Raw genomic sequence first — 64,182 nt, forward strand, 5'->3', positions numbered from 1 at the left:
ATTTTTTATTCATAATCGTTTATATATATATATATAAAATGTGTGGTGTGATAAGTGAGGTATATGAATATTAATACTATAAAAAACGGGATCTTAGTTTCCAGATATTTGCATGAGTTTAGTGTGATTGCATTTTTTATTGGTTAAACTCATGCAAAACTGACGTAAAATAGTTTTTTTTTATTGTTTGACACATAAAACACGCACGAAGAGATTTAAAAAAGTAAATTACTTTGCTTTGACAAACGGTTAATTTAAGTTGGGCATCGATCTGACAAATATTTTTGTAAATTTCTTTTTCATGGACCGACTCATAGTTATATTTTAATATTTAATTTTTTAAAGTTTATTTATTTTAAATTTATTTAATGTATAATATTGTAATAAATATTTAATTTTTAATAGTTTATTGTATTTATTTTAAATTTCATTTTTTAATATTATAATGAATTTTTATAATTTTATAATTTTAATATATGTTAGTTAAATTAAATTTATTAAATTGATTAAGTGTTTGGTTTTAAAATTATTTAAAGAAATTATCTTAAAAAGTTTAGAAAGAATTGAAAAATGTAGAAAAATAATAATTGAGTAAAATAAAATAGGTATTTAAATTTTGTAAATGTTATATAAAAGATTTTAATTTTTTAAAAATTATTTATTTTAAATTTATTTAATTTATAATATTATAATAAATATTTAAATTTTGATATAAATTAGTTAAATTAAATTTATTAAATTGATTAAGTGTTTAATTTTAAAATTATTTAAATAAGTTATCTTATAAAGTTTATAAAGAATTGAAAAATGTAGAAAAATAATAATTGAGTAAAAAAAATACGAATTTAAATTTTGTAAATATTATGTACAATATACATAAATTTAGGAATATAAATTTAACATGAAGTAATTAATTAATGTAAAATATAATGGATGTATTTAAAAATAGAGAATCAATTTTATCTTAAAATATGAAAGTAAACTTAAGAAAATAAAAAGTGAGATAAAACTTTTTATCGATAACTTAACTAAATTTGAATGCCATATTTGTGTAATGGATGAATGAACTGGTGATTTTGCTCTGATATCTATTGTGATTTAAAAGATGTTACTTATCATAAAGGAAGCATAAGATCTTCTTAAAGATTTATCGAGGATGTATATGATACAAATATATTAAAACTAAGTGTGTGAGTAAGTAACTTATTCTTAATCTTAGATTGCTACAATACCCAAAGTGTCCCAAACTGGACCACATGTTCTATAGATGCAATTCTTATAGTTACTAAATACGATCTTTAAAACAAATTGATGTTTTCCAACTGAAAGACATAATAATGTAGTAAGTTTTGAGTCACGAGATGACATATGTGCAATATTCCATATAAGTGTGTTAATACAGTTTCCCAATGCACAAAAGAACATATTCATAGATTTAGCTTCTTTTACTGTATGTCATTGACCTCATATTAAAGAACATAAATGTTGTACCATGTAAATCAATTCTCATTACATGAATAATAGGTCTTTGACATAGTAATTTTAGTAGACTTTGCCATAAAATGAATTTAGAATCATGGAATAGAGTTTATCATTAGATTTTGGATTATAAGTTCATAACCCTAGCTCATTATCATTTTGGGTGGAGCATATGTAGTTGTTTTTTTATTCCAGTTAGTAAGGTAAGAGTTGAACTAAGAACTCGATTGCAAATGCTAAAAGAGGGTTTCATAAACAATTTTAATAGTAGGGTTTATTGATATTCGTGGTAGTAGATGCTATGACACATACAAATTATACATAATTTGATGGAATTGTTTGATTTGAAAGGGAACATTTTTTTCAATATCACACCTTAAGAATTATTTTTTGGTTTCGTCAAGACATTAATAAATTGATTATTTTTAGATAATTGTAGATAGAAAGAACATTTGTAAGGATAAATGGTTTTCCAAACCAAAGTATAATTTAATTATTTATTTATTTTTGTTGTATAAATTTTTTTTTTTATAAATTAAATTAAATTTCTGTTGTATAATTTTTTTTGTATAAGTTAAATTAAATTTTTGTTGTACAAATTAAATTAATTTTTTGTTGTATAAATTAAATTATTATTTTTTGTATAAATTAAATTATTATTTTTTGTATAAATTAAATTATTTTTTTGTATAAATCAATTTTTTTGTATAAATTAAATTATTTTATTTTCTATAATTTAAATTATTTTTTTTTGTATAAATTAAAGAATTTTTTTGTATAAATTAAAGAAATTTTTTGTTTTATAAATTAAATGCCTTTTTTTTATACATTAAATTAATTTATTTGTTATATAATTTTTTTTATAAATTGAATTAAATTTTTTAAAGTTTTATTTTAGTTTTTATAGTTTTATTTCAGTTTTAAATGAAATTAAGTTTTATAAAACCTATGTGTCGGCCATATGCTGAAGTCTATAAGGTTATGTGATTATCACTATCCTTATTTATTTTGATTACTAAATTTCTACATTATTTTGAAGTTGACTTGGACGATGAACAATCTGAACTTGTGAAGACTACAAGTGAATTTAATAATGGGTCCGTAAGTAGGATGGGATTCATCAAAGTTAATGGAAAGTGGGTTGGTAAAGGTGGTGATCATGCTGGCTCATCAAGTGGTGCACATGCTGAAGATGAGAATGAAGATCAACCTCATGTTGCTGCTACCGAAGGTATGCTGAAATGGAAGCTGGAGGAGATGGTGTTGGTGCTTATGAAGTTGGACAAAGTGCTGGAAACATGGGTGAACGCATCACATCCATGTCATTCTTTGAGAGGTTGATGTTGAGTAGAATGAACAACTTTGCAGATGAACAAATGAGCCATCATGAATTTTGTGTATCTTGTTTTCAGGATCTTGATGAGCAAATTGAAGTTGTCCAGAATCAACTCTTTGAACTCCAGTATAGGAAAGATGATTGAAGACCTGCTTATGTTTTATGTCTTTTAAATTTGCTGGGTTTAAGATGAACAATTTTATATATTTGTATGGTTTATTTTGCTTAAAATTCTATATTGTTAAACTGTTTTTATAATCTCTTACTCTATTTCTGAAACAAATAGGGGGAGAATATGTTGGTTTGGTTGCTGATTTACTGTTGTTTATAACTGTTTTAATTGTTGATATATAGTTGTGCAGGAACTCTGATTCTCACACTCACTTACACTGGTTTTCAGACTGATTTTGCTGATTTTCTTTGTGAAAATCACATAGTGAAAACTGGTTCAATGGTGTAAGAGATTCTGGATGAAATTACTCTCTGGTACTGTTGTTTTGATTGTTTTGCAGGTACTATCAAATTCAAACAAATCTCAACAAAGCAAACCAGAGATTTGTCTTCATCAAATATGGGGAGATTGTTGAACAAGAGCTTTGATAACTCCAAATCTTCATGGATTGCTTGAAGGCTGATTGTAGCTTAGTTGTGTGAGTTTTGGGGTAGTTTGAATTTGTTAATTCACTCTTAGTTAGAATCCAAAGCTGGTTTATTTCAAATCCTTTTGAAAAGATTGTTTTATGAAGAAGCAGCAAAATAACCAGTAGTTTTATCGTTTCAATCGGTTGTTTCATACTTATGATTTTTGAAACTGGTTTTAGCAAGTTTGAGTTTGGTTGACTTTGCTATCAAACCAATTCAATTGGTTATTTCGATAATACAATCGTTTGTTTTTTGAATTTTCTTAACAGAATTTTGTTAAGTTAGTTAAATCTGCTTTAAATGATTTGGAACTGATTTGGCTTTTACAAGAAATGTTGTCAACTGCTTCTTGGAGTATAAATGTTTTGTTTTACGCTCCTATCATTAACACTTACAAGATCAGTTTGTGAAATCAAGTTTTCTCCAAGATTGCTTAAGGCTTTGGATATTTTTCTAAGAGTGAAGTAGGACTTTATGTGTACTTTGATTTGATTTGTACCAGATGTGATCAATCCTATTTATTTCTTTATTTTGTAATTCTGTAAGTACTGGTTTTCACAGAGTGAGAGGATTTTCTGATTTGTGGTGTGCCTAAGGAAGTGTATGTTCTTGAGAGGATCAAGATCATTTCTTTGGTGGTTGTGTGCTTGTAATCTGGTTTTTGATTACTTAGTGGATACCCAAAGGTTTCTGGGTACTGGATGTAGCTCTTGGCGTAGGAGTGAACCAATATAAAATTGTTTATGTGATTCTTTCTCTCCCTAAACTCTTTTATACCTGTTTTAGTTGTTTTTATTCACTGTTAATAAAAAGATCGGTTGAATCGTAGAAACAACCGGTTGAATTTCTGGTATTCAACTAAAATTGTTTTATAACTTGTGTTCTCTCATTCCTTTGACTGTGATTCTTCTTTGACTTTCTTCATACCTTCAAACTTTCTGAAAAACGTTTAAAAGCAATTCACCCCCCTCTTGTTTAAGGCCTTCAATTCTTGCAGTATGATGTAGAACACGATGACCAGTCTATCCCTTAAAGTTCATCCCAGATTGTAAGTTTAATTATTTCACATTTTTATTATATACTAAGTATTTTATTTATTTACATTTATTTATTCACATTGTTTGTATTTTTTTTACAGGTTTTCACTCATCACATCCCTATGGGATCCATTTATATTTTCATTTGCATTCTTTTTATGTAATTGAATTATTCAACATTTTAAGTTTTAGTACTCTTAGTTAAATTCTAAAGTACACTTTTAATTTTAAGTTTTGTTTTTTGATGTATTCATATTCACTTTGAATATTTGGATGAAATTATCTGAATGGTTTTGTTTAACTATTTGAATGTTTTTTGTATTGTGAATGTGATGTGAATGATAGCAATTTGTTATGTTAAATTTTGAATTTGATTGGTTTGGTATTTGTTGTCTTACAATGTAAAATGGCTAGAACAAAAAACAAATGTTTTCTTTTTGCTGTCATTCATGCGTCGACCAAGCCTACTTAAGCTTTTATTTTTTTTATATTAATTAATTTATGCTTTGCATGGGCCATGCAAATTTTTTTTTCCAGTTCACTGGTCAAACTGGTGCATAGGTGATTTTATACATTTGCGTCAGTTTGACGCACACATAAACCGGCGATATTGCATCCCTTTTACGTCGGTTTGGCCGACGAAATTTTTGTCCATTTTTCGTCGGCTTGGCCCATGCAATGTGCGTAGCATTCGTTGCTCGACAAAAATGTTCGTTTGCTTCCACAATTTTTTCGTCAGATTGTTGGCCCACGTAAATTCGACGTTTAGGCGTTGGTTTTTGCTCATTCGCGTCCGTTTTTGATCGACGAAACATCATGTTTTTCTTGTAGTAGAAGAAGTTGTTAAGAGACGAGACAAACCTATCAAGAAAACATTTTTTTTTATCAACAATAAAAAATAATATAAATGGGAGTACTAGGAGTATTAGGGGTACTCCAATCCATATAAAATATTCTCTTAGGTGCCAAAATTAGAAACCTATACATATACAACATCATACATAATTACCTAGTCATTGACCAAAAAACATAATACATAGTCATACTATAACTAAAACATAATGACTACAAAAAATGCATGATGCTTCCTTGCTAAATAGCATGCCTACAACACCGTGTGCATCACCAATGACTTTGCCTATATCTACGATTGTGTCCTCTCATCCAAAACAAAAGCAAACACATATGGTAAGAAAATGAGACTATTAGCCATCAATGTAAAGATTTTAAGCATGCATATACACTAATACACCAATCAGAGTAAGAGAACTTTGTCTGAAAATTTATTGCTTACTCATATCCACCCTAAACTTGGGTCACAATAAAAATTTCAACCAGGTTAAAAATTATTCTATTTCTATGATTCCAAATTCCTCAAATAATAACCATTCACATACACCTCCAGTCATTATTTCCCATGCAGTTAAGATCCTTGAAATCAAATTGTTAAAAATGTCGTATAGCACTGTCACAATATACAAATAACCTACGAGCCCAAACATGAGTCATATACCACACTTTAGAAGTCACTTTACACATAAAGAAGAGGTACTTAGTCGTCTCTAACTCAGACCCACACATGACACACATTCCCCCATCAAAATAAATTCCTCTTATATTAAATTATCATAACTTACAATTTTTTCAATTAAAAATCGAAACAAACAAATTTGCTGAGGAGAGAGGTTTTATACTCGAAAGAAAAGTCAAGAAAAGGGTTGTAAGGGTATTTGGGGTGGCTTAGTAGAAGCATACTGAATAGGCTCAATATTATAAATGCTATGATCTATGGTTTGTACTAAAATAGTGTTTTCCAGTTGGATCTGATTGACGAGCAAGGAGGGATGAAAAATAGAGAATAAACTAAAAAACAAAATTAGCCCTTTGGAGCATTATGCCTCATTAGGCTTGGCTTTATAAGTCTCAAAAACCTGTACTAACTCTTACCATTCACGGACTTTGCCCAATCTAAATGACCTTTTCCAAGAGGATAAACCTGTCGCACTTAAACTACCTCAATTTGTATAAAAGGATCCATGATCAAAATGTTTGAGATGTTCTAAAAAAATTATGAATAAATTTTAAAATTATTTTTTATTTAATATTTTTTTTAGTGTTAGTTAGACCGAAATTGATAAGAAGTAAAGTTTAAATATTTTCTTTATGTGATTATTATAAAGATGATATTAAAATATATTGAGAGAAGTTTTATAAAAATTCATGAGTAAGAATTAAATACATGTTTATACACCAATTAAATTAAACATCCTTATAGATAAGTTTCATTAACATAATTAAATATCAGTAAAGTGTTTTCATTGATTATAAAGATATAAATTAAAAAAAGAGTTAACCTAGAATTTACATGGTTTGATATTCTAACCAATTTTTTTTCTTTCAATTTTGCAAATTGATTATAAATTTAATATCTCTGCAGAATACGATATATTTAACCAGTAAAATAGAATATAAGAGTAAAAAACATAATATTGAACAATAATATAATAAACTATCATACATTCAATGTTTGATACATAATGCTACCAGTGCTCAAGAAATTTTGAAGTTAACTTATAAAGTTGTTTTATCTATACTAATAATATGTGTTTATTTTTATACTGTATTTTTAAAATAAATAAATAAATAATATATATTTTTTAATAAAAATTATCTTTAATATTTATTTTTAACAACATAATAATTTATTTTGAATTATAAACATTAACTAATAGATAAAACACAATTAACAAAGATATAAGAGATGAATACAAATAGGGTGAGTGTTTATCACAATATTTCTTTTAATATTAAATTACTTAATAATTTTGAAAATTAAATTTTAATATATTTTTAATATTTTATACATTATTTTTAAAACTATAAAAGCATATACAAAAAATTATCTCTAATATTTTTTAACTTTTACACAATATTTCCTCTTTAAAGTATAAGACTTCAATTGCAAATTAATGACAAAGTTGTTGTTGGAGATCCCACATCGACTAGAGATAAGGACATTTCATAATATATAAATTGGTGCAGACCTCACCCCATTGAGCCGGTTTTATGGGGTTGAGTTAGGCTTAAAGTCCACTTCGTAATATGGTATCAGAGCTCTTCGATCTCTTTGATTTTTATTTCCCTCTTTGCTGTTCTTGGTTATTTTTTTTTTTTTCTGTTCTCTTTCAAAATCTTGATTGGTTTTAAAAATCTTTTAGACAATGTTTAATGAAAACCCTAGTCTTCATAGTCTTAATAGTAGTCACACTATTACATGCAATTTTTGTGGTAAATATGGTCATACTGAGGCTGTTTGTTTTCGCAAAGTGGGTTTTTCTTCTGGTAATGTTAAAACCTCAAAGTTTTCTTTTACTAGAAAAGTCTGCACTTTTTGTAATCGTCTTGGCCACACTGTTGACACCTGTTATAAAAAGCATGGGTTCCCTCCTGGCTACAAATTCACCAATTGGACATCCCAAGCCAATAATATGATTACTACTGACACTTTTTCTGAGCTTTTTCCTAAAGAACAGGATGTAAAGGGGATTCAACTTACATCACAACAGTGCCAATTCCTTACCAACATTTTGCGTCAGCAAAACCTTGAGGATCCTGCCCCTCACACTCAAATTAATCAAGTCGGCACCATCTCTACGGATGAAATCCCCAATACTGAGCATTCTTCAACAGGTAAGTTTCTCTCTTCACTATCTTCTATAAAAGAATCTTGGATTATTGATTCTGGTGCCACTATGGGGTTGAGTTAGGCTTAAAGTCCACTTCGTAATATGGTATCAGAGCCATTTAAAGCCTATCCTAGCGAATATTTGTTGGGCCTATCGTGCCACCCGCTATCGGGCCGCTATCGGATCACCCAAAATATATAGTCCCACGCACGAGCTTCTATCTATCACTCTCGGCGTGAGGGGGGTGTGTTGGAGATCCCACATCGACTAGAGATAAGGACATTTCATAATATATAAATGGGTGCAGACCTCACCCCATTGAGCCGGTTTTATGGGGTTGAGTTAGACTTAAAGTCCACTTCGTAATAGTTGTGATAGAAGGTTTATAGGAAAAATATAAAGAAGTAAGTTTTGGTACATTATTAATTTTTGAGCATTTGATGATGATATAAGAATAAAAATTTATAAAAAAATTGAGTAAAGAAATAACTAAAAGAACTTAACTTTTTGACTATTTGTTGACTGCATTAAACTTGTTCATCTTTATTTATCTGAATTGAATACTTTGAATTGTCCAGCGAATTATATTTACTCATACACATGAAGAAAACTCTTAAAAGATGCATAATTTACTTTTTGAGATCGGATAAATAAAATCCGCTAAGTGAATTTGTACAAAAACGAGTTTTTTTTTATAAAAAAAAGGCATTTGGGAACAAAGGGATTATCGTGTACAAGGAGCACACGACAAACTTCATTTTATATATATATATATATATATATATATATATATATGTGGTATGTTACTGATTAAATTTATATGCTTGAAATATCATGCTTTGTTTTATATAAGAAATCTAATTAGAAGCATTTTATATAATTGTCTAGATTGAATCAGCTAGTTAATGAGTTTAATGAATTTGGTTATTAAGAATAAATGTAACTCTTTAGTTATTATAAGTTGTCAATTCTAAAAGATTTTTTTTTTAAATATTCACAATATTAACGTTTTGTAATAGGAAAAAATATAGTTATTAAAAAACAAATCACTAGGTTTTGTTAATACATTTTTTTCCAACAAAGAACAAATAAATATATTAAACAATAGAGTATTTGGGATGCTCTAACAATATTTTTGGGAAGCAAGGTCTCGATAATAGAGAACGAAAAATGTTTATCCCAAAAATTGATAAAAAATTAGATTACACTTAAATAAGAATTTTAATATGATGCTTAAAAGATGTCATTAACTAAACAATTCCTCCAATGTTAAAGAGTGTTATTTGTGTATAAGAAATTGTTGCGTCAGGTTGGAGTAGGTTACAAAATATGGATATATCGTGACATCTCTCACTATGCATCCTGTTAATATATTTAATTTTCTATTTTAAATTATTGAGCTTTGTTTGTTTGATCCAACTTTCTGTTTCAGTTAGGTCTTAATCTTTTTCTTATATATACACCATGTATTTTACTCTTTAATATACAAGTGAATAAAAGTTTCTTCTATATTTATTTTTCTCTACAATTAGGGTTCATCAAAACCTCTCTTTCTTCATTAAGATTACGTGCGATTATGTACGCTACATTAAAGCATCACATCAGACAAGGAATATTCATCTTCATTTACTGTAATATGGTATCAGAGCTCTTCGAATGAAGAGTTCTGTTGCGCTTCTCTCTGATTTTTATTTCCCTCTTTGCTGTTCTTGGTTATTTTTTTATGTTCTCTTTCAAAATCTTGATTGGTTTTAAAAATATTTTAGGCAATGTTTAATGAAAACCCTAGTCTTCATAGTCTTAATAATAGTCACACTATTACATGCAATTTTTGTGGTAAATATGGTCATACTAAGGCTGCTTGTTTTCGCAAAGTGGGTTTTCCTTCTGGTAAATAGTGTCTTAGTTAGTCTTCCAAATGACCAAACTGTTTATGCCACATATTCTGGTTTAGTACGTTTTTCTGATAAGTTTTATTTGTCTGATGTGTTATACGTGCCTCATTTTCAATTAAACTTAATATCTGTTTCTAAACTCACACACCAACTTAAATGCACTTTAACTTTCACTTCAACCCACTACATTATACAAGACAATCTCACCCAAGAGAGGATTGGTACAGTTAAAGCCACCGCTGGCTTGTACCTTGTGACTACCTTGCCTGCTTCTAGTCGTTCTAAATCGCATTGTTTTGCTCCTTTTATTAATTGTAATATCACAGACAAAACACTATGACATTATAGACTAGGACACCCTTCACATGAAAGATTACATGTCTTAAGCAAACAATACTCTTTTATTACTGTTGATACTCATCATGTATGTGACACTTGTAGTCGTGCAAAACAGAGAAAACTTCCTTTCACTTTAAGTAATACTGTTACCTCTGCTATTTTTGATCTTGTACACTTTGATATTTGGGGACCATGTTCCATAATTTCTATGCAAGGTTTTCGTTATTTCTTGACTATTGTTGATGATTACTCGCGTTATACTTGGGTTATTCTGCTGCATAACAAATCTGAAGTGCATCAGCACATCATTAACTTCACTGTTTTCGTTCAAAATCATTTCAAAACTAATATCAAAACGATTCGTATTGTGTTGAGTTTGCTATGTCAATTTTTATGCTTCAAAGGGAATTATACATAAAAAATCTTGTGTTGAAACACCACAACAAAATGGCATTGTAGAACGTAAACATCAACACATACTAAATGTAACCCGGGCTTTACTTTTTCAAGCAAATCTTCCTCATATTTTTTGGGAATTTGCTGTAAATCATGCTGTTTTCTTAATAAATGTTATTCCTACTCCATTACTTAATAACATCACTCCTCATGAAAAGTTGTTTGGAAAACTATATGACATTTCCTTTCTAAAAGTGTTTGGTTGTCTCTGTTATGTTAGTACCATTACTGCACATAGGAAAAACTTAGATCATAGATCTATCAAAGGTATTTTTCTTGGCTTCCCGCAAAATACAAAAGGTTATATTATCTTAAATTTAAAGTTTCATAGCATAGAGATATTAAGACATGTAATCTTTCATGAAAACCACTTTCCATATAAATTGGACAGTGGCTTGCCTAAGGACCCTAACACTTTATCTCTCCCTATTTCTAATGCATATAATTCTGCTTTTGATTTTTTTTTTCTGATACTGCACCTCCTGTCGAGCCATGTGCCTCTACTCCTGCACCCAATACTGTCCCTCCACCAGCCTCATTATCCTATGACTTTCCAACAAATAGTGCCTCTGCTCCTGCATCCAACATTGCACCTCCATCAGAATTATCACCGCCTGCATCTCCAGGAAGAATCTAACCCTAATTTCCAAGAAGATCAGCTCGTCCTCACTGACAACCTGCCTATCTTGCAGATTTCCACACTGCAACCAACACTGTAAGTAGTAGATATCCTATTCATAATTACTTGTCTTACAATTCCTTATCTTCCAATTTTAGAAATATTATTTCCTCTATCAATTCTCATCCTGAATCTCAAACATATAACGAAGCCTCCAAACATGCTTCTTGGCAATCTGCCATGCAAGATGAGCTTCAAGCTCTTGTTGCTAACAATACTTGGCAACTTACCCCTCTCCCTCCAGGAAAGAAAACTATTGGTTGTAAATGGGTATATAAAATCAAATACCATTCTGATGGCACTGTTGAGCGCCACAAAGCTAGAGTTGTTGCCTAAAGGTTCACCCAACTTGAAGGACTTGATTTCTTAGACACTTTTGCACATGTTGCTAAACTCACTACCCTCCGCCTTCTCCTTGCTATTACCACTACCAAAAATTGGATTTTAAAACAACTTGATGTCAATAATGCATTTCTTCATGGTGATCTCCATGAAGAGGTATACATGACCCCCCCACCTGGCCTCTCTCTTCCTTCTCCCCAGCATGTTTGCAAGCTTCAACGGTCTTTGTATGGCCTTCGTCAAGCTGGTCGCCAATGGTACGCCAAACTTTCTACTTTCCTTTTATCAAATAATTACTCTATTTATGTTGCTGATCACTATCTTTTTCTTAAATATAATAATAATAAACTCACTGTTATTCTTGTTTATGTTGATGACTTGGTCTTAACTGGTGATGACACGAAGGAAATCAATACAGTTACTGCATCCCTTCACCATCACTTCAAGATAAAAAATTTAGGTAATCTCACTTACTTTTTGGGACTGGAAATTGCTCGCAACAGTACTGGTCTTCATTTAAGTCAACACAAGTATACTCTTGATCTCCTTCAAGAAATTGGCATGCTTGACTCTTCACCTGTGGCCACTCCTATGACTCACACCTCCCGTCTCTCTCCCGACCAAGGCTCACCTCTCGATGCTGATGCCACTTCCCAATACAGAAGACTCCTTGGACGTCTAATTTACATAACCAACACGCGACCAAACCTCGCCTTCGTTGTCCACAATTTAAGCCAATTCATATCTGCACTCACAAGTCATCATCAACAAGCTGTCTCACGTCTTTGCGTTACCTCAAGGGCACCCCTGGTGAAGGACTATATTTTTCTCACACTAGTTCACTTCACCTCTGTGGTTTTAGTGACTCTGACAGGGCAACATGTTCTACCACACGCAAATCTGTCACTGGATATTCCATCTACTTAGGAGACTCCCTAATATCATGGAAATCAAAGAAGCAGCCAACTATCTCCCGCAGCTCCTCTGAAGCCGAGTATAGAGCCCTTGCCACCACCACATGTGAGTTACAATGGTTGTCTTACCTCCTTCAGGATTTACATCTTCCTCTCTCCTAGCCTGCAACCCTGTACTGTGACAACAAATCTGCCCTTCAAATAGCTTCCAATCAAGTTTTTCATGAACAAACCAAGCACATCGAAATTGATTGTCACCTAGTTCGTGAAAAACTTAACTCTGGTCTCCTCAAACTATTGCCCATTACTTATGCAATGCAAGTTGCTGACATATTCACCAAGCCCTTTGCTTCCGCACAATTCTCTACTCTCAAATCCAAGCTGGGCCTGACAAATATCTACTCCCCAGCTTGAGGGGGTGTTAATATATTTAATTTTTTATTTTAAATTATTGGGCTTTGTTTGTTTGGCCCAACTTTCCTTTTCTGTTTCAGCTAGGTCTTAATCTTTTTCTTATATATACACCATGTATTTTACTCTCTAATATAAAAGTGAATAAAAGTTTCTTATATATTTATTTTTCTCTACAATTAGGGTTCATCAAAACCTCTCTTTCTTCATTACGATTACGTGCGATTATGTACACTACATTAAAGCATCACATCAGACAAGGAATATTCATTTTCATTTACTGTAATACCTTGAAATTTAACCCTACTGGAGGGTGATAATTGTAAGTGTTTGGCGGTTCCTGAAATGTAGTCAACCCATTATCAGTTGCGTGCTATTGGAGTATGATTAGTTGCTTGGAAAGTGAATGCAAATCTAGATTAGATAGTTTGATGCAAGTTAAGTTATGCAATGTTATTTTATTCATATGCATTACACCATTTTTTTTTACGTTACACAACAACTAAAAAACGTTGCGTAAAGTAAGAAAAGTGTTGCCTTAACTTTAAGCAACAATTTGACAACATTTTTCAGACGTGAAATATGCAAACATGACTTAGGTTTAGGCAACACTATTTTGCATCCGTCGTCTTATATTAACAGAATAGACAACGTTTTTCAGGAAATAAATTAGGAACGTTTTTTTACCTATATGTTTAGGCAACATGTTTTCAGTGTTACCTATTGTTTAGGCAACATTTTATAAAATGTTGTCATTTTAAAAGACAATACTTATTTACATGTTGTCTATCTTTTAAGTAATACATATTAAGTGTAGCATATTGGTAGAATAAACAATTTTTTTGGGAGAACAATTTCGGGCAACGTTTTCCTTATAATGTTTAGGCAATGCTTATTTACATGTTGTTTGTCTTTTTAGACAACACTTATTCACATGTTGTCTATATTTTTAAAGAAAACTTTTTTAATGTGGAAAATTATGAAATACATTAAACAACATTTTATAATTTTTAAATTATTGATATATTTATAAAATTACACATTAGACAACATTTCCAAAATGGTTTAAAACATAATTGCACATGTAAACCACATTAATAATTTGACATTTTGGTTATTCATTTATTCAAATCCAATAATATTTGTAAATTATGTTATGCATTTATATTTCATAACAAAACTTTAAAATGTGACATTTTGTAACTAAGAAGAATGTATATAATATTAATATTTCAAATGTACAAGTTACATACTTCAATTTATATCAAAATAATAAAAGTTGTAATCATTAAAATAAAGTAACAACAAGAAAGCCAAAGATCAAGAAAAAAGAAAAAGAAAAGAGAAAAGTAGGAGAACAAGAAAAAGACAAAATTATAAATATGTACACAACTTGCTACTTGCTTTGTGTAGCTTGTGCTAATGCCCCTTCAAGTTGTTTCTCAAGAGTCTGCAACTCCTTTATTTTCAATGGTCCAAGATCTTCTCCAAGCAAATGGCTAAAATGATAATGCATTGAAAAGTTAAATTTTACACAAGGTAGTTATCATTTTCTAAATCCTGTTACCATATTGACTTTTATTTGTTTGTGATTAACATTTACTTTCATGCCACTGTTGAAAAAAAATTATGTATATATATTAAAAAGTAAAATAAATTTATCCTATAAAATTGAAACATGTGCATATTTATTATCATTCATGCATTCTTACTTGGTTATTTTAAGAACCAAGTATTATATACCACTGATAGAACATAAAAATTAGGAACTTGGTTATTTTCACATAATGTGTTGCATAAATTTACTTCTCTCTTACCTAGATTAACCTTTGTTTGTACCCTATTCATTAGTGCCTTCCAAGCAAAACATTATGTAGATGACAATGCCTTTAAACTCCATAGTTCAGAGTATATGTCAAAATTGGTCCTTTGACATTTTTCTTCAATTTATTATAGACAAAATTTTAGAGTATACTCCTACTCCACTAAGTCTCTCCATACCCATTTATCTTCTCGGACCTTAGACACAAATTATTATGCTAAACACATAATCAAATCAACTAATTGGATTTTCTCTCACTCAAATCATTCCCTCTTCTACCTCAGGTTCCATTCTCATCCATTTATTGTCCATCTCCCAAAATGACTTATTGACTTATCTTTCATATGAGAGAGTATATATAACCTAGAAAACCTAATACAAAGCTTTTTATCACCTATCCAAGTATCTCCAAAAATTTAATCCTAGATCCTCAACCAATTTTCTAGTAAACATTGTGATCAAATCAAACTTATTGTCCTGTATCCTCTGCAATCTATTTAGATAAATAGACAAATAAGAAACTATATGTATAAGTAATTAAGAGATACGTCAGCTAAGTTTGGTATCAATCCTTAACCCTCATATTTATTAATCTTTTATAAGTTATTCCAAACACCAATTAGAATAGGAAAACGAAGCAGGACGAGATTTTACATAAACTCAAGACCAAACCTTTACTTGCACCATTTCAAACACTTCTGACACATCAACCACACCCCTTTTGAAAATGATAAAATTCCTGTGATTCCAGATTTCACTCACAACCCCAACCCAAATTGTACTCCACACATCATTAACCTAATTTGAAGACTGGCTCATCCTTAATTGAACAAAGTTTGACATAGGATCAATGTGAGACACAAACGACACTCCAAGTCACTCATAGCAAAAAAACCAAACTCGCCAAGAAAAACTGCAATCGAAAAACAAATGGCGGTAAGATTCTTCCTCCTTCCCACACGAACAACATAAAGAATTTTTAACCATCACCTCACGCCTTTCCAAATTGACCCTAGTAGCAATCTTATTCGCAAGCATCCTCCAAGCAGTAAATAAAGCAGAAGACACGACTTTACACCCCCATAACTTACTGAATACCGGAGAAAGTTCCACCTCACGATCCCTCCTAACATGAATATGTCTTAAGACCCGCAACCTTCCAAACCCAACTATCCGCCTCTCCCAAAATCAACCTAACATCATGCAAAATCTGGCACAACTAATTCACCAAAGGCTTCTCCCATTCGAAAAAAGGTCTTCGCCAGACTAAATGCCAAACCCAAACACCATTAGTCCAAGACCCAAGCTCTGCCACCTTTGCATCTTTGGCTGAACAGAGAGAGAACAGTCTCAAAAAGACTCTCTTCAACGCATCACAACCTAGCCAACTATTCTCACATAAAGAAATATTATTTCCATCACCAACTTTTCACTTGAATCCATCTTCAAAACTTATTTCCCAACCTTCCGAAGCCCACACCTCTTTCAAATCTTTTCACCAGAAAGAGCGACTTTTTCATTCCTCTCTCAAACTTCTCCAACCACTCTAATATACATGAATTTAAGTACAAATTGGAGAATAAAGAACTAGAAAAAGGAAAAAAGAGGGCATAGACGTGTACATGCGTGGCTGAAAGCTTTTAGATAATGGAATCATGCAATCATGGTATAAATCTTATTATTTATATTTGTTGTAGGCTCAAGTTTATCCAATAGCAAAGTGTATGAAAGTATTAGGTGAGATTGATATTCGAAATCCAGAGACCTTTACTAGAAGGAAATCAAACTTTTAAAAGAATAATGATAAAAAGAGGTGCCTCTTGTGTCGGTGAAACAATCATACATATGCTAAGGACTCAAAGGACATTGTGTGCAATAATATAAAGTGGTAGATTTTAACAAATATTTGTTTGCATACGTAAGCCTAAATGCAGACGTTGAGAGAATTTACACGGTAATGGACCTTTAATTAGAGCATTGATCATAGAAAATGGTCATTCATTGCATGCATCTAACTCCTTCTGTCCTTCTCCTTCCCCACTTATATACTCAGACCCATTGATTGCTATGAAGGAAAGTGTCAGAGAGGAAGGTAATTTAGATGACAGTTGTTGAGTAAAGCTGTGTTGTTGCCCATTTTCAATAATGGCTTAGCCTCAGACCCTTAGGGCTTAGGAACAACACAAATTTAACGAGATGGCCTATGCATAGAACTTTTAATGGAATTACCAACTCAGAGGTAAAAAGATTGAATATTTAATACGAAAAATATCTCTTAACACCACTGTTCCTTAAATATATCTGCTTAACTAAAAATTGATTTTTAAGTGTAAATCAAACTTCCAAAATCTACTCATTGAAATTATTAAATTGTATACGAGACTATATATTTATTTATAAATAATCTTTTAAATTCAATAAATTTTGTTAAAATATATAATTGATAGAAATAAAATTTAAACCTTATATTCATTAATATATTATAAAAAAATATTATAAATATGTGATCTTCAATCTTAATTATTTTTTTAATAAAATAATATTATCATAATAATAATAATATATATAGTTATAAGAAAAGGAACAGTGTATTGAATATTGGGGTGGAGCCCCATCGTAGCAGTGCAGCCCCTTTGGCACACTCTGACATTAACATGAAACTGGTATTCAGACACAGAGATGTTAGTACAGTACCTTGGAGTACTATGAGGTATGGTAGTCTATCTTCAATCAAGAATATCGATCAATGCCCACAGCTACTAACATTCTTGGAATAAAGATCAACCAATATTTTGTTTTCATTTCTTTTTTTCTCTCTTAATTTAATGTTTGTTCCTAATTAATAATGGACCAAGTGAACAAAATAAAACCGATCATCTTGTTTTCACTCTTAATTTAATGTTTGTTCCTAATTAATAATGGAGCAAGTGAACGAAATAAAACCGATCATCTTGTTATGTAACAAAACAAAACCTTGCCTTTTGATTATGGGAGGAAGTTTTAGGGTGTCCTTTTGAATTTATTATTTAATAGGTAATTGTGTGTCTATAATTAACTATTCATTATGTAAATGTGTTTTTCGTTTAAATGTATGAAGTAAAATGGTAATTTAAAAAAAATTGTGATTTGATTTGTTTAAAATCAGTACATTTTTCAAGTTTACATGTTTAATGTTTTGAGTTTAGTGCATTATCATAAATATTCGCTCTATTCTTGAAATGTAGTTTTTGTTGTGGTTAAGTTGCAAGTGATCTCTCCATATTTAATTTTGTATATATATTTGATTTTATGGATTACATAAAAATTTATTTTAAAATGTTTCTATCAGTTCGAATTGAATTTTAAATTTTATAATAAAAATAGTTTTAATGCATCAAAATTTTAACATCAATTCCTTATTAATGTGGAATTATGGAGTATATTGGAACAAACTTATCATTGAAGGTTAAGGAAAAATGGTTTGTCTTGGGAACATGGTATCGTTTTTATTAATAAAATTCATTAAGATAACATTTTTTGAATTAATCACTGCATTTAAAGTATGGTCTATTTTGAAACTCAAAATAATATCACGATTTTATTTTTAAAAATGTCTTATTGAGAAAAAAATGTGTGTCATTAACTTGACTTTAAATAATGTGAAATTATTGGTTATACAAGAACAATTGATTTAATCTTTAATTTTTTTAAAGATTAAATTTAAAAATTATTCTAAATATTTGTTAAGAACTTTATAATTGAAAGAAAATCAATCGGTTGCTGTTATAAGATTATTGATTGAGTGATTTATATTAAAGACCACCTTTATATCTTTTTTTTCCTTCTTATCTAATTCTATAACTTGTCTACCTAATATTATTCTTCATTTTTAAGCTCTTGAGTGTGTTTGTTCTTCAATAAAATGATAAAGGTATTTCTTGTTATATAATTTCACATATGATGTAGGAGATCTTGGACAACTCAAAAATCTTTTTTTTGTTACGTTTTTATTTAATTTTTTAGAGCGTATAAAATTTTGAAATATAGTGAATTAGTTTAATAAAACGATAATATAACTTTCTTATTACAAAGATAAACCAATACATTACCTCTGAATTGGATGTTGTTTGTGTTATTTTACCCTAACATTCTGTAAAGCATAAATTTTGTTTTCTTATAATAAATATCTCAATTTAAAGAAAACAACTCATTCCTTTGTAAATATTAATTCACCTAAGTTGAATTAGTAATCAATTTTAAAACTTTACAATGGAATTATAAAAAATTTGAATTATGAAGTTGTTTGGGTAAAATAATTTATTCTTTGAAATCAGTAGAAAAAATAATTTACTTTTTAATCATAAAACTAAAAAAAAGAGTTAAATTAGAATATATTTATAGTAAAAAGAGTTTGTTCATGTTATTATCTAATCATTAATTTATATCATTTTTATAATAACAATTTTTAATTTCGTATTTATAGTAATTGATTAATGATATTTAAACAACAATAATACATTAAAATTAATTTTCTTTCACGTTAGTATTTAAAAAAAGTATTTTAACATAAAAATATCACAAAAAAATATTTTTTTTCAACAATAAAACAAAAAAATTAATCTAATATAAATATGGACGTAAAAAAAGCAATGAAATAAAGAAAAGTTCCAATGAAACCGTTTTATTCGTTCTACGTTATTAATTAGTGGAAAAATGGGCTTCAACTTTCTGAGCTCACGTAAAACTTCCACATCTTTTCAGTGAGAAAGAAAATGGCCATGTCTCGTCTCTTTCTCTCTAAGAAACAGTGTGTGATGCAGTCCATAAGATTTTATTCTTTTTTGAGCCTACAAATAGATGCTTTTTCTATTCTTCAATGTGCCATCGATCAACCTGAAACCTGGCTTTGTAATTTAAAGTTGTTTGGACGCATGTTCAGATCGTTGTGATTCCAACTCTTTTGGCATTTTCTTGTATCAGATACTTAAATAAAACTTCAATGCAGTTTGATTCTATTGAAAAAATGCATTGTGATTAATATATATATTTCTAAACAAAAATTACTATTTCTTTTTACAAAACGCATGCCGTGAAATCTGACATAGCAGTTACCCTAATATTCCAAAAATGAAAAATAATATGTCTTATTCCATAAAAAAAAATACAAAAATATGAAAATCTAACTAAATCTGTAAAAAAAAACAAAACACTTCTTAAAAAAATATACTAAATATGTCTTATAATTCAACATTATTTAGGAGATAATTTACACACACATATATATAAATTTTCTTTAACTTCCAAGATTTTCTAAATGTAATTTGATTAATACGATTTTTTTAATTTTATACTAAGATAAAAACATATCAGTTATTAAAATACTAGTCGTAAAAAAATGTGTGATTAGGAAGAACCCCACCTACTACTTAACCTAATAAGCTTAACATTATCCCTACATTAATTCCGAGTCTCTTTATGTAATCTTTTGAATAATTAATCGGTCGAAAAAAGAAATTATTAACAAATATGGATGGACCAAACTAAGCATAAGTTAAAGATGCAGAACCCATTATGGAGTGTATAAGTAGCTTTTTTTATCCACTATTGTATTTTGATATTGTGAACGACCCTATATTCTTATCACTCAAGTTTATCTTTAAAGCATAGCCCGGCTTTAGAATCAACTTTACCAAAAGAATAAACAGCCCTTAAAATAAGCATTAATGAAAAGGCATTAGCTAGGTACGAACTAAGTGCATTAAAAAATATACGTTGAGTTGCAAACTTTATAAACCTTATTATTAGACATTGTCATAAATAAAGACGGTAAATAATTACTCTGACTATTGAAGCATTCAACTTGAAACCTCTGTTTGGTTGGTAGTTTACGGTTTATAATCGAGGTTGAGAAAATAATTGTTGTATGCTGTTTTTCAAAGGAGGTAACAAAGTTAACCAAGTACATTTTGTGTTATAATGAGAAGCATGTTCTTAGAAGAACACGGGATGAAACATACAACCATGTCTTTAGTGAAGAGAATATTCTATTTATCAATCCTTTTAAATGCATCAATGGAAACATAAATCATATTATATGTTTTTAATTCATCCACACTTTTTAACTACTAATTAATGCTTTTAATTTTGATAGGCTTCAGAACTTGGATGATGTAAACCCAATAATATTTTATTAATAGATTTTAAATAAATAATTTACAATAAGTATAAATAAAAGTTATCATCCTCCCTTAATTTATTTTAAAACTTTTAGGTTTTTTAAAAAATGTTTTTTTTTTTACATTCTCTCTATCACAACAAATGAATTTTTAATTCTAGTTTCCTTACCAAATTAGATCCTATAAAGCTGATGAAGTTGTTGGAGATCTCACATACTAGAGATAAATGTATTTCATAATATATAAATGAGTGCAAATCTCACATTCTAAGTTGATTTTATAAGGTTGAGTTAGACTAAAGTCTACTTCTGAATAGAAGTAAACTGAGTTGGATTGATGAAAATTTGGTTTTATTAGTAAAAATCATTCTATCTAAGTTTTAATTCTTTTTTTCTTTTAGAATATGTGAAAGGGAGGTGTTGCATGTGTATGATTGAACATTTGAAGGCTTACGTGAGTTGATAAAGTTGATTAAAAGGCTTTAAAGATCATTTTAAATTAAAGAAAAAACTTCAATCCAAATAAGGGGATTTAATACACTTCAATAATATTAGGATTGATTGGATGAATGGGTGATATGAATTGATAAGATAGTATTTTTGTATGTATTGAAGTATACGTGTATGTTGAGGACTTGGAAATGATGGAATATATTGTTTGTATGGAATTCAAAGTTATATTCATGCATTTAAATGGTGTATTTTTTAATCTGAATGCAATAGAATAACTTTAGAAGTGTGCAACATTAAAGTTTCATGTGAAATTTGTATCGAGGTTGTTATGGGTATGATATCGCTTGAGCAATGTGTTGTTGCTTAAACATGGTCTAAGCGGTATTAATTTCATTAACCACTTAACATTGCTCAAGTGATGAATTGGTTGCTCAAACAACATGGCATATAACTCAAGTGAGAGCTTGCATCGTGAGCGATAGGTATGTCGAGTCGATTCTCTCAATTCTAGAAACATATCGTTCAAGTGTTATGCTTGATGCTTAAGTGTCGTGCTTGATGTTGAAGTGTTGTACTTGATATCCAAAGCGATGTGACTTGTGGCTCAAGTGTTGATTTTGAATATTTAAGCATGGTGTGAGATGGTGTACACATGTCATAATGTGTGGCAATACATGATAGGTAGCTTATGCACTTAAGTGCTAGTTGGATGCTCAAAATGTCATAAGGCCATGGAAGAACTTTCTAGAACTTGTTGGATGATGTTCTAACATGTGGGTTCACTCCCGTGTTAGCTATAATGATAAAGTGATAAGACAGTCGCTAAAGCGAGGAGACCCTTGTGAAAATTTTCTCTTTATTTCATTTCATTCAAGTGGCATGAGCGTCACTCAAACAAAATGGTTGATGCTCTTTGTATGTTGTTGACGTTTTGTGAAAATTTTCTCTTTATTTCATTTCATTCAAGTGGCATGAGCGTCACTCAAACAAAATGGTTGATGCTCTTTGTATGTTGTTGACGTTGCTAAAGTAAGATGACCTTGCTCAAGTGATAATATTCTAAGGTGGATATGAGGTTATGTTAGTCACGTATGATTTTTAAGACAAAAACTAGGTTTCTCCTAATGTAGTACGTGACTAACCTAGGTTGAATCCTCAAAGGTGCATCTCATATATTTCTATTGTTTCATATTCTCCTTAAACAAAATTAAGACTGGGGAAGATTTGAATGGAGAAATTTCGTTAAACAAAAACACGAAGACAATGAACAGTAAATAAAGAAAAAAATAGAGCATGTGAAAACGAAAGATTGAAATCGAAAATAACTGAAATTAAGCAAAAGGACTTAACAAAAACTTTAAAAGTTGGAATTGAAAACTAATGACAATCAAAAATTGGAATTAAAATGACAGAAAAACGCAATTACAAAAACAAAACAAAAAATAGAGCATATTTTTTATGATGAAAGTAAAACTACACTACAATTAGAATTATTAGAATTTTAAAACATGGATGAATTCATAAATAAAAAAGGCCAAGTACAACTATCTAACTGTCTAATGGGTAATCGTTTACCATATCATCTAATAGTTGTACCAAAATGTAAAAATGAGCATCTATTGAAAAAATAAAAAGAAAGATTGTAAAATTGTAGAAATGTAAATGAAATAAACTGCAAGGGATACAAATTAAAAAGAAACAAAATAATTTCTTTAAGTGTGAAATAAGCAATTGTAACATATATTGTCAAATGAACTAAAACTGTAAAAACAGAGAATAGAACAAAATTGAAATCGAAATTTCAATTGAAATGTAAATGTATAAATTTAAAGGAATTACAGTAAATAGAAGAAAAATTCTTTTTAGAAACGTGAAACATCAAACATAAATCATTGTCATGTCATCTTCAACCTTGAATGCAAGAAACTCAAAGTTGGATTACTTGTTTAACGAAAAAACCCATAATCAATTAGTTTGTATAATCAAGGAAAATGATTTTCAATCGAGAATAAAATTCTAAAACAACTTCAAAGAAAAAAAAAAGTTGAACAAAGTATCGTGTAACACAATTTTGAATTTGTTGTTACCCATTTCTAGAATTCCATTATCTTCCAAATGTAAAGTTGCATAAGCAAAAGCGGAAAAAGAAAAATAGAAGATGGAAAAGTAGAAGAACTTGAATGGACAAAACTGAATTGCATTAAATTGTAAAAATAGAAAAAAACTTACCAAACTACCATATACTCCTAAGTAAACATAAACATAAATAAATGAGTCAAAGTATAAGTTGTCTTAGTTGTGTCTAAAGTTCCCTATTTATAAGGTTCTAAAACTAAAAATGGATAAGCCTAAACTAAAACAAAATTTGAGCTGTAGACCGTCTAACACTTCCTTTATTCAACATATATGTGTGATTTGTTCCTTTCAGCTCAACACTTCAATCTCCATGGTTCAAATTTCTCCAATGAAGCTCCATAAGTTAGAATTTTATTGCAACAAAAAAACAACTCAAAACGTTATCATCATTGAATCAATTGATCAGGGAGTTTACACAAATTTTTCAGCTAAAACCATAGTTTTTATGCTAGATTTATTGCAACTTTATATTTTTTTTATAGAAAATGCAAATCTATACTAGCAATAAGAAATAGCAAAGATAAAAATGATTAAAGAATACAACAAGTCGATAAAAAAAATAATAAATAAAATGTTATCATTAGATTGATGTTTTTATACATGTTTATTAATGTTATGATATATAAAAGGTGTTATTTATTATATATACTCAGAAATAGATATATGGTTAATTAATGTTGAGATGCATAACCTTATGTATGCATGACATGTGGCATTTTTTAGGTGGTCCTCATGGGTAGATCCTAAATGGATCACTTATATCCAATTAGTGAAATGTTCCATTTTTAATTTATTTTAATCTTTGCTGAAAAAAAGGAACTTATATACATTAGTTTAAAATGGTCAGAAAATGGTAAATTATTTTTTTCCTGTTGGGGATGTCTATATAAATGTAGTACTTTATTCATACTTTCAACATATTTTTTATAGTGGTATAATAATAATATTGAAAGTATATAACATATTTGGTTTGAAATGAACTAGATATTATATCCTATTTGTCTTGAGATTTTGGGTGGAAAGTAGTAGTTATAAAGTATTTTTATCACTCAAACACAAATATAAAATAATCATGCTTTATACATATTTTTATTTTGTTTATATGCCTATTATCACACTACAAACAAAATCCTCTTTTAATAATTTTTTTCTAATTGACATAAGAAAATAAATAAATAAAAATGTAAAATTTAAGTTGATAACTTTATGAAATTAAGTTTTAAGTTTCTTATCAATTTTAATATTTTAGTTAGTTCTTATTATTTTTTTCTATTAAATTTTTTATATTTTTAAATTGAGTTTTTATAGTTTAATTTTTCTATTAACCAATAGACGATGTGGTTATTATCTTTTCATGTCATCTTACTTACTTGTCCTTCACGTGTTAAAAATATGAGATTTTGTAATTAATATAAAATAATAATACATTTAATGTAAAACGACAAGTGACATTTATTATTTTCATTTAAAACGTGTTAAACAATAAGAGATTCTTACCATCACCTACATCAATGGTGGTGAAGACTACAATTTCTTGATCACCTTAAGTGATGAATGAAAGTCATAAAAAAAAAGTATGATATTTCATTATCTAATAGTTTTTCAACTAAAATAATTAAAAATATTTGTCATTTTACATTAACTACAATATTATTTTATATTAATTAAAAAATTAAAAAATCTCACATTTCTTAACACTTACCACTAAACAAGACAACCATATATATAAGAATATTTGCATCACCAATCAACAGAAAATTAAAAGGAAAAATAAAAAAATTTGAATCCTAAAAAAAATAAAATTTAATAGATTAAATTAAAAAAGATTTAAAATTTATTTATATTTAATTTTATGTTAACTTATTTTTTAAAAATATTGAAAAAGTAAGCGTTCAATATTTATATCATTATCACATCAATATAAACTATTTACTATTTTTTTTATAGTTGGAAAATCTTATTGATTGCATTTAGCAAAATAAAAGAGTATGATTTTTAAGAAATAGGAAATATTTATTTTAAATTTAAAAACATTAATTTAATGGTTGTAAAATTTCTGAACTATTTATCTTCTCAATGATGAAATATAATAAAACTGAATCAGACAGGAGGGATCTCTCTAAGATTTGATCCACTTTGGTATTTTGTCTACTTTAGGTCTTGTTTCTTCTTCAACACACTTGACCTACGTACCCCACCACGCGACCACATTAAGCACCCAACTTTAAGCCGTCAAACTATGGTCTCTTTCAAGTGATTACTATAATCACTTCCAAAATAATTAATCACCATTTTAATTTGTGTTGGCAAATTTTTTATATATTTAATATTAATTTTTATTTGAAGTAAATAAAATTATATATATAAGAGATAAATTACTTTATTTGTAACTTTTGTAAAATTTTCTTTTTCAATTTTATATAAATGAAATCTTATTAATTTATTATTAAAGTTGTTTTTATATTTATTGATATATGTATATGTAGTTAAATACCGTGGTAACCATTAAATTTATGTTGAAATGTTTAGATTAAAATGCAAAAAAATAAGTACTCTTAACTTGAATAGTCAGAAATTTATTTCATTATATATTTTCCTTTGAATAATTTCAATTAAAATAATAAGAATGAGATAACCAACTTACTATGTTCATATTTACATTAAACATAGCTAACTTTTTTTTTTCAAAAGTAATAATATTATTGTTTCTCATTTCTGCTTTGAAATTATAGTTTCTCTTTGAAACTGAAATCCAAACAAACTTTATATATTTACAATTAATGGCAAAAATATGGTGATGAATTTTGTACATATTAGTGCATCCTTATTTTTCAAATTGAGTAAATCATGTGATAGTGTTGGGATATCAATGATAGGATAAAAAGCTGATTTTATATTTGATATAATGTTGTTGTCAGGAATTCTATCTAAAAATTATTGTAGTGTAATATATGAATATTTTTTATATTAATTGATCTTTAAATTTAAATTAATGCAAGAAGTCAATAATATATTAATTGTAGGAAGAATTGATATAATATCTAGTTTCTATGTCAATTAAAAAATCTAACATATGTGAATGGAGACAATTTTCTACACTAATTAAGGGTTAACTGAGATAGATTTTTTTTAAAATAGAGTACTAATACATTTTTGTTCTCACTTTTCACTTTTATTTTAGGGATGAACTTTTAAGATCATATTAGTATATACATAACTTTTGATTTTAAGTCAAAGATGAGAGAGTCTTAAATCAATTGATAGTGTAGATTGGAGTGCATTTTGTTCCATTGAATTTTGAGTTGATAGTGTTTAGAAGTGATTATTAAATTGGTAACCTAGAAAATTGAGTGTGTATGGTGAAATAGATGGAGAGAAAGTAAGGTTGTGGTTGGAGTATTAGAATTGGCATTATTTTGTCCAACATAAGTGTACTCTCATATTCAACCCCTCCTTAGTTATATAAGATCCACCCCTCGTGCCCTCCCTCCGAGTAGGACAAATCTCTCTCAATTTTGTCGGTTATCATAAATAAAATCTACTTATGTCTTCTGCACGTGCCTTAAATGCCCCTATTCATTATTTTCATCCCCTAAATTATTTTCTCAAATTTCTCTTTCAACTATCTACTACAAACATTTCCATGTGTTCTCACGTTTTTTTCCAATATTTTGTTAGATTCCACCCAAATAAATAACATTTTTTTATAACAAAAATGCTTTGTTTATGTGAATAGTAGAACATTATAATATCTCATTATTATTCTATGTTTTCTTTTTTATAAAAAGGGATCATTCGTTTGTTTTCTCGCACTCACATGAATGTCTTAAATTGTCCCTGTGAGAAGATAGCATCCCATTGGTAAATCAGTGAAAAGATGCAACTTACCTCTGCCACTCCAAATTTTCTGAGAAGCATAACTGAAAACTCAGTTCCTATTATCCACTCATTCACATTCACATATTCAGATTCCAAACTCATGACGTGTAAAATGTTATAATTTTTTAATTAATTTATATGAGAACCGAAAATTACTTATTCATCAAATTATTCAATTTTCAAACTATATAGTAATATTGTTTTACCTTTTTCAAACAACTTTTTTAATTAGGTTTTTGAGAAATAGTTTTTTTTTGGTGAAAGGTGACTAAATGGATAGATAGAATGGATTTATTCTATATTAACAGAACCAGGGCCCAGTTAATGTTAACAAAGGCATGATCTTGTTTTGATTACAGGATGCTATTTTACATAATGTATGGTAAATTTTGCATAATATTCCTGCATACATTATTTTATAATAGAAAATTTTCAGTATCACTTTACTGAATACACAGTTTGTCAGTAGCATTGGTTAGAATAATAATGGTAGAAATGAAAATGATGATAAAAAAGGGTGGCGGAGTTATTTTTGATGATGAAAAATACAGGAGCATAGCATATATGTGTACTGACACACACTGCAATGGTATAAGTTGTTGTAATGTAAAGTAACCTGCAGTTAGAAAAGGTAATGAAAATAGCAGGCACATAGAACACAGGGGAAAAAACCAAAAACCAACAAAGACAGTGACATAAAGCAGGTGAAATTACAGGATATTTAATGCCGTGGCATAAGAAACTGGTGGGTGGCTGTGTGTGTTATGCCAGCAATGAACAGTGGGGAAGAAGTACTACACTGTAATCACTAAACTCACCTACCAAAAGAAGGACTGGATAATTCAGAGTAGCATGCTATAAATGAAAGCCTGAAAAAAGTTCAATTAATTAATGAAAAGAAAAAGCTCATTTGCGTCATGTAAGCTTTGCAAAAGACTCTTGTCTATTATGATGACTCTATGATATCAGTTTCACCCAGAATAAATGGGAATGGACTGCCTTCCTTTTCCCCTTCCATGGCATTATTGCTATATTCTTTAAATCAAACCTTTCTCTCTCTTATGTAATGCATAGAATAGGTAGCTAAAGTTGTATTAATTGTTTTAAATAATTATGTATGGTGGTGGAAATATTTTAAATACAAGAATCTAACTGGTTAGCAATTTTCATAATTTCTATTTTTACTACGAATGATGTCCTTTTTTATCAGAGTCCTTTCTAAGGAACTACAAGTCTTGAAGTGAGAAGTCACATAGTCCATAATTAACTTTCTATATTCACACATTTCAACTATAATTTTTTTACCAAAACTATGTAAAATCAGCGGAAATATGTGCGTGGTGTGTATCCTACATCTTTAATTTCTCAAATGTTTGTTTTATAGGATGAAGTTGAAAGCTAACATCTTTAATTTCTCAAATGTTTGTTTTATAGGATGAAGTTGAAAGCTAAACTGGAGACATGTTTGAAAAAAATTAATTTAGAGAAATATTTTTATAAAATTCTGAAAAGAGTAATGAAACAAAGATATTATTTTGAAAAAAGATGAATAAATGAGGTAAGACTTGATTTGGGAGCTTTTAGCCTGGATTGCATGATAGTACTTTGTTTGAAATTTTATCTTGAAATGAAAAAATGATTGATCACGAGCCTAGTCGTGGTGCTCCAACCCCGCGAATCACGCAGTCATTTTGGGAATTAACAGTCACATGGAACCGTAATCATTTTGGGAATTAACAGTCACATGGAACCGTAATCACCCATTAGCAAAGCATGTCCCAGAATAGAAACGGTAATTATACAAAAAAAAAAAAAAACTCCAAATCTCCTTTTGGAAAAAATGTCTCACACTACTTTCATTAGTCCAAGTTAGTCAAAATCAGAATCAGGAAACCAAATAGGAAAAAGAAGAGAGGAAGCTCTACCATATCACTTTTATTAACTCCTATTCACTCAGACAACAACAGATAAAAAAAACATCAGGACCTTTTTTTTTTAATCGTCACCTAATCTTGATACAAGTCCTAATCTTGATACAAGTCAAATAGTAAAAATTAAAAAAAAAAGAAAAAAGAAGAACGCCGTTAGCGAGAGTCTTGCGGCGGCACCTTGCAGGGACTAGGGGGCAGACTAGTCTTTCCGGTAACAACAAGACGTTGTACGAAACTCTCGATTCGGTCAGAATTAGTTTCCTGCAGTAATCGTTTACCCCCAAACGGTAGCGATTCCAGCACTCTCTCGTTCAGCACTTTCTCTTCTTTTCCTTCTCCCAAACCGAAGGCCTGCATCATAAGACAACGTCAAGTAACTCCGTTAAAAAATGGTTATATTGCAATTTTATTAGTATGAGGAAGAAGAGCAGAGTTCACTGAGACCGAGGCGATTCACTGAATGGAATTTTAATTAGAGAGTATTAATGGCGTACCTGAATCCTGACATAATCCGTACGGTTCCAGCAGAAGGCGTTCCCTAACATCTGGTCAACGGTTTCGGAAACGCCGTCGAGCGCTATGTCAACCACCGCGGACGTGGAACACTCACCGGCGGTATCAACCCTCTTAGTCGACGCTCCGTTTCCGATCGAGAGCACGAGGAGATCCTCCACGCCGTTCACTGAGGGGAAGTCGCGCTTGTTGTGTATGACGTGCGTGACAGCCGCTGCGGCCGGGTTGTTCATCACAAGGCCGCCGTCGACGGCGGCGCACGAGGTCTTTCCGTCGACGGATGAGAAATGGAACGGCGCGAAGAGGCCTGGCGTGGCTGAAGTGGCGCGGCACGCCTTCCAAAGGTCGAAGTTGAAACTTGGTGACTCGGACGCGTCGGCTCGGGAGAACACAAATGGCGCAGAACTCTTGAGGTCAAAGCAAGGGATGAGCAGAGGCTTACACGTGTCCTTCATAGTCAACATCCGCCGCTCTTCCTCTTTTCTTTGGAAAACCCGCTTCAGTGCGTTTTCCATGCTCCGCGCTGAGAATCTGCGGCGGCGGCGGAACACGCCGGCGCGCTTCGGCTTGTACAGTTCGCGGTTGCTGTCAGCGACGAAGCGGACCGCGTCGCGGGCGGTGTAGAGAGGCCGGCCAAAGCCATCGTCAGCGGTGATCATGGCGGCGAGGATGGCGCCAATGCCGGTTCCAGCGATGATGTCGAAGTAATCGGCGATTTGCGCGTGTGGATCGGATGTTTGGGCTCGGATCTGGTCCTCGAGGTGGACGAGGGCGGCGCCGGAGACAATGGCGGTGGTTCCTCCGCCGTCAATACTGAGAATGCGGGTTTTGGACGTGGCTTCGTAGTGGGAAAGCCATTGCTGCTCGAGTTTGGAGAAGATCTCCAGCGTTACTTTGCTAAGCTCCATTGTGTTGAGTTCAGGCGTTGTTGTTGTGGTGGTGTTGGTTGTTGAGTGCGCTAGAGGCAGAGTGAGGGAGTGAAAGGTTTGTTTGGCAATGGGGTAATTATAATGGTTCTACATAGACGGTCCTTCTTCGTCCTTGTCGTTCATCTTTTTCTTGCTCTTCTTTTTTATTAGTGCGTTTATTTATTGTGTTTTGTTTTTTATGTGTATATTTAATTGATAGATTAATAATTATTTATTTCACTCCACATCCTCTAGTCACTACACTACACTACCCGTGTTGCCACTTACATCAGTTCACTATTGCTGCAGAGAGTGGTGGGAGTCTTACGTGTTAGACGTGTGTTTGCACGTGCAAGTGTGCGTGTTATTTTGCGGCAAGCGCTGAACTCGCCATATCAGTCGCTTCTCTGCTACCTAATATATGTTTAAGGTTTGTCTTAGTCTTCCTCTTGTTTTTTTTTTATCAAATCTTGATTTCGAGTGAGTTCGTTACGTGTTTCCTTTTAAATGTTAACTATATTTTTGCCAGCTTGTTTTTCTATTGCACACCATTCAGATGTGGAACTTCATCTCAGAATCTTCCCTGCCGTTTCCAGAACGTAGACAAACTTGTATGCATCCATCTTCTACTCTTATATTACCTGTTTACTTTTGGGTTACAATAATATTCTAGACTTTTATCTGAATTAACCGTCTACAGTTAAAAAATAAACATGAAACAAGCGTGTCGCTAAAAACTCTATATATTTTTTTCTATCACCTAAATGGAAAAGGACGTGCACAAAAGATACATTTTGATGTGTTTTTTTGAATGCTTTATCTCAACTTATGTATCTTTATCTGGACTTTATAGAACAAGACTGTTTTTTTTTTTATATCAAAATTAGCAAGTTTTTTTTGCTACATTTTCAAATTTGAATATAGTTTATCTCAAATGAAATTATTAATGTTGTGTATAACTAACTTATTTCAATTAATGCTCATCTAAGGATGGTTATGAAGAGACTAATACTCGAAAAACACATGGAACGCCTGAGAGTCACACATGTGGGCACTCAAGCAAGTTGAGTTGAATAAATAAAAGGCGGAATCCAAAAGGAGGGAATTGGATAAAAAATACATTAAAAAATATTCTCAGTTTTTAGTTAAAAGAATAAACTAAGTGAACTCTTCTTTGAAATTAAATGATTTCGCAATAAACATATTGATGCTTAAGACACAAACACGAATGTCAATTTCTTTGAAATTATCATTTTACAATAACCTCCAACCAATAAGTCAATTAGATAATGATAGTGAGAGAAAAATTTAAGCAAATATATTTTTATATTACTTTGTTCCAACTTAATCTGCATTTAAACTCCTGAAACAACCTAAGTTTAAAAAGTTCCACTTATGTAACAATTTTGATTGCAATCACTTGTTCACTTGCAAATGAAATGTAACCCATTCTTCTAGTTACCCACTCCAAGACCTCTGAGTGTTCAAAAACAACTATACCATTTATATAACAAATTTAAGGAAACATATCACCTAGTAGAAGTTCAACAATTTTGACATATATCCTATCTCTTCTCGTGATTGATTTAATCCTAGTAATCTATGCGTAGAGTTATTTATTTATTGCTCAAAAATTAAAAATAGATTATTTTAGCTTCATAATCTATTATTTTAGCCCACCTCAATAAGAGGTAAATAGTAAGAACAGTTACATTTTTTTTGTTGTGGTGTGAAATAAAATAAATATGATCATTTTAACTACATTTTTTTGAAAGTAAAGGTGAAAGAGTCAAAAGAGCGGTGAGAATAGTAGCCCCAATAGAGAAATACCTATAACCTATTATATTTCTTTTTAGGGGTTTTGCATTCTGCACAATTTCACCGCATGAGGGGTTAAATGACAAAGCTAACCTAAAAAATAGATTCCGAATTGTATATTTTTGAATCCAGAGTGTATATTTCTGAATGTGCAATCAATAATATAATAATATATTTTGGATTGTAATATATGAAATTATTTATTGAGACAAAAAATTATTTTAGAATATATAATACATTTCAAATTGTAATTCCAGGTGTATTTTTTTTTTTTGAAAAAAATAGTTGTGAATAAAGAAATTGAGAGTTTGCATTCCCAAACTCTTACAATAATAAAACAAAAAAGTATGCATAAATAACATTAATTGTTTGCTTTGTTGTTATTGTAATTCCTAACATTTGTGTAAACACTTATGATCTACTAACATAATATGAAGACTAAAATTTAGCTTTCACATGTTGATTGCAATATTTTTATAGTTGGTATGAGACAATCATAACAATTTTTTTCATGTAATGTAATTAATAAGTAATTGAAAATATAAACATAAAAGAGATATTAAAAAATACCTGAACAAAATTTAAATCATACACATATTCTATACATACTATACATATGAGTGGATGCGTTTTGATATCTGTAAAAATGCATAACTCAAACTAAATAATGAAAAACACGGACTCACCAAAACCACTACAACAACCATCCTTCATCTAAATGACACCACTCCAAGCTAACACAAACAATTACTAAGCACACCAATCATCACCTGCAACCACTCCCTTCAACCATCGCGAGCCACCAAGAATGAAAACCTGCAAAATGCTCCAAACCAACACATTGCCACCACATTGAACATTTATTTTCAGGAGGGCAAACTGGTCATTTAAAATTATACGTGGGTGCAGAATGCAAAACCCTCTTTTTAGCCATTCTGGACTATTCTTCTCTGTCAACTACCAAAGCGGGTTTGCCGCAAAATAAAAATATAAAAGCCCAAAACCAAATTAAATGTTAGGGCACTTTCTTCCTCCACCATATCAATTCTAACCTGCACCCTATCATTTTAATAATAAAAATAATAGATATGTGGTAAGCTAAATAAAAAAGACTATTTTTTAGAAAACTAGTCAATGATGGCTTTCAATGGATTCACTTATATAAGCCACAGCTAAAGTAGCAAAAATGAGAGCTTGAATACCGCTTGTAAATAATCCAAGGAACATCACATGTATAGGAACTACTAACGGTACTAAAGAAACAAGAACAACAACTACTAATTCATCAGCTAATATATTTCCGAAAAGTAAAAAAAGAAACAAAACATTCGGGACAAAAAATCTGGAAAACAAAATTAAAAATGCATTCTGAACAAAAATTTCTGAAATTCAAAAATATGTTTTAGATATCTAAATCCAGAATATTTCTGGACAAAAAGTTTAGGAAGTAATTTTTATTTACACATTTTTTATTTAAGGTTATTTTCATTATTTTGGAAGAGTATTTTTGTTATTTTCAATAACAGGTTGGGTGCATGTTGGAATTGATACCGTGGAGGGAGAATTTACCAAATGTTAGATTGAAGGTACCAAAGAGGCTGTTTTCTTCGTTAAATTGGGCCTCAGCTTATGAGAATCACATCATAAAACGGGTCCATGATTTGGCAATTAATTACACCCAGTCTAAAATGATAAAAATGCCCTTCAATAAAATAAAGATATAAATAAAAATACAACCCCTTTTTAGAATATGTTTTCGAATTTCTTTTTCTAAAATGATTTTTTTATTACAAAATTATTTTTTCAAAATGAGATTTTGGTTTTTAAATTTTATTTTTAGTTTTTATTTTTTGGAACACAATAATCTTTTGATCTATTTTTTTGAAATGTATGTATTATTGTCAATTTTGAATTTTTATTTTTAAACTGAAGGGTATTTTTAGAAATTTAAGAATGTGTAGGGTGCTGATTAAAAAAGATTGGGTGTAGGAAGAATTTGTCCGTGATTTTTTCCCTTAAGATAATGTTTAGGGACAGGCAATGTGTAGTACTCTATTAATTTGTTCTATACTCAACTAAAGAGTTTCATGTCTATAGTAAGAATATTTTATATTTGAATAAAGTTTTAAAAGTATTCTATTAGGTCCAAATATTTAAGAAAACTGAAAACATTTTTAATTAGTTATTGGGATTACGAGCATTTACTATATTACTTATTGCCTTTTTTCAACTCTCATGTATTATTTTACAAAATCATTTACTTTAGTATTTAGTATTAGTAAAAAGGTTATTGACTATTATGATTTCGAGGACGAATTTTGAATTCTTTTTCTCTCACAGGGATTCCCCATGTTTTTATATTGCAAACGATTTATTAAAATAAAATATACTTTTTTTTACCAAATTATCATAATGTATTCTTATTTAATATGTTTTCATTTTAGGAGTTTATATTTGAATTATTCTAAATATAATGAGTTTACTTTATTAAACTCAGTTTGAAGGAGTACTAGTGGTATTTTTTTAATATATTTCTACTTTTATGTTTTTTAATAATTCTCTTTATATGTACTTTATCAAGAGAGTGCTAGCATCACACTTCTCCTAACATTTAATCTACTATTTGATAAAAATTATTGAAGATTACAAAAGAAATTCATAACTAATCATACTTTATCATTAAATTTACATTAATAATATGAATTATGAGAGTTTATATATGATATTCCACATGGGAGGGTTTGAACATTTTGTATCACGTCACACCCAAACAAGTTAACTTTGGAAGTTCTATTGAATAAAATAAAGAGTTTAATATTTAATTTTTCTAATCATAGCAACTTTCACTAATATTTTTTAATACAATATTGAATAAATTTTGAATTAAACATCGTAAAAAGATTAGTTAAACACATATAATTTCACAAAAATCTACTTTAGATTACTTCCACAACAAGATAATTTCACATTCTCAAAAGTAATTATTATTTATAATGTTACTCCAACGTGGAGCAATCAACAGTGGCCAAGTTCACACATCATGTTCACATAAAACTATGGTAGTATTTCCAGTTGTTCTATGTAGCAGGCAACTTTAATTCAACATATTTAATTAATCAATTAATTAATATTTCTATTATTTTAGATGCGAACGAATTGGTTCGTTACCCACTAAAACTTTTTATTATTTTAATATTATATAGGTAGAGAAAGAAGATTAGGTCAACAATGCAAGCTACTTTAATAAATGAATAAATAAATAAAGTATTTTACTAGTATGCTGAATGTTGTTGTCATGCTCATGCATGTGTACTTGGCGGGTAGAATCTATTAATTAACAACCAAATCTATTTAAAAGTGTGTTCTATATTTTAATCAGCATGAAAGGTATCTATAGGAGCAATAAACACTAACAAACATTCAAAAATAATAATAAAAAAATAGGACAAGTGTTAGAAAGTGGATCTTTTCCCTTCCATTTATTATCTTATATTTATTAATTTAAAGTATATTCTTTTATAAATATATAATTTGTTTCCTTTCGTCTCTATTTATCACTTTTTTTTTCTTTGTTTCAATCTCTTTTTTTAACCCTCTTCCACCCAAAATTTGTTTTTTCTTTTCTGTAAGCAATTTGGACTGAACTCGAACATTTTCCAAATTCAAATTAAAAAAAAAGTGTCCGAGTGGAAAAGGATAATAGGTTATTTATATATTTAAAAAATTATTTGTGTCTGGACTACGAGTTTATTATTTGCCTGAAGTATATAACATATTAATAGGACATCAACTAAACACGATAAAAACGAAGAACAATAACAACTTAATTTTACAATATAGTTGACATAAAAATTAGCCTTTGGGAAGGTATGTTGGAAAGAGATATTCTATGACCCAAAAAGTTCATTCCATTAAAAAAATTGATGTATTTTTATTCCATTTAAAACAAAAAGAAATATACATGTATAGCTAAAGGGGCCTAGACATTAGTTGTGACTTAGCGTATAATTGTTGATGTGTCGGTAATCTCTTAGTTACTTCCTTCCTCAAGTGTTGATGCTCAGTCGGTCGGGAGGTTACCTGCAAAAGGTACTCCAATACTTAAGTAAGTATTCTAGTTTAAGAGTGTTATGGTAAAATGGGAAAAACGTACCTTACTTCTTCACAAAAGGCTTTATTTATAGTATTTGTTTATGGGCCCGGGTTCTGATGGACTGTCCACCGGTTATTATTTGACGTGCATCGTGATCCCTTATTACTAGGGACGTGCATCTTTCAGTTAATTCTGTTTAGCTGGTTTGTCAGAGATATTTTCGTATATTTCAGGATATAGATTGACTCATTCAACACTATTGTAATTGTTGTTACCGTTATTTATTACATGCCTTAAGATGTTCTTTGACTCGGACGGTCAGTCACCGAGACCAAAGTTGACTTGTCCAGTACCGACCAGTATAATAAAATATATGATATTATGAACTTGGGCATAATATATTTTCCAGGTTCATAAATTAATTATCATAGATATACTAGCTAGTATAGGATATATAATATTTTGAGAAGTACTTTCACAGTTTCCTTTATTTTAACCTATTATTTCTCATGTATATTGTGTTTGCAACGAAGATGGAAATGTGGGATGAAAGACTATTTACTTCATTATGTGTTGGAAGTGAAAAAAAAAAAAGATGAATTATGAAATATCATAATCTTGCTCGCATGGTGAGAAATAAAAGGAAAGCTACATATATGCATGTAAAAATACAATATTAACCTTATTTTATTTGTGCATGACAACTTTCACTATTGGGCGCAAAGCAAACACAGTGGTGGTGGTGTGTGTAAGTGGTTGGAACTGATTTCATGGTGCTTGGATTTGTGTCTCTGATCATCGTCGAGGTGGTGTGGTGTTGGCCAGTGAAGGAGATGTTGAACAAGGTGCTTTGATGTCTCCAAATCCAAGAGGAATTCTCGAAAACCTTGCTGCTAGTTGTGTGTGTGTCTATTAGTCTTTGAATTTGTTAATCCATTCTTTATGATGATCCAAGGTTAATTGAATCTTAATCCTTTTGAAAAAGATGAGTTTTCTAAAGAGTGTGAGATTTCAACCTGTTGAAGTGTCGATTCAATCAGTTGTTTGACACTTAGTGGATTTTAAAATGAGTTTGAAAAGTTTGACTTTGTTTTGACTTTGTTGTCAAACCAATTCAATCGGTTGTTTCGAGAATTCAATCGTTTTTCTGAAAACCTTAACATAATTATGTTAAGTTGTACCAATATGTTTTAAATGATTCAGACTGATTTTGGTTCTTGATTTAACTACTTTGACCATCTGATTGGAGTATAAAAAAGGTTGTTTTACGCTTTTGGTCATTAACTAAGAAAGAGAGATTAATCAAAAACATTTTTCAAGAATTCAAAGAGCTTTTGGATCATCTCAAGTGTGGAATAGGATTGTCTTATAATTTTGAACTTTAATATTTGATTTACCCAAGTGTATTCTATTTTCTTCTTCTGTGTTACCGAAAGTAGCTTTTGGGTTAAGAGTGAACCAATATAAACATCTTGTGTGAATCTCTCTATCCCTACACTTATTAAACTATTTTATCTTTGTTTTTCAAATCTGTTGGTATAAACAACCGATTGTTTCGCAAAAACAACAAGTTGATTTTCTGGAATCAAACTAAAATCAATTTTTTGGTTGAACAAATTTCTAACTAATTGATTCTTCATAGCCTTTCACTCTACCTTCAATACTTGCGAAAATCTTTCAAAAGCAATTCACCCCCCATTTTGTTTAAGGCCTATAATTCTAACAATTGGTATCAGATCTGAGTTCGTGAAAGTCATTCAAGTTTTCGATCTTAAAACCTTTTTAAATGACTGAAAAACTACCCTTTGGGGAGGGTGCTTCTATAAACAGGACACCTCTGTTTTGTGGACTAAATTATTAGTTTTGGAAGGTTATAATGAAAATCTTTATTGAATTAATTGATAGAGGAATTTGGGATGCTATTGTAAATGGACCTTTGAAAAAGATGATGTTTTCATTGAAAACCTTGGTCCCAATGGATGAGAGTGAAAGTAAAAGAGCTTAATATGATTGCATTTCTAAGAACATCATCACTTTTGCTTTAAATTTTGATGAGTTTTTTAGGGTCTCACAATGTGCTTTTACAAAGGAGATGTGAGATATCCTTGAGGTTACCCATGAAGGCACCGGTGATGTAAAAAGAGCAAGGAAACATGCTCTGATTCAAGAATTTAGAATGCTTAAAGGGAAAACCATCTCAGATGTTTTTATTCACCCACATAGTGAATCATCTGATCAGCCTTGGCAAGATCTTTTAAAGGGAGGAGCTGAACATCAAGATTCTCAAATGCTTGGATAGATCTTGGAAACCAAAGGTCAATACAATTTCTGAATCCAAGGATTTGACAACATTGACCACAACCTCCTTGTTTTGTAGGCTAAGGGAGCATGAATTTGAGATGAACCGACTAAATGACCAAGAACATGAAGAAAAACATGTAAGAAGCATTGCTTTAAGAGTTGTTGGTCATAAAGATGGTCAAGATTCAAGTGAGGGCAGTGATGGTGAGACTCTCAACTTGCTCACAAGAAAGTTTAGCAAATACTTGAAGAAGAACAATCGGGACAAGAATCAATCCTCAAACAAGTATAATAGTAAGAAAGTGAATGAATTCAATTCTACAAACTATACTTGTTTTGAATATGGTAAATAAGGTCATATCAAGGCCGATTGTCCAAATAATGAGAACAAAGAGAGAGGGGGCAAACAAGAAGATTGAAAGGAAGGACAAAGCAAGAAGAGCCTACATTACTTGGAAAAATAATGATGATTCCTCCTCTAGTTCATCATCAAAGGAAGATGAAGAAGTCAATTTGTGTTTGATGGCAAAGAAAGAATCAGAAACAAGTAGTGTAAGTTCCAACAGTTCCATAAACTTTGAAAATTGTAGCCAACTTCTTGATGCTTTCAAAGAGACTCATGAAGAAGCTAATTTTCATCTCAAGTGTGGAATATGATTGTCTTGTAATTTTGAACTTTAATCTTTGATTTCTCCAAGTGTATTCTATTCCCTTCTTCTCTAAACATTTATTTCTCTGTGTTCTAGTGTGGTGCAGTTTCAGAAGGTGTTTATGGAAACAGTGTGGTTTGCTAAAAGTGCTGTGTGTTCTTGAAGGGTTCAAGATCATCACTTGAGTGTGTGGTTTGTAATTTAGGTTTTATTACATATTGAATTCCTAATGGTTAGCTGAGAATTGGATGTAGCTCTTGGGTTAATAGTGAACCAATATAAACATCTTGTGTTCATCTCTCTATCCCAACACTCATTAAACTGTTTTATCTTCGTTTTTCAAATCTGCTGGTATAAACAACCAATTGTTTTGCAAAAACAGCAGGTTGATTTTCTGGAATCAGACTATAAAAACAGTTTTCCTTTTGGTTGAACAAATTTCTAATTAATTGATTATTCATAGCCTTTCACTCTACCTTCAATACTTGTGAAAATCTTTCAAAAACAATTCACCTCCTCTTATTTAAGGCCTATAGTTCTAACATGAGAGACGTGTACAGGTAAGCATAATCGATTATGGAGGAGGAGTAATCAATTATACATAAATTTTGTGTGTGATCGAATATAGTTATGTTTGATGTGTTAATCAATTCTAGCCCATGAATAATTGATTAAGGCTTTGGTTTGAAAGTGTGGATCATGATTAATCATTTCCACACGAGGTGTGTTAATCAATTCTAGTTCCGTTGAATCTTGGTAGAATAATTCGTAAGGCCACACGAGGTGCAAATGCCTTTGCTCTCTTCCTCTGTTAAATAGCCATAACCTTGCGGATTTCACCACAAACCAAAAGACCTTTAAATCGACTTTATTAGAATTCAAGGTAAACTCGTTAAATTGTAGAACAAATATTTAATTTATGAATTTAGGAGATAATCAAGAAATTTGTGTCACGCTAAAAGACAGGCACAATAAACACTAGCATGCAAAACATTGTCACTTTAAATTTTATAATGAAAAATGATTAAAGATAATCACAACTTGAGTTTACCTATCTGAAAGGGCGATAGAATCAGAGAGTTGATGAACTGTAACACAAAAAAGTGCTTCCAACAAAAACTCCACAACTTATTCGGGTGATTTCAACAACCAAATTTATAGTGGGAATGTCATCATAAAAATAAAAATTATCAATATTAGACAACCCCTCCCAAAAGTACTAAACAAATGTTTAAAACTCACCAGGATCGTAGAGAAACTACCCACAATCAACGAGCTTCAAAGAATGTTCTCAAAATGGCAATGAACAACTTCAATCCAATCAAACATTTTAAAACAAAATCCAAAAAATAAATATTAGAAATCGAATCCAATGAAGTTTATCCCTAAACCCTAAAGTTGATTTTTAATCCTATTTTGACATTGAGAACCCTAAAATATGCGAAAATGGATGGAAGAAAACTTCAACCCTGTCTCTTCACATCATTTTGCTTATGGCAACGTCACTATGGTGAATGAATTTGAAGAACGATCTTCTTACCTTACTCACACACTGAAACCCCTAGTTCGTAACGAACCGCTTAGGATTTTTGGTTTCGGCGCGATTTTGGTGTATATGCAATCGAGTCTTCAACTTAAAGCTCAATGATGTGGTGAATTCTAGTAATTTAACCATGTCATATACTTACATTATAGACAACAGGTAAAATTGTGTGGACTTAATTATCCATAATTTAAAAACTTGGTATAAATGTTATTTAAGACACCTACACTTTAAAAATGTTGTCTAAAATATTAGTTAAAGCACCGCATTTTAAGAAACATTGCCTAAAATGCTATTTAAAATAGCCATAATTTTAAACATAGACAACACTTTTCGTAAATACTTTTGAGTCAAAAATAAATAAACCTTATTACATGGTAACAATAAGGTAACAATAAAAAAAAAGTTTGCTTATACCTCCAATAATAAGAACACTTTGAAAACTTTTCTACCTGTGACTCACAATATTATTCGAATGATACAAAATTATCTTCCATTATTCTGATAGAGCTTTAGGATTGAAATCAAATCCTGCTTCCGTCACTTTCCTCTTTCTTTTTTTTTTTTCTTCCCTTCTCCTCTCACCTATCTGTGTCATTTACCACGAGTGACTACACAAATTTCAACCTGCTCTTGTTGTATTAAACATCAAAAACCATACCTCCATTATCCTAAAGATAAATAATTTTAAGTATTATTTTCATATTTTTGTTGTATACAATGTTTGCATATTTTAGGTTGCAAATGTCGAACTGAAATCTTACTTTTATTCTATATTATATAAAAGAGATAAATAATAAAAAATAAAAACCTACTTTACCTTGAGAAAATTAAAGTTACTCTCTGATCATATTTTACTTTAAAGTAAAGTGTGATTTAAAATAGTTCGAAAGAGAAATCTATAAATAAATGAGAAAAAAAAACAGAAATAAAGAACGGGGAGAGAAGAAAAAGAGAGAAAGAGGAACGAAATAATGTGTGTAAAGTCAAAGAGAGTGAAACATTAAAAAGTTAATTTTATTTTAAAAATTAAACAATTTTGTATAGAATTAAAGTATTTAACTTATTAAAAACTTTAAATAATGTTTTAACTAGATAAACAAATGTATTTAAGATGACTTTTTATTTAATTTAATAATAAAAATAACTTCATTAAATGAATATATTATACAAACATCTAAGTACATGCATGAATGGGAAGAAAGTTGATTCAAATTGACTTGGTGGGTTAAAGGTCGTGGGTTTCTCTTTCTAGAAGATAATAATTAACATAGCCTTTTCTTTTCTTTGGTTGAAACATCAAAATAAAAAAGAATGTAGCTAGCTTGATGATTGATATAGTAATTGATAAAATAACGAAATCCATAAAAGTTTATATTTCACTTCACGCTACGCTTCCTATCTTTAGTTGTTGTGACTTACAACCCAAAGTCACCATTCATGATTAAACTTTTAGTTCTTTATTATTCATTTAGTACAATGAATCGAAGAGGTGTGATGATATTTTAAGTTAGCACCAAATAAAGGGTACTATACCATTATAATTTGTAATCTTTACTTCAAAAGAAATTATTATGGTTCGAAATGTGGTGTTTATCAAGTTTAGGTATTCGGAATTGGACATTCAACACTCAACAGCGGCGAATGAGAGCATTCAAAGTTTGAAGAGTAAGCTTATCCACTTTTGTATAATTAGTTTTCCCTTATCAAAGTACGATTCGACTCTCATTCTCATCAAGTTCCTGAAACTGGCTATTAATCATGCATCAACGAAACCCAAACTTTGCTTACCTCCCATTATTGACTTATAATTTCTATAAACAAATTGATAAAAACGATTTTTCTAATATTAACTACTCTTATAAAGAATATATTTTATACATAGTGTAACACCTCCCAAAGCTATATCCATCATAAAACTCTAGACCTATATTATAACATTTCTATATAAATACATTTCTTCGAAAAAAAGCCATCAAAATAAAATAAACTAAAATATAGTTTAAATTTTTTAAACTAAAATATAGTCTTCACTTACAACATTAATTTTTTATTTTACTTTTATAATATAATTTAAATTTTAAAAAAAAATTTATATCAATAGAAACATAAAAAACAATCAATTTTTTATAAGAAAAAAAAATTATTTTTATGTTGCGAAAACGTAACAAATACAGAAACAACAATATGAAGAACAATGGAGAAAACAAACTGATAAAGAGATGAAAAGAATCGACATAAATAATAAAAATAAAAACTTTGATAAAAAAAACTCAAAAAATACCATAAAAAAAAATATAAAAAATTATTAATATAATAATAATATTTCATAAATACAACTTTAACAATATCAACTTTTAGAAGCTTGTTCACTTTCCAGTGCAGAAGAATATGCTATGGTAGAAAGTAAGAATAGAAACATACAATAAGTGATGTACGTGACATATACATATACTATTAAGCTCGATGCAAGTGTTTTTTATCAAATAAAGTAATAGTAAAATCGAAATATCTTTATGTATAAGTTTTAAACCAATCAATGTCATTTATGGTTTGATATCACATTAGTATTCATACATGATCCATAAGGTCAAACTTTATAAACATATATACCAAATTCATATAAATGTATATAAGTGATGAAATAATATTTATTACCTATATGAAGGAAGGGTCACACAAAATGGACACATATTATGCATATACCATATTATGCTTATACCATATTATGCTTGTCAACATCAGTTATATATTTATTTATATTTATCTAGAACATATATAATCAATCTAACATTTTATACAAATTATAGTTCTCATAAGCATGTAGGCAAATTCTTCCTACACCTAACTTTAAAATTTCCAAAAATGTCTTTCACTCCAAAAATGAAAATTCAAAATAAAAAATATATTTTTGGAAAAGAAAATCTGAAATAGATTATTATGTTTTAGAAATAAAATTCTAAAATAGAAATAAAAAATCAAATTCTCATTATGAAAAAGCAATTTTGGAATGTAAAAAAATACGTTCCAAAAACCAAAATATGAAAACGTACTAAAAAAAAGATTTTGGAATTCAGAAAAGTGTTATGGAAATTCAAATTCGGAAAAGTATTCTAAAAAGGGTTTCAAAATGTATTTTTATTCGAACCTCCTTTTATTTAAGAGATTTTTTATTTTACATAAACCGGGTGCATGTTCAAATTTGATTGGGTGCAGGAAGACTTTAGATCATTATCAAACCAACGTAGTGTTACTTGAGCAATCTCCTCTCGCTTCAACAACCTCATCAACCTTCATAAGATAACCTCCATTTTTGCTTAACACACAACCACCGTTTGAGTGAAGTGTAACATAAAATCAACAACCTCCAAGCTCTCTCCTCACTTTAACGATCACTTTTTCACTTGAGTGGTACAACCCATGCGTGAGCCACTTCCAGTTCTTGGATTCCAACAAGTTTCAGAAAACTTTTTCACCGCCTTTGTTAGCTTGAGTAACTAACCCAAAGTTTGAGTGTTGAACCTAGTGCTTGACCACCCAAACCACGTGTCAAACACTAACCTACATTCAGGACACATTAGTCATGCTTAAGTGTCTAACACAATGCTTGAGCCACAAGAAACATCGCTTGAGTGCTCCTCCAATGCTTGAGTAATACACTACAAAAAATAACAATTTACTCATCGAATTAGTGACTGAAATACAATTGTCGCAAATTGCAACTAAAATAACCACCGACTATTCTTAATATCGAATCTGTGACCGAAAGTGAAAGTAGCAAAAAATGTGATTGCTAAATCGGTGGCTGTATTTAATAAATTAAAAAATAGTTAAATCCGCGATCGAATTAGCAACCAAATCTGTATATTTTTCAGCGACCAAAATAAATTTGGTGGCTAAAGGGAAGTGCTAATTTCTATCACCGAATTAGCGACCAAAGCTGTTTATTTCTTGCGATCGAAGTCATTTCAGTCACTAAATGAATAATATAATTAAAATAAAAATAAAAATAATTATTTCCCCCTTTTCTCTTTTGTTTATTTCGGGTTCTCTCACTTTGCTCTTCTTCGAGTTCTCATTTTCTCTCTTGTATTTCAAGCTTCGGGAGCCATTATTAGCTTTTAGCTTACTAGAGTTGGTAAGTTTTCATAAATCCTAACCTATTTTGGTTGTTGTGCTGTGAGTACTGTTAAAAAACCCTAATACACAGAGTCATTGGAGGAGGAGGAGCAAGCAACGACACTGAGGAGGAGCAAGTGGCAGCACTGAAGGAGGAACAAGTGGCGATCGTGGTTTAGGAGGTGGAAGTGACATTAGAGGGGAATGGGTGGTGGTCATGGACTTGGTTGTGGTGCTGGTGGAGGCATTGGTGGTGTAGGAGTAGGAGACAGTGCGAGCGAATTTAATTGGTTGCAATAATTTTTATTGCTAACCCTTCCTATTGTCTCCTATTGTTGAATAAACTACTTACGCTCAATACCGTCTGAGAAGAAATCTAAGTAGCCAAGTAATACTAGGTTATTGCCACACTCAATTTTTTTTTTTTTTCAAATTTGTTAAAAGTTTGATAAAGGTTCAGTCAGTGCTATCTTATCCCTTTAAAAAGGTGCCACCCATTGTTCCTTAGTGAAGATAACAGGACATATAAAAAAATTATGTATGGTTTACTTTTAATTTTGTATACAAGTTTTTCTTAAATTATGTATTGGTGTTCATTTCTATTTAACTTAATTGAATATTGAGTATTTATAAACAAGTTTGATTTTTTTTTATAAAAAGGTTAAAATATCATTTTAAATAAGTATTAATACATATAAAAATAGCCATCGAAACTAATTTGGTGGTTAAATCTACAAAGCCGTTGTTTAGCGACCGAAATAGGATCAATCGTTGTAATTAAAAAAAATATTTAGCCACCGAAATCAATTTCATCGCTACCGAAATAGCCACCACAATTTTTTTAAAATTAATTATTTCAACCCATTAGCGTCCGAAAATGATGGTCGCTATTACTTTTTACTTCAGCCATCAATTTTCCATTAAAAATTGGTCGCTAATTTGGTCATTAAAATTATGGTGACCAAACTTTCTGTGATCAAATAATGATCACAATTTCGATCATAAATATGTGACCAATTTATAATTCGATCACTAAATGCTTTGCGATTAAAGTTTTCGCTTCAATGATGACTATTTTGACCATGAATATACTTAATGATCGATTATAAAATTTTCAGCGGCGGTAGTTTAAAGTGTTTTCTTTTTTAGTAATATGTTTTCAAAGAGAACAAAATCACCGTCCCAATATTTCTCTTGAGCTACAAATCATACTTTAATTACACTATATTGCTTGACTAACCAACCCATCACCCAAGTATAGAAGATGGTGAGCACACCATCTTGATCTCATCTGAATGTCTCAACACTAAGTTTTTTCGTGATTTTTTCAATCATTTTTAATTAGTTTATATTCACACTCATCAACTATAGTATCCCAATTCATAAAACAATGAAAGAATAATACAAACATACAATTCTACCATAGTAAGACATACAATTCATATCACTTTAGTTTCCATACATTTTTTACATACAGAATAATCATGATATTGTATAAAAAAATATTAACTTTCCTTACTTGGATTAAAACTTGTTTTATAGAACAACCTTTTGATAATTACTTTTAACAATCTAGGTACTCAAACCTACATTAGCACCATATTTCCTTAACCAAACACTAAAAAAAGAAAAACAAAAAGATTTCAACTTGAGATAAAATTAATTTTACTTTCCATAAAAAATTTAGTCTATACTGCAATAACTTTGCAGAATCTCAATCTAATGAAAAAATTACAGTCACAACTTATTTTTAAACGAAAAAAATAGAAAATTAGAAGTTAATGAAGTTTAAAATTATATATATATATATATATAATTTAACATAATTACTAATTCACTCTAAAATGTATTAATAAAATAAAAATATTAAATTTAAAATATATTAACTGCACTTTATTATATTTATGGTTATTTAAAGCTACTCTACTAATTAATGTAGGTTTTTAGCAGTAAAATAGAATTGGAGTAGATATTCATTAATGTTAGGAGACTATTGATTAAAGAAAAGCAAGAAATAATATTAGTGAACCAGTTTATTTGTATTTATTTTTTAAAATAAATAAATTCCAAATAAAATAAACATTTTGATATTTTCGTTGAATTTATTTTTTACTGTCTATTAAGAATTTATCATATCAGTTTCTTAAATAAATAAAACTAAGTAAAGCAAGTAATCTCTATTTATCTCAAAGTCAATAATTATTTTAAGAAAATCCTAAAACTTAATGAATGTGGCGGTCATTTTCCAGGAAACAAATAATTTCAAATTCAACTGTAGACAGGATTATATTTAGGGGTTATCTCCATTCAGTTTGATTCAATTTTTAATTAAATTTTTTCTCAAGCAAATATAAAAATTAAAATTCACTTTTAATTTTAAATATTTTTTTATTAATTATTGATATTAATTTTAATAATATCATATCAATAATATTTTAAATAAAAAAATTGATTTAATGATTGATTTTCAATTTAAAATTTAAACTAAATCATTAAGTTAATTTTTTTTTGAAAAATGATAAAAATAGTAAATTTTCAATTTTTCGGATTGATTTATTATTTAACACGTAGTTGTTATATATATATTCACTTAAATTAAAGAAAAGTTTAATATTTTTATTTTTAATGCAATGTTAAAGAGCTATTTATTAATTTTTCATTTTTCTCTTTCTAAACGTTTTTTAACAAAAGTAAAAGTAAGGATATAATTGAAAAAAGTTATATGATTTTAAAATAAAAATTATTGTATTCTATTATCATATTTAATTATTTTAATTTGATAAAATTATGTTTAATAAATCATATAATATAACTGAACAATATAAAAATGTAGAAGAAAGAATTAATTAATGCTACTTTCTTATATAATAGTTGTTTAAGTAGGAAAAATTATTATTTTTAACTGTTATTTTAATTTTTTAAAATAATATAATATTTTTTCAATTATATCCTTATTTGGATTGTTGTTAAAAATGTCTAGAAAGATAAAAGTGAAAAAAAATAAATAAATAAGATATTTAACATTGCATTAAAGTAAAAATATTAAATGTTTTATTTAATTTAAGTGAAAGAATATATAGAAACATAGTATCAATGTAAGAAAATATAATTAAGCAATCGATATGTTCCAAAAAGTTAATTATTAGTTTATTAACTACAATCAACAACAGTCTTAATAGGAGTGAACGCAGGCGACACCATCTTCTTAATTTTCTCTTATATTAATAATAGAAAATATATTTATTTAATATCTATGGCAGTATCACAAGATATTTTCGTACTTCTTCCAAGTTCCGAATAAATGAACACGAGTATGCTACCCCACAGCAATATCTTCACTGAGGCGTTTTGGAAGCACGCGCCAGTTTAACGCGTAGGAGTTGACAGAAAAGATATAATAAAGTGACACATGGCAAAGTGCGCAGTGGTGATATCATATTCCACCAGACATGGACGTGTGTGCCATGTAGGCAGGAGGCCAGTGACCGTGCGATGTGGAAGTCATGAACGGCCATGATGGAGAGAGAAAGCCTATGGGACTGACGAGGAGTGTGAAAGCGAAATATATAAAATAAAAAAAATAAAAAGGAAGAGAGATAAGGTGATTTAATTAAAATATTGATTTATTAATATTTTTGGTTTAATAAAAGAATAGAGAAGGAGGGAGAAGTGAAGTGAAGTGTTAAGGGAAGGGACAGAAGAGAAAGAAAGGGGAGAGAAGCAAGGTGATAGGAAAGCGAAAAGAAAGGGAGAAGGAAGTGGGAGCATTTTTTCAGCACAAAACACCACCACTCCTTTCGGTCTCAAAGGAATCCGACCCTTACGCCGCCGCTTCTGCTGGGATTCCGCTGCCGCATCCTATTCGACCGTTCTGATTTTTCGCCGCTTTCCATACATTTCATGACACAACAACAACAACGACAAACCGCAAATCCGCCATGGATCGAACCAGAGGAAGATCGTCCTCTATGTCCGCAAACGCCTTCCCTAGACGCCGTCATCCTAATATCTCCCTCCGACCCACTTCTCGTATGAATTGTTTTTTTTTTCTTTTTTTTTCTTGATTTTCGTGTCGTCTATCTGATTTCTCTTATTCGACAGAGGAGGTGCAGGGGATGAGGTTAAAGGATGATAATGATGACGATGATAATAATAATAAGAGGGAGTGGACGAAGAAGAGGAGAGGGAGCAACTCTCACAGCACCGAGGAAGAGAGTGTGGGGAATGAACAAGACGCGCGGATGCATTCTAATAATACGGCGTCGTCCGCATCTGATCATAACCACCGGGGACGGAACGTAATCGATGAAGTGATGATCGGAGCTACAGTGCCCAGGAGGACTCGATCAGGTATTGTCATAATTCTTTTTATTTTTGGTTTCTCTTTGACAGCACTGATTTTTGCTTTTTCGATTTGTTCTTCTCCCAGCTTCTGTGAAAAGACCACATCACAGTTCGGTCGAGGAGCAGAGTGCTGAAGCTGCGTCGCCTTCTTCTTCCAATGCTTCTCTTCCCAAGAGGATGGTCTGAGATACCTCTGCATTTTTTTTATATTTATTTGCTCGATCTGTTTTTTTGGAAACAAAACTGATAGGATGAGTTTTGTTGCAGAAAGCAATTGGACCGTCTTCGTCGAATCAGGAGGACATTGAGATTGAGATAGCTGAGCTTCTGTACAGTTTAAGAGCTTCCCAGAACCATGATTATTCTTCTTCGCAGAAGGTTGAAGCAAGTGATTCGCCTCCACTTTCGTTTTACCCTGCCATTGATGTTGGTGGGTTGAATTTTCGAATCAGATAATGAATTTTGCTCTTGTCCTTTACGCTTCTCTCAACCTCCTCTCCTTTCATCTTTTTCGGGTTTTTTTTCCGTTGGCGTTTTTATTGGCAGAGAAGAAGAAAGTGGAAGGATACAGTCCTTCTTTTTTCACTCTACCTCCGAACAATTCAGTTCCCGAGTTAGTCGTAATTGAATGTCAGCAACCTGCGAAAACGGAGAAAACTTCGTCCGAATCGCCTAGGACGTCTGGTGGTCATGGAATTGGATCTTCCCAGGGTCCAAAACAGGAAACAGAGGGAAATAATTTGAGTCCAGGTTGTGGATGTGGAGATGCTGTAGATGGAAAATCAGAATCCATGTTGGATGTCGACAAACATGATTGTGCTTCTACTGTAAGGTGAGCATTGTGAAATTAGAGAAAGGACGACACACCTTTTTGTTCTATTTTTATTTTTATTTTCTTATTGAGGTAACTGATTATTGAACCCATTATCTTGTTGCTGAATTTTACTAGGACATGCGATGATGTTTCGGGCGGCAAAGACAAACACAAGTTTGAGATTGATCTAATGGTATATATCTCTTTAGCATTTCTATTACTGTATCTCCCTTTGCGTATTGCTGTTAAGTGTATGAAGATGAATCTCTTTGTTCCAATTACAGGCTACCCCTCCTGTGACCTTATCGCCAGAATGGGATAACTTGTCTAGGGGTGAAGACAGTAACAAGGTTGAAGACAAGATAGAAAGTTTCAGTAAGAAGGAGAAAACACTGGGAGAAATTGAAGTGGTGAAAATGAAAGTTGATTTGGAGAAGTCAAATGAACATAATGACCTAACGACAAACCATGAATCAGGAGAGCTGGGTAGGAATACGGAACAACCATCTACTAATCCCAAACTGGAGAAAACTGGTAGGTTGAGAGATTTCTTTTTTCCTTTTCTTCATTTAATTAAGCATACAGCACCACCTGCAAACTCTGATTTTGCTTTCTTGTTGAATAGAGGTCTCTTACACTTCTTTACTTCTTCAGCTCAATGTAGTGCAATGTCTTTTTCAGTGGCTGTATCCGAAAGGCCAAGCAGTTTCTCTCCCCTTGGGTACTAGATCCTTTAATTTCCTCACAACTTTTTCTTTTCGTCTTTTTGATCCGTATCTAATTTTACTTGACGGTTGGTCTGGCGTGAATATTGTGGCTTTGCTTTTCTAAGAGCAGTAACTATTATCTGCAGTTACATGCCGCCCATGGGGACAGCTCTGAAGACAGATAACACAACAGGATTATTGACAACCCCTCAAGTAATGCTATTTCTCACTAAATTGGATATTGTTATACTTGTTTAAGTCCTTTCTTTTGTTCTTACTAGTGTCAACCTTCTCAGTATCTTCCTGTAATATGGACCTGTGTTATTAATGTTTTCTGCATAATTCAAACATACAGCATGGGAACTTTGCTCTGTCTCAACCTCGACCCAAGAGATGTGTAACCCATGGTTACATTGCTCGGAACATCTTCATGCACCAACAGTGCACAAAGATGAATACCCTTTTGCCGTCTGCAATTGGCTGTGGTTCTATGTGCGACACAAAGCTCAGCAAAGTCCATTCAGCTGAAAGTGTAGTTGTTGGGAAGCAGTTTCATAAACAGTCACCAGTCGTCAGCCATAATGCTGAACCGGAGAAGGGATGGGCTACCTCTAGTGATTTTAGTCTTGCTGCAATGAAAAGAAGTTCTGGTCCTGCCAACTCAATGGATATGACCCAAATGAAGCAGCTTATGCTTCAGCAAGGTCCACATTCAGGGTCTTCTGCTAATATAGTGGTATGATCTTGTCTTCCAGTAGTTTCTATACAGTTCAATAATAAGAAATTGTCTATTTTATTCTGGAAAGTCATGTGTTTTAACTTTGAATGTAGCATGGTCCTGCTTTTCTAATTCCTCATGGCCAGCATCAAGCATCTGTAATAACAGGTACTAGTAGTCCAGCTGGTGGTGTGAACAACGCTAGCACTGCTTCCTTGTCTAATAAATTCCAAAGTTCCCCAGCTGTATCTCTTGGTGCCCCCACACTGCCAGCAGTTGCTGCTGCAATGAGCTTTAGCTACCCAAATTTGGCAGCCAATGATGCTCCATACATGACAATAGTTCCGAATAGTGGGTATCCATTCCCCTTTTCAACTCCCCTTGGACCATCTGCAGCTATCAGAGGTGCAAGCCCTGCACAGTCAACACCTATTCTCAATGGACCTTTGTACTCTTCTCAGATCTTCCACCCACTTCAGTATCCACAACAGCATCCTCACTCCCAACCACTTGTTCAACCTAGTTATCTTAATGCTAGCACATCTAGTGTTTCATCATCATCCCATAAGCAGTCGCAGGGAATGCAAGGTAACAACAACCATATTTTGTCATCCACAACTATGCAACTTCAGCAGTCACAAAAGCAGCACACCTCACAACCTCATCTTCGTAAGCATGAGACTGGGATGGCCAGAGAGAATGCTCCATCTGCTCCAAGTGGAACAGCTTACTCCCAAAAGCATGTATTTGGGCAAAACTTCCCTATTCCAGTTCAGCCACTGAGCCTTTCTTTAACGCCATCTGCAACATCAGATAGTGTTGGTGGGAACAGTGGAAATTTTGGTGACAAGCAGCAACAGACTTTGATGGGGGGACTTGAGCATATTCCATCTCAACCACATGCAATCTCATTTGCTGCATATAATGGGACAAGTGTTCCTTCAAATCTCAACTTCTCAACCGTGGCACAAAACCCAGTGGTATTTCAGAGCCTGCCAGATATTGCATGGCAAGGATATCATGCTGCAAGTACATCTCATGCAACTCAACAAAAGATGTATCCTATAATAGAAGGGAACAGTGGGGATAGTTCTTCCCACCGAGATGATGAAAAGAAAGCCACTTCCGGAAAGCCATCAACCAACGGAACAACAACCCTTGTTTTTGATAATTCAGCAAAGAATCTTAGCTTAGTTTCATCTCCCATGAATGGAAATTGGCCTAGTCGTTCCATTACTTCAACTGCAACAACCACAAGTTTGCCTCTTTCTAGTAATGCTGCAAAGTCTCAACAGGCATCACAGCTGCTTCATCTTCAGCAGCAGCATGGAATGTTACAGCAGCAACCTGCTATGGCTACTCGATATAAAGCCTCGTCAACTAATGCTACAAGTGGTGCAAATTATTTTACTTCCCCAGTTTATTCACAAACTCAAACTCAGAGCAAAAGTTCGATTAAAGGCTCCCAGTCTAAAATCTGTGTAACAGCCCCGGATTCTCTTGTTCATAACCCATGCATCATAACTTCTACCGCCCCAACTCTCCAAAGTTTTTCTCAGGATCAAGGAAGAGTTTTGCAGGGTCATACCCAAATATCTTTTGGTGGAAATTACATATCGTCCATGCCACTCCAAGGGCAACAGCTATTCAATAACAACCAGTCTCTTGGTACAACAGTTGCAGGAATTCCACCTAGTGGAGCCAACTTGAAGACAAATTCCCAGGGGAGCAAGGTTAGTTCATCAGTGAACTCTTCGCAGATGCAACAAACTGAGAATTCTTCCACTGGAACTGGCCAAAAATCTTCCCCAGTTTGTGGGAGAAATGTCCCATCGATCTTGAGCTCGTGCCCCAGTCACTTATCTGAGCTAAAGTATTAGGAATCAAACGGTATACTGCACAGACAAATAAGGATTTCTCTGCAATCTCACTCTTTTTTTGTGTCACAACAGTCAGTACTTCATGGAATGGAGGTCCTTGTGGTGAAGCACGGCATTACATAGTTTGCAGTATAAAAGGCTTACGCCTTAACCTATTTCCAAAACAGCAGATGGTTGAAAATATTTTTTTGGATTGGTTTGGAGGCGTGTGTTTATATTCCTTTTGACGTGGGATGCTCCTGGGCCATGGATTATTGTGGCAAATAGTATACAAGAGACGTGAAAGAAAGCTCTGTTGATATTATATACTCAATGATTTTCGTTGTCGTGACAGAACAGATGCGGCCACTTACTGGTGAGTGCAGATAATGAAAGGAAGTAAGGGCATTGGGCCTACAATTTTGAAATCTGAGAAGGGATTGCTATCTTTGTCGACACTTTTTGAAAGGCCAGTGCATGTGAGTTTGGCCTTATTATTTTACGCGTTAGATGCAATTCTGATATTGTAGATATATATATCATATCATCATGTCTTTTTCTTTTGGTTTTTAGTTCCCATAGCAGCAACTGTACTTAATAAATTATTCTTTTTTTATATATAAATCTTCAGTTATTACTTTTCCTTGTCATTGTATTTGGTGGATTGGTGTGGCGTTGATTGGAAGAAAATATAAGCCAATCAAATTGTATAGATGGAACTAACCAAATTGGAAAAAAATGGCAATGAAAGTCGGTGAATAATGCATCTAATCCGAGTGACTTTCAATGATGTGAACTTTTCAATACACACCAATCGTCACGTTTGCTTGGATGGAGGTACTTTGGTGAAAGTTGATCTTCTTCAACGAGGCGATTATGGAAGATGCTCGTGCCGTTCTTTCAAAAGATATGGCGGGAATGAAGACTTGAGCCACTTTACTATTTTTAAATTACTTATCATCAGTTTTGATCGATATTATCTTAAAATTGATTCATTCATTACATCTTCATAAATAAAGGATTATATTATTCTTTGATTGTTTTTTATGATTCTAATAGTATTTAATAATAAATACTTTTATTCTATTAACACAATATTAAATAAAATAAACTTAAAGATTTTATTCGTGATTTTGTTAGTGTTTACTAATTACTATTTTATTTTATTAAGACGTAATGTTAAACTTAAAAAGATTTTACTTTAAAAATAATATTATATTATTAATTATATTTATAGTTATTCAAATTCATATTAGTATAACTCTATTTAAATAAATTTATCTCAAATTTAAATATCATATTTTTTAGATTTAAAATTCAATCTATATAATTGGATTTAGATTGGATAATTTTTCTATTTTGAAAATTAAAAAACAAAGTATGTTAGGTTGGACATTTCCAAGGTAGCACTAGGTTATGCTATGCAAGGTCAACCTGAATAAGTTTGGATCAGAGTCAAACCAACTTGACCCAAGTCTAAGTTGAGTCCGGTCAACTTCAATTCAAGTTGAGTCTAGTTTGCTTAGATTTAAGTAGATTTGATCCAGCCCATATTCAAATCGAGTTGAATTAGGACTAGACCGCATTCGGTCTAGACAGGATGAGTCATCTTAATTCAAATATGGGACAACCCACATTCAACCATGTTGGACTAGGTCTAGGTCTAGGTCGACCCTAGTTCGATTAAGACCAGGTCGGGTCTAACTCGATTAAGACCAGGTTGAGTTGGATTTTAATCAAGACAAGTTATCCAAGTTTAGGTTAAGTGTAGTCGAGCCAAGTCCATGTCAAGTCATGTTCATTTGATTCTAGGTCAGGTTGGACAAAGATAGATCGGGTCAAGTTTAGCCAAGTCAAGTTGGGCTCGTGTTGGTTGAGAAATCACACCTACATTGGATCGGGCCATGTAAAATTGAGTTAGGTCAATCCCACATCAAGTCGAGCCTAGTCGACCTAGGCACATGTTAACTTTAGTTGGGACAAGTCCACATTCAATCAATCAAGTTAAGCCCAGGTTTGGGCGAGTCCATTTGGATGGGGTCCAAGTTGAGTCAAATTTGGCTAGGTCCAAATGATTTGCGCATTTTTTGGAATGAAATGGACTGCGCTAGGTTAGGCCTAAGGATTCCAAATGAAGTCGTTCATGTGGGTATTGTTTGAAACCCATCCCAATTTTACGAAAAATCCTCGCATTGACTAGGTACATGCCTTAGTATGAGTAATTCCCAACTTTTTAAATTGGGTATGGGAACGAAGATGTGCATATGCATATTTATTTCATCTCCATGCTTCATCCATATCTTTGTGTCCATCCATGTTTTAAAATACTAAGATTGTTTTAGTTTATTAAGTAACCTAACAAATATATATTAACTTTTCCTTGGTCATATTAGTTTCATAACTTATTTATTGGGTTTCTATAATTATTTAACTTTTATCTATTTGTTATATAATAATATGATTTGGGACTTATGCAACTATAATATTTTTCTCAATACTTGATATTGGAGAAAAAAAATGTAATTTCTTTTGATATTGAATCCTTGATAAAATCACGTTTTCTTTGTTGTAATTATTTTTGTAAAAAATTATTTAATTAATATTTAGAATAGTAAGAGACAAGTACCCATACTTGAAGGAGATGAGACAAAAATTCCATACCTATTAGGTATGAAAATATGGATGATAATGAATTTTTACTTTGGGGATGTGTTGGGCTAGGACATCGGGCCCACATCGAGTTAGTGCCATGTTAAGTTGAGTTGGATCAATCCCACATCAGGTCAAGCCTAGTCGGTCTAATTAGCTAGATTGGATTGAGTTCCCTTGACCCTACATTTAGCTGAGTTGTGTTGGACCCAGATTGAGCCGAGTCTAATCGAATTTAGGTTGAGTCAGACTCAGGTAGAATCGAGACAAATCGAACCAAGTTAAATCTTGTCAAGTTGGACTCATGTTTAGTTGATACATCGGCCTACATCAAAGTGAGACCTTGTCAAATTGGATTGAATTAATCTCACTCACTTTGTAAAATTTAATCTAATAAACTAAATTTAATTTATATTTAATATAATTTAAATTAAATTAAATTAAATACAAATCAATTTGATTTGGTTTAGCTAAAATAGATCTAGATTTTAGATCCAATTCTAGATTTTACAAAATTATGACAACTATAATAAATTATCACACACTAGTTATTGCTTTATATACAGGTTTTAATGCTTAAATGGTTTCTCTTGTTAAATATTTTGTGTAAAAAGAATAATTATTTAATTTTGATAATGATGTATGATTTGAACTTTCTAATTGAAAATAAAATTATTACATATTATAATTCAAATTAATCAATAATACTAATAAAAATACTTTTATTTAAATTTTTCAAAGAATAAATTAAGAATTCCCGTGGGATTTCTTTTAGAAGATTAAATATAAAATAAATCTTCCTAAATTTAATTTTTTTATTAATTGTAATTTATAAAATAAATAATATTATTAATACAATTATCATCTGTACGATTTTCATATGAAAATTAAAAATGATATCACAAATATATTATAATTAAAAGAAATTTATAATATATATAATTCAAATTAAAAAAATACATTATTTAAGTTTTATAAAAGAAATATGTATATAATTTTTTGTATGTAATCTAAATATTTTCTATTTTTAATATCTCTTGTGTGCATATTCAACTTATACCTATATGAAATATATTTATAAAGTTACAATTTTCAAAAAGACATTTATAAATATATTAAAATCCTAATTGTTTATGTGTAAATATACTGAAAGACAGGTCTAGTAACATATTTTAAAAAGTTTAAATATAATAAATAATAAATAAATATATTCAAAGTTATAAGAATAAAAATAAAGTACACATTTTAAACTCAATACTAATATAGGATATTTAAGTATTATATATATAAGTTTGTGTTATTAATACTAGTATGAACATAGACACAGTTTATTTTTATTTTTATTATTATTATATGTATATTTATTTAAATAAAATATAAATTTATATGTATTCGTATATATGAGAAACATAAAGAGTATGAGAGACATATAGATAGTATGAGATCCATGCTATTGGATAGAGATTTGAGGAAGAAGAAAGATAAAATGAGAAAAAGCAAAAGGAAAAAAAAGTTGATAAAATCTCAAAAATACAAAAAAAAAAAACTCTTCTATATTTCAAACCTCTTCTAATAACTTTCTTAATATGTTTTGAAAAAAAATAAGAAATGATTGATAATAATAAAATTAAATATTAATATATAAATAAAATAATAAAAAAGTGAAAATATTTAAAGAGAAATCCCTTTTATATAAGAATAGATAATCACATCTTATATTACAAAGAATAGATAATCACATCTTATATTACAAAGAATAGATAATCACATCAAGTGAAATGTAATGTTTTCTTATAAATATTATTATTATTATATAATTTTTTTTTAATAATATCATTTTCATAAGAACCTTTGAGCTCTAAAGTCACTAAATTTATTCAGTCTCCCTTTTGCGTGATCTTCTCTATTCTTAGACTGTTGTTCTTGTTTTTAGGTCTATATCTATTCCTTATTATAATTTTAATATATTTTTTATTGTTAATTAAATTTTCATTAATTTTGATTGCATGCGACATAAATAAATTATTGATAATATTGGGTTAACGTTAAAATCATAACAAACCATAAAAAGTAACACAATAATTTCTCATACCACATAAACAAAAATATTCATAATTAAGATGTCTCCATAATATTTATTTAATTAAGCAAATGTAAGAAGAATCACTTGAACATGGTACACATTTTAATATCCGGATAAAAAATCAGAAATATCCACTGATAGTTTTTTATTTTTGACAAGGAAATAAAGTATAATAGAAAGTAGTCGTAATGTAAGATGATATAATTTAAATAAAAAAAATGATGACAGTGTATTTAGTGTGATACAGCAAGATTTAAACACAAGACATTATTTAAAGAAAAGAAGTGAAACAGAGTGTAGAGTGTTGAAACAGTAATTTAAATAAGTTTATTAATGTCGTTAAACAATAGGCTTAATTGGGGCAATGTTTTTCTGAAATGCCTAATTGGGACAATGTGGAATTTGGCGACAACAGCAGACACGATGCTGAGGGTTGCCATCGTCACAAATGTTAAAACCTGCACAGTACAGGTTTTTGGGCACTTTCAATTTGCATGGAGCATCACAATCGTTGTTGGTTACACACTGTGTTTCAGCAAAGATACATGGAGTTTTTTGACCTAACACTGCACGTAAATAACTTGCCAAATTAAACATAATTTAATGCTAAATTTATCTAAAAAATTACAATTAAATTAAGAAGGATTAAAAGTGTAATGAAACAACATTAGAACCTGGTGTTGAGATGAAAATAAAAGCCACAAACACAAATGCACAAAGCTGAGACCGTGTTGCTGCCATCTTGCTTCCAGGTGTTAGGTGTTGTTGCAGAAATAGCATGTGCATATGTCTTTATATAACTTAGTGCCTTATTTAAGCCATAAAGTCTTAAGAATCAAATTATTTAGTTTCATATCAATATAATATCTTATAGTTAATGTGTTTTATTTTTAACAAATATAATTAATGCTTTCTTTTAAATCAGATATTTTTTCTTAACCTACATCATTGCCTTTGTTGAAAACTCCTCAATTTTGTAATTAATGTATTGTATTTTCAGCATCAAATTATTTAGTCAATAAATATCATTGATGAATTTTAATAATTTCATTTTTAATCTATTAGTTATGTATTTCAATTCTACATTCATTTATTAGATTAATGTTTTTGAAAATAAGGATTTCCTATCCCAAAAAGATAACAGGAATATTTTTTATTTATTTTTTTAATTTAAAAAATAATTAAATCCAAAGTAAACCATATTTTATAATTAAGAATGATTAAATTTATGCATTCATTTATTACAATTATGACTTTTTTTAGTTTTTAAATAATACTATGTTAAGTCAGTCCATTCTCGTTCAAAGCAAGAATGTTTCCATAACATTTTTGGAAATCAACGTCTTGATAGTTAATTAAATAACAATTTAAAAATCATTTAAAAAGAGTAGAAACTAATTTACAAATCAAAAGTTTTTTAGTTTTTAAAATGATTTATAATTTAGTCACTAAAACAATTAATTATTTTTGGTCTCTAAAATTAGTTTTTATTTCATGATTTGTAACCAATTGAGGGAATGAAAGGTACTAGAAGTATGCATGACTAATTCTACCATTTGGATTAAGAGTAATTTGTTCGAACTCTGATGTATTTAGGTGATATTTAAATATGATATAATATTTTGTTCTTGATTGATTATTGATATTGTTGTTTTGTTTATCACTCCTAATCTATAATCTTAAATCTGGCTGGAAAATATTTTTAGGATTCTGACCTAAATAACTTAACATATTTGAGTGTTAGGAATAAACTTGAAAGGTTAGGATTATAAGTTGTTCTTATAAATACGAGAGAGATCAATATTTATACGGACATCAATTTTCAACTTAGCAAGGGTGAAATCTAATCTCTATTTTTTCAACTTAGCAAGGGTGAAATCTACTAAAGTTTGACACAAAAATAAATGTCAAATATGTTATTATGAACTCTACCCAATTATTAATTATTAATCAGAATTAAGGGAGGATGTTGATTATTAATTCAGATTTTATTATTATTAATTCTGATTTTATTACCTTTAAACCGTTATTATTATTGCATTAATGGTCAGTTTAGGGTTTAGGGTTATATATATATTATTGAAGTAAATCAAAATAATAAGAATCAGTCCAATAGTTGCTACGACCTTTTGTCTCCTGTTATTTCCTTTAATTAGTTCTTACAACTGGTATCAGAGCTAGTCTGTTATTATAGCGATTGTTTGTTTGACTTATCAGCCCAAATGCTATCGATCCGTTATCGAACTACCCACAATATATAGTCCCACGCACGATTTGGTAGCCTCTGCGTGAGGGTGATGTGTTTAATGAGGTTGAGTTAGGCTTAAAGTTCATTTCTTAATAATTATTTAATTTTATATCCATTTTAGTCTTCTCCAAACCTACGTTATAGTTAAATAATATATTTTTCTTTATGTAGGCTTTGCCAACACTATCTTGTAAATTCGTGTCACATTGGAGACCATCTCTAATGCATAGCCACACTAACCTCTTGTAACGTCTCTCATTTGTTCTTTATGTCGCTCTTTTATGGACTCTATCATCATTATTTCTTGTAGTAATAGTAATTAATTACTTTTTATTTTCAAGATTAATTTTTATTTAATAATTTTCTTATAGTGTCAACTTCCTTTTAAGCTAAAATATATTAAAAAATGTTAACTTGAAATTAAAAAAAAAATCATAACATTTGAGATCCAAAAGCTTGCTCAAACCAATTATCTTCAGGATTCTTAGAGGTTATCGAAATGTACACAATATTAAGACTCTCTTGCATGACTAAAGTTGCATAAGTTTACACATTAATTGCTTTAAGAATTCTTGATAACTTTTCAAAAATTTATTTTCTAAAAGTGTTTTTCTTTTGTATTTTAGAACTTGTCATACTTCCTATAATCCCCTTTGTTAGCCTTTTTTTCCCTTTTGGTTTTTCTTTCAAAATTCTTAGTTTTCTATTAGCTAGTTTTCTTATTTTAAAATTTCAATATAAATGAGAGAATTTTGTCATCTTTCACCTAACTTTTGTGGGAAAAAAGAATTAAGATAATTAATTATTGAATCAAATACTTACTATTAAATAAAAAATTAAATCAAAAGTTATAATTTATTGTATTATTATGTAATTTTTTTAATTAAGATGATCGGTCAACCAATTATATTAGATGAAAATTGAATACTTAGATATTTGAAATAATAAAATTTAGAATAAGTGAGTAATGAATTATTTTAAATCTATTTATAACCATTTTAAAAAATACTTTAATTCTTCTGTTACTTTAAATCATATTATTTGTATAGTATTATTTACAAATTAAAATTCATAATTATAATAAACTAATGCATACATTTAATCACTCTTAATTGTAAAATATGGTTTGTTTTGGATTTAATTATTTTCTAAATTAAAAAAAATATTCCTATTATCTTTTTTTAATAGGAAATCCTTATTTTTAAATTATGAATAACGTATATTGTTATAAACAATGTTTTCTTCTTCTTATTATTATCATTAATAATAATAATACTAATAATAATAATAATAATAATAATAATAATAATAATAATAACAACGGAAACGTGTGTTATTCTATATTTATATTTTTTATTTTTATCATTCATATATATATATATTTAATATTAAAATTTGAATAAATAATATTATTATTCACACACTTATATTACTTATATAAATTTATAATTTATTTTAATAAATATAAATACTTATGAAAAAACACATAAATCTTCTGAAAATATACTAATATATTATGATCAAAATATAACTCAACATAATAGTTAAATAAATATTAATTTTTAAAAATATGTATAACTACTATGTTAAATGTGTAACTATCTATATAATTATTTTTTTGCAATAAAGATAAAGTTTAGTATAGTATTTTAAAAATAAGAATACAGTTTATAATAAATTATAATATTACAATATAAATTTATAGTTATTTTAATAAATATAACAAGTTAATATAATACATAATTTTGAATTTTAGTATAAAAAAAATAGTGTATTTATGATATATTAATAATATATAATCTATAATAAATAAATAGTAAAAATCTCCAATACAGATATTTTGTTTTAAAAAAGATATTAGTGTAGGGACTATGATACTAATATTTTTACACTAATAAGTAAAATTATAACTTCGTGTACAATGATTCAGTATATTACCAAATATAATAAGGTATATAAAATAAAATAATATATATATATATATATATATATATATAAATATATTAAATTCATTTATTATAAAGGTAAATTTTAATAATTTGTGTTCACACTTTATAAATATTAATTTTATTATAATTTGTAGTAAAATATTTAAATACCGAATTTATTATAAGTACAAATTCTTAATTGTAAAAAATATATGATGAATCATTGTATTGATAATGATTTCGTCCATCATAATATATAAACGTATTATCTATTATATATTGTTATCATATTCATTTAGTTTAAAAATTAAAATTAGCAATTTTATAACCACCAAATTATTACTTTTTTTTAATTCTAAAATTAAAACATATTTCATATTTACAATTTTAATTTGATAAATAAATTACTAGTCTTACCATTAGAAACTATATACATATTTACATTTTTGTTACGATGTTTTCAAAATTATAGATATAATACAATTAAATATAAAATAAATGTTAATAAATACATTTTTTAGTTGCTAACTCTAAATGTATAATATTATAGTTTAAAGTAATAAATAGTTTAATTTGGCTTGTTTACAAAAAAATTAATATAAAATTTGAACTAAACTAATTAACTAAGAAACAAATAAATATAAAATTCATCAAACATTCATTTTTAATTGATTTATGAGTATTTAAAATTATTTTAAAATATTTATCTTATTGAATGATAGTTTGTGATTACACCACACACCCCACTCACATACTTTTTAAAACATATGTTTGTTAAGCATTGTATGCAGATTTCACATAGGATTCTTCTGATAGTTTACCTGTTATCACTACGTGTAATGTTTTCTTATAAACATTATTATTATTACTATATAAAATTTTCTTTAATAATATTCATTTTCCTAAGAGCTGTTTACTATTGTTAACATAATATTCATATAAATAATTAAAATATACAATGACTATTTGTTTTCTTTTATAACATTAACTATTTTTTCTGATCTAGAGTATAATAATCTTTGAATCCCCAAATTCACTAAATATATTAGTTCTTATTGTTCTTATGTATTTGAATATATCCTTTATATTACTTATTAAATTGTCATTAATTTTGATTACATGCTGCATAAATAAATTACGGATGATATTTCTTAATGCTCAAATCATAATAGATTATTTACGATTATATAATTATTTCTCTTTAATACATCACAATAACAAAAAAATACAATAATCCTCACATTAATGCTGCGATAAGTTGAATATGCTCATCAACAACCAAAGTCCTTGCCGACT

The 64,182-nt window shown here is 30.0% G+C and overlaps 2 protein-coding genes and 1 long non-coding RNA gene across 4 annotated transcripts; 2 read left to right on the top strand and 1 right to left on the bottom strand.

Moving 5' to 3' along the window:
• Positions 1-29,560: 29,560 nt before the first annotated feature.
• LOC137814217 (probable inactive patatin-like protein 9) lies at positions 29,561-31,164 on the bottom strand. Its single transcript, XM_068616815.1, has 2 exons — positions 30,086-31,164; positions 29,561-29,942 (listed from the first exon to the last, which is right to left on the bottom strand). Exons 1-2 carry the CDS (start codon positions 31,010-31,012, stop codon positions 29,745-29,747), a joined length of 1,125 nt encoding a protein of 374 aa, XP_068472916.1. The 5' UTR covers positions 31,013-31,164; the 3' UTR covers positions 29,561-29,744.
• Positions 30,967-32,107, top strand: LOC137814218 (uncharacterized). The gene is made up of 3 exons (XR_011081618.1): positions 30,967-31,105; positions 31,322-31,442; positions 31,542-32,107. It is a non-coding gene; the product is annotated as an uncharacterized lncRNA (long non-coding RNA).
• Positions 32,108-49,134: 17,027 nt separating this feature from the next.
• Positions 49,135-54,621, top strand: LOC137814219 (protein TIME FOR COFFEE-like). 2 transcript variants are annotated; one of them, XM_068616818.1, is made up of 11 exons: positions 49,135-49,565; positions 49,638-49,886; positions 49,966-50,060; positions 50,148-50,310; positions 50,427-50,712; positions 50,830-50,887; positions 50,979-51,228; positions 51,349-51,415; positions 51,548-51,614; positions 51,757-52,137; positions 52,233-54,621. In XM_068616818.1, exons 1-11 carry the CDS (start codon positions 49,475-49,477, stop codon positions 53,997-53,999), a joined length of 3,474 nt encoding a protein of 1,157 aa, XP_068472919.1. In that variant the 5' UTR covers positions 49,135-49,474; the 3' UTR covers positions 54,000-54,621. The 2 variants fall into 2 exon arrangements, with proteins under 2 accessions (XP_068472919.1, XP_068472918.1); XM_068616817.1 differs by having other exon boundaries at positions 49,191-49,565; positions 51,322-51,415.
• The last annotated feature ends 9,561 nt before the right edge of the window (positions 54,622-64,182 follow it).

Source organism: Phaseolus vulgaris, chromosome 1 (assembly GCF_000499845.2).
Source record: "Phaseolus vulgaris cultivar G19833 chromosome 1, P. vulgaris v2.0, whole genome shotgun sequence".
NCBI lineage: Eukaryota > Viridiplantae > Streptophyta > Magnoliopsida > Fabales > Fabaceae > Phaseolus > Phaseolus vulgaris.

Bases quoted from the DNA above. Each gene is read 5' to 3' on its own strand.
- LOC137814219 (XM_068616817.1), top strand. From the start codon at position 49,475: ATGGATCGAACCAGAGGAAGATCGTCCTCTATGTCCGCAAACGCCTTC. The intron at 51,416-51,547 runs GTACTAGATCCT...TATTATCTGCAG, and splicing joins AGCAGTTTCTCTCCCCTTGG to TTACATGCCGCCCATGGGGA. The intron at 51,615-51,756 runs GTAATGCTATTT...TCAAACATACAG, and splicing joins GATTATTGACAACCCCTCAA to CATGGGAACTTTGCTCTGTC.
- LOC137814217 (XM_068616815.1), bottom strand. From the start codon at position 31,012: ATGGAGCTTAGCAAAGTAACGCTGGAGATCTTCTCCAAACTCGAGCAG. The intron at 29,943-30,085 runs GTACGCCATTAA...CTTATGATGCAG, and splicing joins CGGATTATGTCAGGATTCAG to GCCTTCGGTTTGGGAGAAGG.